At 37.6% G+C, this 72089-nt stretch overlaps 1 protein-coding gene across 5 annotated transcripts; it reads left to right on the plus strand.

Annotated features, from left to right (window-relative positions):
• Positions 1–563: 563 nt before the first annotated feature.
• On the plus strand, positions 564–27209 carry LOC145508191 (disintegrin and metalloproteinase domain-containing protein 20-like). 5 transcript variants are annotated; one of them, XR_014055442.1, is made up of 5 exons: positions 564–715; positions 5006–5171; positions 11033–11220; positions 22895–23120; positions 26731–27209. XR_014055442.1 is itself a non-coding variant. In XM_081495565.1 (3 exons), exons 2-3 carry the CDS (start codon positions 5127–5129, stop codon positions 23051–23053), a joined length of 903 nt encoding a protein of 300 aa, XP_081351691.1. In that variant the 5' UTR covers positions 564–715; positions 5006–5126; the 3' UTR covers positions 23054–23069. The 5 variants fall into 5 exon arrangements, 3 of the variants coding, with proteins under 3 accessions (XP_081351691.1, XP_081351689.1, XP_081351690.1); XR_014055443.1 differs by lacking the exon at positions 11033–11220; XM_081495565.1 differs by lacking the exons at positions 11033–11220; positions 26731–27209 and having other exon boundaries at positions 5006–5870; positions 22895–23069.
• Positions 27210–72089: the final 44880 nt, after the last annotated feature.

The raw sequence follows: 72089 nt of genomic DNA on the forward strand, positions 1-72089 counted from the left end.
AACTGAAGAGGAGAGAAAATAGGAACAACTTATGCCCCCAGGATGCTAGCATCACCACCCACACTATACTTTCTTCATCTCTCTCTTCTTTGTAATCTCTTTTTGCCACTTCCTTACTGACAACAGTTCTTCCTAATGGATGAGGCACCCTTATTTACAGATGTGAAATGTCTCTGAGTTATCCTTGACCTTAGAGTGAAAGTCATGGATGGTTACTGATGCCTCAATCCTTGAACAATGGTTTAAACCAGATCAAACTTATTTCTGGAACTTGAAGCAATTCAACTGTTTCATTATGAGGTTCTGTGCTGAGGAAATAATATGGGATGAGGGGAAAAGTATGAATAAAAACACTAAAGTGTGAATAAAAAACACTAAACACTTATACTACGTGCCCAGAATATATGGGATGGGAATAAGAACTATAGTCAGGTTTACTCATACTGAGGAGTAATTAGAGTATGATGGAGAAGGCAAAGCCAGAGTGCGGAAGACCTTTATCCAGTTACCATTGTCTTTAGAACTGGAGGAGCCTTGTTGCTAAGCACTTCAATCTGGAACATAAACAATGAAGAGATGAAAGGGGAGAGATTTTTATTGGTTTTTGTCATGTAATGGTTCAACTTAAAAAATCTTTGTTCACAGACCTGAGTGGCACAAACTCTCACAAAGTTATAACTAGAAAATGCCATGGTAGCCAGTAATTCTACTTGTGGTAAGTCTTTCAAGAATTTAACCGTGAAGGGAAAAGTGCTAGAATTTGTGCATGTGTGAATTCATAAACACACATCCATTCAAACACAACATGATCCTTTGTGAATTTTTCAAAACTGGAGGGTTATCTATGACCTTTATTATGTCCTATTCTGCTCTATTCTACTTGGTTGAGAGTAAAAAAAACAGTGTAATAATGCATTTTTGCAACTTGGAAAATACTGAATTGGGCTGTAAATGAAAGTTAGAAGGCAGGTGATAATTATGATACCGAGATGACTGAATTTGATGAAGCTGTGGAAAAAATGATAAAACAAATCTATGAGATAACATGTGGCAGTCTAGGTTGAAGTGTGTGTGCTAGTATGGCACTGTACCACATTACTAGTGAAAGTGTTATATTCCCTCATGATCAGTGTCCCTAGAGTCCCTGACTAAGGAATATATAATGACTATAGTCCTTATTCTCATCCCATGTATTCCCATACATAGAATGTAGAGGTGAAAATTGCGAGGATTCTACTCACAATTTATAGGTTGGTGTCCTAAAAAAGATCCCATTTAAGGATCTTCCTTCATTATGAAGCCTTGATATTTTGTGAAATAGGCTCCTCTTTAGGACAAGAAAAGTATCCTAATACCTCAGGATCTCAGGTTACTTAAGTGATGAAAAAAAAAAAATACTCAATCTAAAAAGTTAAGTCCCCCACCAACTAGTTGCAACAATAAAGAACAGAAGTATCAAATTCTACATTAAACATACACAAAATAAAAAACTTGTGGTTTTATGGTTTAAAGTACTATTCTTTAAATTCAATAACTACTTGTGGAAATAAAGACAGTAGATTGCTAAGCTGAGTGTCCTAGGTGTTGAAGACAAAATTTAGAAAACTAGCATGTTAAGAAACAACATTACTATATCCAGGCAGAAAAGAAAATTAGCAAGTTAAACAATATTACTATATGCAGGCAAAAAAGCTCAATGTATTAAAAACAAAGTGTTGAAGAAAGTATCAGTTCATGATTTCATCATTTTAACTGAAGTATCAGGGATCTCAGGCTTCCCAGGTGGCTCAGTGGTAAAGAATCTGTCTACTAATGCAGGAGATGAAAAAGGATACAGGTTCAGTCCCTGTTTAGGAAGATCCCCTGTAGTAGAAAATGGCAACCCACTCCAATATTCTTGCCTGGGAAATCCCATGGACAGAGAAGCCTGGCGGGCTATAGTCCACAAAATGTCAAAGAGTTGGACATGACTCAGCACACAGCACATACACCAGGTACCTCATGCCAATTTTAGCCTGCCTTTTACTCATTAATTACCATAAACATACTCTGTAATTTACTTCCTGAGTAGTTTTTCTGTTTTTGTTAAGAGTGCAAAAGCAAGTGAAAAAATCTGAACTAGTTTGGGTTGAGGATCTTAGTCAACAGCAGTTGAATTGATGGGATCTAAAACAAGACTACAGTAGTAAAACGTAAAATAAAGGGCACTGAAAAGGGGAAATGATGAAAAGTTATCTTCATCCTTTATAAATCTGAGGAGTGAATTTTTATTAGGAGTAAGGTTATGGTTAACAGTTTAATAATATGTGGGAGTTAGGGCAGTCAAGGTGATATTAAGATACAGGTCATGTCCTTAAGTCAATGTCTAACCATTGTTGAAAATGAGCTGTGAAATTAAACTAGATGTTCACTCACTTGGTACCCAGAAGATAAGTGAAACTATTGGTGGATAATACCTTAGTAAATCAGATGCCCAGTTCTTTGAGGTTTGTGTAGGACTGATTTGAGAATTGGTGTAAGAGTAAGAATGTAATGTAAATAGTAGCTTAATGAGAGGCTTCCCGGGTGGTTCAGACAGTAAAGAATTTGCCTGCAATGAGGGAGACCTGGGTTCAACCCGTGGGTTGGAAAGATCCCCTGAAGGAGAGCATGGCAACCACTCCAGTATTCTTGCCTGCTACAGTCCATGGGGTCACAAAGAGTCAGACACAACTAAACGACCAAGCACAGCACAGCTTAATGAGATGGCTAGCTGTTTAGAGGTCTGAAAGTAGGTTTGATCATCAAAGCAAATTACTAACAAATGTCTAGTCTGTATGGCACATGGAGATTCTGAGAATGGAAATCTTCTCTGCTGGGCTACACATTGTCACCTTATCCTTTTGATTTAAAGGTTTAGCAGAATTAACTAGGAATAAGAGGCTTTCTGTGAAGAAGTGTGAGCACACAGGACATTATTTCTTCCTTTTATGAAATGAAAATCCCATAAATGACAGGAAAATGATTCCAGAGAAAGGAAGTCAAGGAACATAGAAACAAAATATTTTCTAATTAAGCAGAAATGACTACAGGATCTAGTAGATGTTAGGTCCTTCCTTAATCACACACCTTTCATTTTTATATTACCTAGTGTGGAAAGTAGACTGGATCAACCTGAATTAGAATCTTCAGAGCTAGCTTTTCTGTGTTTTTTTCAACTAGGCCAAGGGTTCTTACTGTAAACAATAGAATTACTTTAATGATCTGATAAAGACAGTGGATATTTCACTAGGTAAGTTAAAGCAAGCATTTTAAATATAAAGTAAGGAAAGCACTTTTAAAAAATCCAAATGTGCTATTTCCCCTAAAACCTCTGTTCAAATTAGAGCTCTAGACCAGTTAATAATCTTGATCTGTGTGTTCATTTATGTTTTCTATGTGTATACCATCATGTATGAACATTACATGTTTTTCAAATGCTTTATTCAAAGAAGAAAGCAGAAAATCAGTATTGCCAGCCAGGCATGTTATCAGATTTCATGCCAACAAATATGTGATGAGACATTTGTATTATGGAAATAATTTTAGATGGTATTTTCATATGGTATATGTAATATCTGTTTTTATTATGAAATAATACATTATGAGGTTGCACTCAGGAACTCAGTTCAGTCGCTTAGTCATGTCCGACTTTTTGCGACCCCATGAATCGCAGCATGCCAGGCCCCCCGTCCTTCACCAACTCCTGGAGTCCACCCAAACCCATGTCCATCGAGTTGATGATGCCATACAATCATCTTATCCTCTGTCATCCCCTTCTCCTCCTGCCCTCAATCTTTCCCAGCATCAGGGTCTTTTCCAATGAGTCAGCTCATCACATCAGGTGGCCAAAGTATTAGAGTTTCAGCTTCAACATCAGTCCTTCCAAAGAACACCCAGGACTGATCTCCTTTAGGATGGACTGGTTGGATCTCCTTGCATTCCAAGGGACCCTCAAGAGTCTTCTCCAACACCACAGTTCAAAAGCATCAATTCTTCAGCACTCAGCTTTCTTTATAATCCAATTCTCACATCCATACTTGACCACTCGGGAACTGATTATCTTAAAATCTTATAATGTGGAGACTTTGATGTCTTTGCCACTCTAAGACAATATTTCCTTACTCCAAGCTTTCCTCCTTCCTTTAAGGATCCACTGATTTCGTTTTTACTTCTGAAGGTTATTTTGCATTCAGTACGTTCCCATTTTCAATTGCTACCCTCTCAGCTACACTGATTTCCTTCCATTTTATAAGGGTACAGGTTTTTAAATGCTGTTCTTCTTAATAGTAGAATAGAATGTAAATACATTTGAGTAACATCCATCAACAACCCAACATATTCCCCCTCCCAAGACCACCTTGGTCTACTGGTCATTGAATTAGGTAGCATTACAATAGATCCTCAAAGTTGTGAAAGTTAGCGATGTTGGACTCCTGCAATTTCATAGATTTAGATGAAGAGAAATGCAGGGGACTTAGGACAAATAATAACTTGTTACATGGAAATACATTATATGGACAATGAGAAAAAATAATATCTGTGAATAATATTTATATCTCTCCTGAGTATTATGATTAAATAATTCTTACTTGTAAGTAAAAGGAAGACCTATATTTTATTATCATAACATCCAAATGTGTAACACAAGACTCCTTTATCAGAATATGATATTCATTCACCTTCCCATTAAGACTCTTTTGTGTTATATATTGTGGAAATGTTTGCACGTATTAATAGATATAAAGAACTGTATCACGAATCACTATGTGCCCTTCCTCTAGATTCAACAAGTGTCACCAGAGGCCAGTCACCATTTTTGTTTACTCACGCAGTCTCACTCTGCCTCACCATTACTTAAGAGCATGTCAGACATGTCTTAAGCCAAACTCTCATTCATCCTAACCTGTACCCTTCCTTTTTCCTCTATCTTGGTTTGCTCATAACTCATACCCAGTCCCTGTTCTACTTATTTTTTTTCTTTTAGTGCTGCTGCTTTGACTGCATGACTTTGCCAGAAAACAAACTAAAAGTTAACATTGAATACATCAGCTCAGACGGAGGAGACTGAACATTGATGTATCCTGTCCTGCCCTCTTTTTCTACCAATGGCTAAATATGATGGCTCTGTGATAGGTGGTGGTGAGTTCCTGGTGCGTATGAAGGTTACTCTCCTGCTTCTCTGGCTGAAAGTATTCCTCTTCCTTCCTGAATGGCCCCAGGTTGGGCACTCCCAAAGACTTGGTCCCCCAGAAGTGGTGATTCCCCTGAGGGTAACACCCACTGACAGAGGCATGAAGCTTCAAGGCTGGTTCTCTTACAAACTGCATTTTGGGGGCCAGAGACATGTTGTTCATATAAAGGTCAAGAAGAATTTTTTGTCTAAAAACTTCCCAGTGTTCACCTATGCAGACAAGGGTGTTCTCCTGGAAGACCAACCTTTTGTCCAGGATGACTGTTATTATCGTGGTTATGTGGAGGGGGACCCAGAGTCTCTGGTTTCCCTCAATAACTGCTTCGGGGGTTTTCAAGGAATGTTACAGACAAATGACATTGTTTATGAAATTGAACCCAAAAAGTTTTCTACTGCATTTGAACATCTAATATATAAGCTAGACAATGAGGAGACAAAATTTTCATACATTAGATGTGGGTTAACAGATGAAGAAATAGCAGGACAATTGAAGTTTCAAGAAAGCATTAATCCCACTTTGATGCAAAGTGAATATACAGGCTGGTGGACCCACGAGTATTTTCTTGAAGTTGCAGTGGTCGTAGATCACACTCGATATCTTTATCATGAAAGTAATTCTTCGCTTGTGCAGAAAGAAGTGTTCCTTGTTTTAAATGAAGTAAGTGACCTTATTAAATCACTGGATCTTGAGTTACTTTTCAAGGGAATGGAGATATGGACTGAAGAAAGCCTTATTGAAGTAGAAAATATTGAAAATGCCTTGGGTAACTTTTGCAAATGGAAGCAAAAGGGCTTCCATAATCGTGTGCCCCATGATCTGGCACATATTTTTGTAAAAAAGGATTATGGTGACACACTTGGCTTAGCTTATGTTGGAACAGTGTGTTTACGTCCTTTTAGCTGTGGAATTGAGAGTTTCCAAACTGATAAAATTTTTGATTTATCGTATATTGTGACTCATGAGATGGGTCATAATTTGGGTATGGCGCATGATGATCCCAAAACGTGTAAATGTGGAAGAGCAAAGTGCATATTGTTTCCATTTGTAGCAACAACAACTAAATTCAGCAACTGCAGCTATGCTTATTATTGGAACCTTGGTAATAAGAGACACTGTTTGTACATGTCACCAGGTCCACATACACTCATCAGGGAGACACGTTGTGGGAACAGTGTGGTTGAAGAAGGAGAAGAGTGTGACTGTGGATCCTTACAGATGTGTAAGACTGATCCCTGTTGTCAGTTAAACTGCACTATAACAGCTGGTGTCAACTGTGCATTTGGGCTTTGTTGCCGTAACTGCCTATTCAGGCAATCAGGCACCGTGTGTAGGAAAGTAGAAAATGAATGTGATCTTCCAGAGTGGTGCAATGGGACATCCTATCAGTGTCCAGGAGATGTGTACATGCAGGATGGGACCGCCTGCACAGGAGGTGGTTACTGCTATGAAAAGAGATGCAATGATCGCAATGAACAGTGTAGGAAAATCTTTGGCAAAGAGGCCAAGAATGCAAATGTGAGTTGCTACAAGGAAGTGAATACCCGAGGTGACCGTTTTGGTAACTGCGGTATCACAGCCACCTCATACATAAAATGCAACGTGTCAGACAGCCTGTGTGGGAGGATTCAGTGTGAGAACGTGAAAGAAATTCCCCTAATGAGAGATCACGCTACTCTGCATTGGACTAAATTCAATAATAACACTTGCTGGGGTACGGACTACCACCTCGGGATAAGAACACCTGATATTGGTGAAGTGAAAGATGGTACAAAGTGTGGTCCCGGAAACATCTGCGTCAGAAGGAAGTGTGTCTCTTTTTCCACTGTTCCACGTTCCTGCTCACCTCAGCTCTGCTCTTTGAGGGGAGTCTGCAACAACAGACAGCACTGCCACTGCAACTCCGAGTGGGACCCTCCCTACTGCCAGAAAAAAGGCAGAGGAGGCAGTATGGACAGTGGCCCACCCCCTGGCGCCAAAACAGAAGAAAGGGTGCAAAAGAGTAACCCGCTACCATATTTACTGATTCCTTTTTTGTTTCTACTACTATGTCTGTTGCTTTTGCTTTTCATGAGACCAAAAAAAAAAGATGATAAAGCAAAGAAGCCTGTTCCACCTAAAACTGAGGAAAATTAGAAATATGTTATGGCTTCACCTAGGATGTAAGCACAGAATATTCTAACTTTACCTAAGGAAGAAACACAGAATGTGCCTACTGAAAAAATAGCAAAGAAGGAAAAACCAATAGCTCCTATTTCAAGAGACTACCAAAGCCTGATGATCTTTCCCAAGTATTAAGTTGTAATCTCCTGGAAGTAACAATGTTATAACATTTGTCCTAGATCATTGGCAGAAAATTCCAACTTTTTCTAATCATTTGGGACCATAAACAACCAGTAAACACAAAATTTACTAACCCCTAGCCTATTTCTACTTTCCCTTATTTTAAGCAATTTTAAGTGGTCAATTTTTATGGAATTATTCTCTTTGTGTGTCTTGAGCAAAGACAGTCTGTGGATGGTGTTTGTGTGTGTGTCTGATTTACTGTTCCTCTATCCCAATGCCCTTCCTCTCTGTACTCTGGCCTTGTGACACAAGGACTGGGAACCTACAAATTACATGTCTGATATGCCAATCCTCTTCTATTCCTTTCTGTCAATGGCAGGAACTAGAGAAAGATTTGAAACCTGGGGAAAATTTGATTTGTGATCATGTCAGAATTGTCTCATTAACAGCTTTCGCCTTAGCATCAACCATAATTTCTGCTATATACATATTTGGTTACACTCAGAACCAACAAGACTATAAGTCTCAGACAGACTGGCACTGCTACCAAGCATCGTAGCCTCACGGTTTTGAGTCCCAGGTCTAAATCTTCACCAAATCCCTGAGTTTCCGATATCAGGTGGGCTAACCCTCTCCTCCAGGATCACATTCTAGACCCATGGGAACTACTGCAAAGATCCCAAGAATACTATCCCTTCCCTTTGATTTCTACTGTTAAAAGGGAATTTAATTTTATTTTTAATTTTGGCTGTTCTACTTCAGTTTAAGATTCTCCATCTGGTCTTAAATATTCATTTTTATTCTATGCCTTTACTGATATTCAGATTGGCCTTTTCTACAGCTAGTATTTGTTCAAAATGTGCTTGCCTTCCAGTAGCCAATGAGAGTTTTGCCGTTTTTTAATAAATTTCATTGTGGCCTGGAAATGTTTCAAGTCTGCCCATACCATACTCTCATTGTTCTAAGTGGGTAGTTACTCCTTAGCACATGTGCATAGCCTTCTAGATACACACTGATGACTCTGACCCCAGGTGGAATTTTCTTAGCTGTGCCCTTCTTTGGTCTCATTGTTACATTTCTGGGGAACTGCCATTATGTTTGTAGCTATTAGATTCATAAAGCTGGCAGTCCACTTTCAAATGCTGGACACCAAACCTCCACTATTTGAAACAATGAAAGAAAGTTGAACGTGTTAGTCGCTCAGTCATGTCTGACTCTCTGGGACCCCATGGACTGTAGCCTGCCACTCTACTCTGTCCATGGGATTTCCCAGGCAAGAATACTGGAGTGGGTAGCCATTTACTTCAAGGGATCTTCCTGACCCAGGGAACGAACATGGATTTCCTGCATTGCAGGCAGATTCTTTACCCTCTGAGCCACCATCAGTTCAGTTCAGTTGCTCAGTCATGTCCAACTCTTTGTGACCCCATGAATTGCAGCATGCCAGGCCTCCCTGTCCATCACTAACTCCTGCAGTCCACCCAAACCCATGTCCATCTAGTCGATGATGTCATCCAGCCATCTCATCCTCTGTCGTCCCCTTCTCCTCCTACCTCAATCTTTCCCAGCATCAGGGTCTTTTCCAGTGAGTCAGCTCTTCACATCAGGTGGCCAAAATATTGGAGTTTCAGCTTCAACATCAGTCCTTCCAATGAACACCCAGGACTGACCTCCTTTAGGATGGGCTGGTTGGATCTCCTTGCAGTCCAAGGGACTCTCAAGAGTCTTCTCCAACACCACAGTTCAAAAGCATCAATTTTTCAGCGCTCAGCTTTCTTTATAGTCCAAATCTCACATTCATACATGACCCCTGGAAAAACCATAGCCTTGACTAGACAGACCTTTGTTGGCAAAGTAATGTCTCTGCTTTTTAATATGCTCTCTAGGTTGGTCATAACTTTCCTTCCAAGGAGTAAGCGTCTTTTAATTTCATTGCTGCAATCACCATCTGCAGTGAGCCACCATAGCAGATATTTAAACATATGAAAAAATTACTAAGAAACTTGGGTGGGATGGGTCATTTTAAGTAAAAATATAAATGAATAATATAAATTTATAAAAAGTAAACATCTGATTGACAAAATGAAATTAATAACAAATGTATTATTTTCCCTACATTTTACCCAAAGACAGCAGTCCTCACAGGTAAACTGCTGAGTGTTTAACGTTAAGGAACAGATCTCAATTATTAACATGCAGAAATCACTTTATAGGATAAAACTAAAGGATAAGGTATTTAACTAATATTATGCATCTAGTAAAATTCTGGACAAAAACAATACAAGAAAGAAATACTGACTTCATGTACAGAGATTGAACAAAAATAACAAATAACAAGTATATCAAATTCAGCAAAAATGAGGAAATAACATCTTAAGCAGAAGGAAGAAAATAACATTTTCATAAAGTAGGGTTTATTTTTTTAAAGACAAGGGTAGTTTATATAGTTTCTTACTGGATATTAAAAAAATAAAACGTATGCTCATCGCAGCACATGCAGAAAAAGCGTTAAATAACATTTAAACTCTATTGAAAATGAAAAGTGTTTCATAGCCAGGTAGGAATAAAAGCAAGCTTTCCTAACCTAATCATAAATATCATTGAAAAATTAATAATTGAATATTCTTTAAAATGAACTTTTTGAAGTTCTCAGTGAAACTGGGAATAAATCAGTGTTGTTCTTTGTCACCACTTACGTTAACTTTTAAATTGTTATTGAGGTATAGTTGATTTGCAATCTATTAGTTTCAGCTGTACAGCAAAGTAAATGTCATTACTTGTATTAACTTTTTATTTCAGGACCCAGAAAAATTAGATTGAGAATTAAAAACTATGGAACTGAAAAATAAACATAAAAACTGCCATTAAATGTAGCTTACATGAATTTCTACATATAAAATTCTACTATAAACATTCTAAAAGCTAAGAAGAAAGTTTAGAAAACACAAAATATTTTAAACAATAAGTAAAGGATTCTTGCAAGTCAATACAAATGACAATTGCAAATTGGTTGTCATATATATTAAAAATCAGTGAGTAGAGAAACGAACATTGTTCGTGGAATGGAAATATAGGAGATGTATACATTTTCTGATAAGTTGAAATAATTTCGTCATTTTCAAAGGAATTACTTCTACTGAGATTTCAAGTAATTATTTGACCAGGGTAATAAGCAACATAAAATTATGTTTACTGGAAAAAATCGCAAAGAAGTAATTATAATTTGGAGTGATATTAAAATAACTTATTTGCATCAGCCTGGTTTCCACCGCAAAATAGAAAAACTCCTCTACTACATTAAAAAGGAAGATTTAATACTGGGAATTGGTTGATTACAAAATTCACACTAAGGGCTAAAGAGACTCTAAGCTTGAGTATGAGAGGTTTCATGGACCATAATCATAAAGCTGAGTCCTCCTGTGAAACAGAACCAAGAGGTGATACAAATATGAGTGAACCAGAAAAGAAGTGAATGGTATTCTTGAGACAGAGACAATAAGTGGAATACTTGAACTCTTTTTTTTTTTTTGAGGTAGGCCTACCTTCAGAGTGGAAGTGAAACAGCAGCTCTCCTCAGAACTCAGCCCACCAGTTTCCCACAGGAAGCTACATTTCCTGCTCTCCAGTTCACATGCTCCTTGATGACAGAGCTCAGAATTGGTCACCGGAGTATGGAGGCTGAGAGGCCCCAAAATCTGTAGTCAGAAAACTGGAAAACCAAAAAGTAAGTGAAAGAGCCATAGACAGGGGTAACTTCCAGTTGGGAGCCCAACTGGCTTGAGAACAGAAAAGACCTGGTATCTCAATTCCATGAGGAAGGAAAGTGGCCTCAAAAAGAAATAGCAAATATCCCATCTGCCTGTTGTCTCTATCTTTGAGTACTATTCATTCCTTTTCTAAGTCACTTACAATCTCACCTTGATAGTCTGTGTTCTAAGTATCAAATTATAAAGTTCACCAACACCAATTTGCCATATCTCAAAGTAAGAGAGAAAAGCAACGAGGAAAAAATGATAATGCTGCTTAATTTATAATATATACAAGGATATATAACATAGATGCTATGTATGTGTATTAGGATGACAGAAATTTCTTGTTTCCATTTCTTGTTCTCTTTGCCTTCAGCTGATGTCTCTTTTGGCCAGGACCTCTACATGATGGGTGACTCACTTGGAACTTTTTAAATAGCCACTTTCTGCCTGATGAAACAGTAGAATTAATTTTATTCCATACTTCTCCGTATGTTACTGAACAATGCAAGTCCAAATGCCTGACACACAGTGAGGCCAAACAATGCTAAAACACTGGAGTTTGGAAGAGAGAAAGGTTTATTACAGGGCCATGTAAACAGATGGGTGGCTCATGCTCTAAGAACCCCAAAATTACTGAAAGCTTCCATCAAAGCCCTTTTAAAAGCAAAAAAGGTGAGGGACGGATGAGGTTAATTGTTGCAAATCTCCTAGTTTAGATCCTTTGTTCTTGAGGTCAGGTCATGGTCAGGTAACGATGTTTCTGTAAATCTCTACCAAATGAATGTTGTTCTCTGACTTGACAAGAAAGGGCAAGGCCCCAAGGTACAACTTTCACCCTCCAAGGTCCTGGTCCTGGCTAAGAGGAGACAGAACTCCGTTGGCAGCTCCCTCAGGGCCTGGTCCCCAGACTCCACCCAGCTGTCATCTCTAAAGAAGTCAGGCTCCCAACCCAGCTGGCTCTCTGGCTCCTCAGGCCACCCAAAGCGGGAGACTAGGTCTCACAGACTGAGACCTAGCAGTCTGCCGCTGCTATTAGGTTGCAGAGACTAGAATGGGGGAGAGGTTCATTGCTGCCCCAAGCCTGGGCTGAGGCTAGTGGGTGACCTTGGTGAGGGCTCTGAAGCCCTGCAGGACACAGCTCCAAACCTGTTCTCTGGGGCCCCCAGCTCATCTGCTGGCCCAAGGCTGGGTGACCTGAAGGGCCTGGGAGGGAAGGCCAGGATCCCCCTCTTACCTCATTCTCCACCTCACGACCACCACTCCACTGTTGTCTGAATCCCCTCACTGATTGTGGTTTCTTAACAGTTGGTTGCTTGTGGGCAGGGCCCACTGCTGCACTGCCCAATGGCTGAGCAGGACCCACTGCCTGGTAACAGGGTGCAGAGCAATGATGCACGGCAATGACTGCTGTGCTAAAGGCTGAGCTCACTGTGTTCTGTTACACTTCAGTGCACATCTTTTTATTATTATGAGTGATAAAATGGGGAGATCATGTAAAGCATTTTTGGTGAACACTGAGATATGGAGGTTGTGTTAAACAAGAACTAAACTAGCTACTTTTACAGAATTCAATTTTTACTAGAAAGAACAACCAACTAACAATAGTTATTCAGTTCTAGTTATCTGGAGGGTATTTTCTTTTAAAATGAACAAAGCCTATCATGACAGCAACTGACAGTTATTTTTGTTAATGATAACATTTAAGGTTTCAAATATTAGGATTTTGGAAAAGTTGGAACCACCACGTTTTCCAACACAATGTCTTTCCTGATGAGATTGGCTGTGACTTTTTAAATTTTTTTTCTTTTTTTATTGAAATGTATCATATGTGGAAGCTTTTCATTACTTAGTAATTTTCCAAAGTGGTAAAATATTCATCCAAAATGTAAGATATGCCAATAAATTTTAAAAGTAAAGGGATAAAATTATTATTGATATGCTTTCAGTTTCATTGACTGCAGCTAACATTTAAGAAACTACCATTTGTTGAGTTTTGAAACAGTACTTGACAAAAATATCCATAATTATCCAAAAATATTGATACTCTTCTCTTTTCCAAATGCATTTTTATTTCTGTGAGGCTAGATTTTGTTCATATACTTTAACCAGTAAATCACATGGCAATAAATTAAATTCAAACATCAGATATAAGAACCCATTCAACATCTCTTTTATTAAACCTGACATTAAAAATTGTCACTTTTCTCTTTACATTTTTGCTTTGGAAAATATAATTGTTCTTCATTAAGTATATTAACATGTAATGTTTTATTACTATCATTTAAAATTAGCTAATACATGCTTTTTAATTCCTTCCTTTTAATTTTTATACAGTGAATATAAACATATATACCCAGTGTTCTCAAATACTTTAATTTCATATTATTTAATATAACTTAATGACTCTATCAGTAAGGATTACATTCAGCTATAAATAATACAGAGCTGAAAATAGTGACTGAAAGAAGACATAGGTTAAATTTCTCTTTCATGAAATATTGGGGATTAAGCAATGGAGAGTTAGTATAAAGTACCCAAAGTATTTTAAGACTGGCCTTACCAGGTAAAGCTCATGGTTGAGAAATCATTATGATCCAATATGGAATTCCAGCTATTAATTTCTATTCCCAGCATCACCTTGAAAAAATGAGGAGAAAAACACCAAACATACATACTAGCTATCTTTTAAGAAAGTCAATCAAAAACTATCACAGTTTGCTTCCTCCTCTGTCTCATCGTCAGGATACAGTTAATACATGGCCAGCTGTATGTGGCTGCTTGGAGGCTGAAAAACCTAGAGTTCACTCTGGAAAGCTATATGTATACAACCCAGACATTTGGGGGGTTAGTAATGGTATGCAAGAAAAGGGTTCAAATAGCAAGTTAAAACTCTGTTCTTTCCCTAATTTGCTACATGATCTGTTTCTTATTACTTAAACTTTCTGAAAGACTTTCCCTCAGCACTGCTGTTGGGCCCTACTCTCAGGCCTTCCTCTCAGGTTAATAATATTACCTACCTACTGGTATTAACAGTATGGTAATACTTGGAAAGAGCTTAGAAAACTGTATAGTATGTTTTATTCACTATTTGTGCCTAGTCGCTCAGTCATATCTGACTCTTTGCAACCCCACAGACTCTAGTCCAGCAGGCTCCTCTGCCCATGGGATTCTCCAGGCAAGAATATTGGAATGGGTTGCCATTTCCTTTTCCAATTCACTATTTAAGTATTGTTATGCTTGAATATGGCTTCCCTCATGGCTCAGAGGTAAAGAATCTACCTGCACTGCAGGAGACGCAGGTTCAGTCCCTGGGTTGGGAAGATTTTCTGGAGAAGCAAATGGCAACTGGCTCCAGTATTCTTGCCTGGGAAATCCCATGGACAGAGGAGCCTGGTGGTCTATAGTCCATGGGGTCGCAAAAGAGTTGGACATGACTTAGCGACTAAAACAGCAACTTTCTTAAATATAGGCAAGTTTTATTACTACATGCAAAGGACATGTTTTAAGAATTTTAAATACTATGATGTTCTTGGAGTACTTCAGGATAACCTAGATGACTAAAATTCATGATATTCCCTACATATCATTTTTTTCTTATTGAAAAATCGGTTAATACACATTCTAATGCATTTAGGGAAAAGAGTAAGGTAAAAATTTCCAGTTATAATATGTAAGAGAAATGACTTTGGGAAACACACATCTAATGTAGAGTTTTTGCTGTGGACTGTAAGATATAAAAAATCTCTGTTAATTCTTATGGATTATTTCAGATAGTTTCTATTTGTCATTTAAAATAAAGCAAACAAAAGATCATACATCATGACCAAGTGGGCTTTATCCCAGGGATGCAAGGATTTTTCAATATCCACAAATCAATCAGTGTAATACACCACATAAACAAATTGAAAAATAAAACCATATGATTATTTCAATAGATGCAGAGAAAGCCTTTGACAAAATTCAACATCCACTTATGATAAAAAAAAAAAAAGCAGGAATAGAAGGAACATACCTCAACATAAAAAAAGCTATATATGACAAACACATGGCAAACATTATCCTAAATGGGGAAAAACTGAAAGCATTTCCCCTAAACTCAAAATGGATTGAAGATCTAAACGTAAGACCAGAAACAATAAAACTCCTAGAGGAAAACATAGGCAAAACACTCTCCAACATAAATCACAGCAGGATCCTCCATGATCCACCTCCCAGAATATTGGAAATAAAAGCAAAAATAAACAAATAGGACCTAATTAAAATTAAAGGCTTTTGCACAACAAAGGAAACTGGAAACTATAAGCAAGGTGAAAAGACAGCCTTCAGAATGGGAGAAAATGATAGCAAATGAAGCAACAGACAAACAACTAATCTCAAAACTATACAAGCAACTCCAGCAGCTCAATTTCAGAAAAATAAATGACCCAATCAAAAAGTGGGTCAAAGAACTAAACAGACATTTCTCCAAAGAAGACATACAGATGGCTAACAAACACATGAAAAGATGCTCAACATCACTCATTATCAGAGAAATGCAAATCAAAACCACAATGAGGTACCATTTCACGCCCATCAGAATGGCTGCTATCCCAAGACTGCAAGCAATAAATGCTGGAGAGGGTGTGGAGAAAAGGGAACCCTCTTACACTGCTGGTGGGAATGCAAACTAGTACAGCCACTATGGAGAACAGTGTGGAGATTCCTCAAAAAACTGGAAATAGAACTGCCATATGACCCAGCAATCCCACTACTGGGCATACACACCCAGGAAACCAGACTTGAAAGAGACACGTGTACCCTAATGTTCATCGCAGCACTGTTTATAATAGCCAGGACACGGAAGCAGCCTAGATGCCCATCAGCAGATGAATGGATAAGGAAGCTGTGGTACATATACACAATGGAATATTACTCAGCCATTAAAAAGAATACATTCGAATCAGTTCTAATGAGGTAGATGAAACTGGAGCCTATTATACAGAGTGAAGTAAGTCAGAATGAAAAACACCAATACAGTATACTAACACATATATATGGTATTTAGTCAATCGGTAAAGATAACCCTGTATGCAAGACATCAAAAGAGACACAGATAAATAGAACAGTATTATGGACTCTATGGGAGAGGGAGAGGGCGGGATGATATGGGAGAATGGCATGGAAGCATGTAAATTATCATATGTGAAACGAATCACCGGTCCAGGTTCAATGCATGATACAGGGTGCTCGGGGCTGGTGCACTGGGATGACCCGGAGGGATGGGACAGAGAGGGAGGTGGAAGGAGGGTTCTGGAAGGGGAAAACATGTACACCCATGGTGGATTCATGTCAATGTATGGCAAAACAAATACAATATTGTTAAGTTAAAAAATAGAAAATAAACTAATTTTAAAAAATAAATAAATAAATGGAGCAAACATTCAACACCATCCTAGCCTGATGGAATGAATAGGGCATCAGTATGCTAGATCTGGGAGTTCTACATTCTTAAACTATAAGAATGTATAACAATTCTTAAACTTAAATCTATAAGGACAGGCAAAGTATGATGCGGACATGATCAGAAGCTAAGGGAATATAAATTTCAGGAAAACTGCTACTGTCAGAAAATGTCAGAGACTGTCCCTCAGGAGTAACATAGTTTTCCTTGCCATTTCAATATTCTTACAGTGTAGTACAGAAAATATATCATTAGTTTTCAAACCACGCTTGGACAAAAATTGACAGAAAGTGTTCTTGCAACTCTTAGGTTTAATTTCAGTAAGAATATCACGACAGATGTACAGAACAAATATATGGATACCAAGGGGGAAAAGGGAGATAGGATGAAATGGAAGGTTGGGATTGACACACATACAATATTGATACTATGTATAAAATAGATAACTAATGAGAACTCACTGTATAGTATAGGGAGCTCTACCTAATGCACTAAGGTGACCTAAATGGGAAATCCAAAAGGGAGGATATATGTGTATGTATGGCTGATTCATTTTGCTGTTCAGTAGAAACCAGTACATTGTAAAGCAACTAAATATGCCAATAAAAATTAATTTAACAAAACAAATAAAAAAAGAAAACCACTCTTGGGTTAATTTCATTTCTCTCTGTATTTATTTTTTAATGTCAGCCTATTCCCCTGGACTACTAAATCTAGAATGAATATCAAAAATCTGTTAAATCCTCAGACAATGTTGGGAAATTTTGTGATTGTTGTTGTTATGTGGTTTGGGTTTTTTTTTTTAACCTTAGCCGTGATGAAACTGACCTGATTAAATCATCCTGAAGTGTTCTTGCAACTCTTAGGTTTAATTTCAGTAAGAATGTCACGGCACTCTAAAAAATTATCAATTGAAAAATACATTATTTTTAAATTATTTTCAAAAGTGCATTCTCTATCTCCTAAAGCACAAATCATTATAATATATCAAAATAACAAACATGGATATTTTAACTGGGTTTGTGGATGTAAAAATCAGTGATTAGTTATGAATTTGGTTGAAATATCATAACAAAGTTTATTTTCACACATGTCCTAGGGGTACATCATATCCTTTTTCTGCCAACTGGCTACTATATATATTCATAAGAAACTGCGTAACTTGAAGTTTTTTCCAAACAATATATATTTAAATAACATATTTTTGATTTGAGATTTAGCTTTTACTAAGAGAGCTAATATGGGCTTCCCCGGTGGCCCAGTGGTAAAGAATCTGCCTGCAATGCAGGAGGCACAGGTTCATTCTCTGGGTTGGGAAGATCCCCCAGAGGAGGGAATGGCAACCAACTCCAGTATTCTTTCCTGGAGAGCTCCATGGGCAGAGGAGCCTGGCAGGCTACTATCCATGGGGTCGCAAAGAGTCGGACACAGCTGAAGCAACTTAACACACATGCACACAAGAGAGCTAGTATTACTTATTTCTTCACCTCAGAATCTGTCCTATTTACTATTAAAAACCGCCTGAAACATATTATGATCTGTATGGCATCTTAATCTTGTCATGTTCCATACTTAAGTTATAATTAGTTTAAAAATGGACTTCAGTCAGTCTGTAAAGTATCAGAGAAACACTTTTATCTGATAGGCCTTAATTTTGTCTGTTGTTAAGTCAATAGAAGTCTATTATAATTTGTTTTTGTATAGGCTCAGCTCAACAAACTAAAAATATCATTCCTAGTTTCAAGTAATATTTAATGACACACAAATAGGTTAAAATAAGTGAAGGTAAATATCACTTTCTAAACTGAAATTTGAAAAAATCTGAAATGAGAATATCACCATCAGTGATATTCTCAAGTGGTGATATTCTCATTTCAGACTTAGCTCTCTTAAATGAGATCATTGTAACATCTTGTTCAGGCAATATTATGAACATTGGCACTTGGTGAGATAGCCTGTCTTCTGACAGGCCATCTCGCAGTAGGAATGCTTAATTTGATGCTTGTATCAGCAGAATAAACACAATAATGATGTCACCTATCATTCGCAAATGACTTTACACAGGATGACCTTCCACAGTAGGCTAAAACAAAAACATTTTAAAGGCTCAATGAGTGCTATTTAATCATATTGGCTAATGAACACTATAAATTACAGAGCCAAGGCAAATATGGAAATCAGACTTTTAACATGTAACAGAATATTGAAAACTAAGAAAATTTTAGATAAGTGGATTTGTTGGGGATTTTTTTTACTGAGATCCTTTATATACATGGCTACAAAGAGGGTACCACTGAGCTATCTTTGAACACAAAATCTGATATTGGCAGTAGCAGAGACTAAACATAAAGGTCTTTATGCAGATTAAAATATTATAACTGGTAGAAAATATAAACATCTAATTGTTATTAAATATCAACCAAATTAATTAAATTTCCTTAAGAGTGAGCAATGTCAAAGATTATAGACACTAAATACTTTACATTCTGTAATAAAAGTTTTAATGTTCTCTTGATTCTCTTCATCTACAAAGGTAGTTTTCCATGTCCAACCTTAGTTTGAACAAAATAATCAGGTCATAAATGATGCCAAGCTAAGGAAAAGTAGTCAAAACAAATCCCAAAATGTTTAATTAGCATGTTGGCTCACTAAATCAAGACCCCAAGTAACCTATTGAACTTCATTGTACAAACAACTCACTTAAACAATCACTTCTATAAGCTACCTGCTCAAGTTTATCCTAACTTTATGTCTGCACACACTGGTGAATGAAGAATAAGTCCTAGATAGCTTCAGATAGTAACATTTATAATTGCGTGGTGGTGGTTTAGTCGCTAAGTCATGTCTGACTCTTGTGACCCCACGGACTGTAGCCCGCCAGGCTCCTCTGTCCGTGGGATTTTCCAGGCAAGAATACTGGAGTGGATTGCCATTTCCTTCTCCAGGGGATATTCCCTACCCAGGAATCAAACCCAGGTCTCCTGCATTGCAGGCAGATTCTTTACCGACTGAGCTCTGAGGGAAGCCCCTTTATAATTGCATCTGTCCCTGTAAAAGGTGGGGGCATTCATAATACTCAGATAACTGAGATCCCTTTTCCCAGAGGTTTTTTTTCTCTAGAGGAAGTTCAGTTCAGTTCAGTCGCTCAGTCGTATCTGACTCTTTGTGACCCCATGGACTGCAGCACACCAGGCCTCCCTGTCCATCACCAGCTCCCAGAGTTTACTCAAACTCATGTCCATTGAGTCAGTGATGCCATCCAAACATCTCATCCTCTGTCATCCCCTTCTCTTCCTGCCTTCAATCTTTCCCATCATCAGGGTCTTCTCAAATGAGTCAGTTCTTCACATCAGGTGGCCAAAGGATTGGAGTTTCAGCTTCAACATCAGTCCTTCAGTGAATATTCAGAATTGATTTCCTTTAGGATGGGCTGGTTGAATCTCCTTGCTGCCCAAGGGGCTCTCAAGAGTCTTCTCCAACACCATAGTTCAAAAGTATCAATTCTTCGGTGCTCAGCTTTCTTTGTAGTCCAACTCACATCCATACATAGCTACTGGAAAAACCATAACCTTGACTAGACAGACCTTTGTTGGCAAAGTAATGTCTCTGTTTTTTAATATGTTGTCTAAGTTGGTCATAACTTTCCTTCCAAGGAGTAAGCGTCTTTTAATTTCATGGCTGCAATCACCATCAGCAGTGATTTTGGAGCCCCCAAAAATAAAGTCTGCCACGGTTTCCACTGTTTCTCCATCTATTTGCCATGAAGTGATGGGACTAGGTGCCATGATCTTAGTTTTCTGAATGTTGAGCTTTAAGCCAACTTTTTCACTCTCCTCTTTCACTTTCATCAAGAGAAACAGGTCCCAAAACTCCAGAATCTAATGCTCCACAATCTAATGATCTGAGGTGGAGCTGATGTAATAGTAATAATAGAAACAAAGTGCACAAAAAATGCAATACACTGGAATCATCTCGAAACTATCCCCCTTGTCCTGGTCTGTGGAAAAATTACCTTGCAAAAAACCCATCCTTGGTGCCAAAAAGGTCAGGGACCGCTGCTCTAGAGTAGTGAACAATTTTCAAACGTCTTATAGCACAAACTACTTAAATAACTTAGCAAGGCAATTTGAGCCAGGCCTAAGGAGTCAGCTTAGTCCCAGAGGAATAAGTCAAATGCTTTTTTCTAGCCATTCTTCAGAGGGCAGCTCTTCCAAAGGGAAAAACCAAAGGCTGAAAAGCTAGTACAGTTTCAGTTTAAGCAATCCCTTCCTGAAGAAACTGGGTCCAAGGCATTTTCAGCCAGCTTTGGTTGAAAGAGTATGATCTCAAAATCAGACCTAAGCGCCAAACGAGGACTTGCATACAGAACAGGGGTCTTCATCGGACAAACCCTTAAACGGAATTCGAATAAAGCCTGAGAGCTTTGAGAGGGTAACAGGCAGGAAGGCCAGGGGTCTCCAAATGGAGGAAATAGGCTGCAAGTGTCAGACATTTTTTATCTCTCTCTTAAGCGGCAGGAGGAAACAACTAGTGTTATATTTTTTCCCCTTCTGGATACAAAGAGGTGTCTCTTAAAATGACACCTGGTTCCACCTGAATTTAACTTTTTTCAAACCTTGAGCTAACCAATGCGTTTTTCTTATGGAAATGTTTGTCTTAAGCTATGTTAATGTACTATGTATTTACCCTAGACTCTGTCTTCAAGTCAGTTAGACATGACTTGAAAAACCAGTATGTTATACTCATACATTGTTCTCCTAATCTATGTTAATGAAACTATATATTTGTATGGAAATCTGCCTTTCTTCAAGATTTATGTCAATTGTTTTATGGCCCCGGGATAACTCACTTGGTGCCAATGTTATCTCAAAATGCATGCTGTGGGTGAGGGGCCTGGTGCCATTTTCTGAGTTTTGAGACATTTCCTTTCTTTAATTAGCAGACTGCCAGTAGCTATATAACATCTGGCTAAAGACTAGCAGGGGGGATACTCTTTTGCCTCCTTCTGATGTCTATGTTAGAAGCTTTCTCTATCTCTTTTATACTTTAATAAAACTTTATTACACAAAAGCTCTAAGCGATCAAGCCTCATCTCTGGCCCCAGATTGAATTCTTCTCCTCTGGAGGCCAAGAATTCCAGAGTCTTTCGTGATTCAGCAACAACCTTTCAGCTTCAAAAGCAGAGACGGTGTGAGCTCTCAGATCCAGGAGAAAGATACACCTTCAAATTCCAGTATGGCAGGAAAAGCAGTGAGCAACTGTGGGCTCAACTTGGAGTACCACACTTGTTAGTTCACTGTCAGAGTCTTCTCTGGGTCCCGTTAAAGGAGGAAACAGACAGAACAGGCTCCATCTTGAAAGCAGGATTCCGTCTTGGGCTGGACTGTGGACTTTGAGCTATATGCCCAGTATCTATGGAAATGACATACCAACTGGAAAACCAGACCCCCCAGATGGAAGAGCCCCAAGGCTCGTACCTAGACTCTCTGTAGCCTAAAAGAATATCCTAATTATCTGTGTACTGAATAGAATCATAAATTCTATTATGCTTATTGGGGTATGACCACAAGCCTATTGATAATTGTCCACTGTTAACTACCTAGGCTTAAGGCATATGAATCAAGGGTTAACTTTGATTGTATCTTTCTTTTCCTTTGTTCAGACTAGTTTCAGGGAATTTGGGGAAGTGGGTTTGGGCACGGATATTTAGGGTATATAAGGGTTTCACAAAAATTGGTCAGGGTCCTTGGCTAAGAGGAGACTCTGCCTTGGGCCCGCCGGTGTGATAAACTGCATTCCACTATCTGCATTGTCCTTCTGAGTGAGTTTGTTTCCCGGAACGCGTGGCTACAACACCATACGGGCCACCAAAATGTTTACCTGAAACAAACAGACTGCCAGATATTTCCTCAGGAAAAATGAGTATATCAGGGATTAGCAGAGACTTGAAGTTTGGGGTCTGTAACGATGGTGAACTACATTCAAGTCCCCACACAGCAAGGGAAGGACAAGACTTTTACAGAGAGGAAAAGGAATTGGGGAGAGCTGTAGTTAACAAAGAGCCCTTGACTTCTCAGTGAGCCTTTGCCAGCAAAGAGAGGTCTCTCTTCCTGTTGGGCTCTGCTATGTAGCAGGACAGGAGAGCTCCCCTTTCTGGTCTCCCAACTCTATTTAATTGAGGTTTCTGTTCATTAATTTTTTTATAGGTCTTTAAATCTAGAAGCTTAAATGCCCATATGCAATTAGACATGTTACTGGCCAGAAGTAAGAAGATCCGATCTACATCCCCAGCTCTACACAGTATCTCACAGTGCAGCACAGGACAAGCCTTCTATTGCTCTGATCTTTCATGCTCTCTACAATAAAACAGAATTAATGGTCTTTATGACCCTTTGTTCCTCTTCAGAATGACATGACATGTAATGGGATATGGTAAGTAGATGTGCCTGACTATTGTAAAATGGTTGAAAAGGGATAACTTCAGTAAAAAATAATCTTTAAAGTTTTTAACTATGGTCTCCAAATTGTTATGAATATACTCTGAGGTTCGATCAAGATTCTTGCCTCATCAAGAGGCCACATTTTGCCCCACATGGTCCTGCTGTCTGGCCATGTGTAACTGGATCAAAGTCCAGGGTAAACTCAAATACAGTGAATCCTCTAAATGTGAAACACATGGAGATTTTTGTAGACAATAAGGAAGCACAGAAGTAGACAGGCACAGAAAACAGGAAATAGTAAACAGAAACTGGCAGCATTCCAGAAAGAGTACGTAGGAAAAATAAGATGAACTCTACGATATCAGAGGCTAGGCTGGATTTCCATTCAAATTTTGGTATCTGCTAAACAACATTTGTTTCTATCCCAGCATTATTCTAATAGGAAAGAAAGGGTATGAGAGACTTAGGATTCAAAAAGGCAACTAAGTGAAATAAGATGGGTTCATTTCAAAAGAAACTTTTTAACTGCCAGTACACTCACTCTAAAGATTAGAGCTTTCATCTTTAGTCACAACAGTCTCTCACAGTAGCCGATATTAATTCCTTTTCTATTATAGTTCTTTAGTGCTGAACTCACAATTTGCAAGTTACTCAAATCATGTGTTTTCAGCAAAATGGATCAGTATAGTTTCAAATTAATGATTTAATTGAAATTACTTCTGCCCCCAGTGATTCCCATCCCTGCAAACATGGAGAACTCATGCATTGGGAGACCTTATCAATTGACCTGGAATACTAAATGAGGACACATTTCTCAAAAATTTAATTTTAAGAACTTGTAAGTTAATAAAACAGATTCCACACTTCTCTTGACAATAGAAAAAATAACATAAGAATACAGGTCCATAGTGTGCTTGTAATTTTAAGTTAGTGTCTTTCCCAGAGCTAACTCTTAAGAAATAATTACATGCTGTAGCACTTTGTTTTCTTTTTTTTTGACAAAAGCTATTGTCAAGGACATCAGCATCCACTGAAGATCTTCTTGTTTACAAACAATTGGCGGTGTTTAAGTACCTCCATTGCATAAATATGAAACTATTTTAACACCCTCTTACTGGAACAGCACAGACATTTCTGTCTTTAAGTCTTCTCCTTCCTACAATCTGTCCACAAGCGCTGACTTTCAAAGCAAGAATTCACAGTCTAATCAAAATAACTGGGTTTCTGTAGCAAATGGATAATTCCACCTAGCAAAGAGATACACAGAGCAAAAGACATGACTGAATGTAATATATCACCAAAGATCACAATTAGGAAGAAATCATTGTGATATTCATTTTTAAAGTACAATTATTCACATAAACTCAAACTTATAAATCCTCTGGTTTGTGACAACAAAGAGAAGTCCTCAGATCAAATATTACTGCTGTGTGTCTCGGTATATCTAGGAATTCTCTTCAAGTATCATATTTTTCTGTTCTTATTTTCAATTCATAACATGTAAGTACATAGATAACTTAACATTTATAAAATACAGAAATATGGAAAGTCTCTTGCCACAGCATATATTTTTGAACAAAGCATGACTTCTATAATAAAACAGCATTTCTTAATCCCTGATAACATCCCATCTTTATATTTCTCAATATTTACAAAAGGTAGACAGATGATCAACAGCTATAAAATGCCCCTGTCCCACTAGTGTAATAGATCCAAGGTAGAATTTCCCTTTTAATCAAATCAGAGCACAAAATTTTAGCATAATCAAGTTTTTTGGTTTTCATATTTTTACTACAGATTTGCATTTTGTGATTCCTTTCCCACTTTACAATTTTTGCCAGAATTTTTCAATTTTATTTATTTACTTAAAGAAACTAATGCTCCCCTCAAGTTGGTTGGATCTTTTGTTTACATAACTAACTGTTAAACTCAGGAAGTTATACAATTCTTACACATTTCTAGAACATATCTCTTACACATCTCCTAGAAGAGAAATTGTAAGCACTAACGTTAAAATCTCCATTTCTAATAAGATTTTCATTTTCATGCTGAATACCTTAGGCCTGTTGAGGTTTCCTTGTAAACTCACAAATTAAACAGTCTACCATAGAGCTTATGTTGTCATTGTGTGTTCATACATACATTTACATCCTTCTAGCAGTGACTATTCAATGAAAATATGAATAAACTAGATGAATACAATTTTCCCACTGCCATTTGCTGTGTGATGTTCTAGAAATAGTAAAGTATTCACCCAAAAATTCTCTGAGTTTGAATTTTGCTATTTTCACTTTTGGAGGTAAGTTCTTTGCCATTCTTGTTTAAACACAGTTTTGACTTTCTAAAAGTATACAAAATATTTCAGAAATAAATTACATTTACTTGTAGCCATTTCATGCTACAAGAATAACTCTAATTATTTCTTCTCAGTAGTTAAAAATCCTTTCAACAGCTGGCTGAGAAAAATCAATTGCATGTTGATCTCAATGTTTCATTCTGGTATCCATTTATGGATTACACTTCAAAAGAATGTGCTCATAATGAAGAAAAACCATACCAGTGTCTAGATTTATTCTTTCAGCTGATACTTAATTAAGCAAAACAAAGTCAATATTCATATATTTTCATCACTGAGGAAGAAAAACAATTATAAAGCAGCCCCAGAGAAGAAGGCATGATTCTGTATACATCAATGTCAGCTGTGCACTAATTAGCTGTTTTATATCTGGCAAATATACTCTTCTTCTAAACTTTAGTTCATCTTTAAAGAAAGTCACGCTGGACTGTATCTTTTCAAAAAAAAAAGAAAGAAAGAAAAACTTCCGAGTTTAATACCATGTATTCTAAGTCAGAAAACTGAAGAGCATAAACCCAATTTGAACACTCTGAAAACATGTCATATAAAATAAGCCTGAACAGCCTGATCCACTGCAAATGATTCAATTTACATAATGAGGCAGGGAAAGTAACTCTGGAGGCTTAGTCACACACTGTTTATTTACATGGAGATCAAGGATTTCCTGCTGCCCTTTGAAGAAATGGAAAGAGATTGCTGGTTATAAAATTCTGTAAGAAAATTCTATAAATCTTTCTTGATTCAACATGTGGTTTTATACATAGCTAAAGTAAAATCAGTTTATGAAGTATATGTTTAGCAATGTCTGGACAGGTAACTTAGGTGTCTGGGCTACAGAAATACATGTCTAACTTTACTGTCTTTCCACTGACTTCCTGATCTCAGAGAAAAGATTTTAGTTTTCAGTGTGTTTTTCAATGGTTGCATCCTGAGACAGAGCCCTCCCTCTCATACACTCTGATCTTCCTCCAAGACTTTAGAATATCAGTCTGAAACAGGTAATTCTGAGCTTTCAGTCAGTTAGCTGTCCACTACAAATCCCTATTCTCCTTCAGCAGAGTAGGGCTATGTCTACAAAGTGACTGCTCAGCCCATCTGCATTTCCCAGCTCCTCTTCTGGGGGAATTGTATTGTGGCCACATAACTAAATCTGGCCAGTGGACTGTGAATCCAGTTACATGTTACACTTATGACATGGTTAAGAAGAGCATTTGCCTCATCCATCCTCTGTTTTTCTTTTTGCCAGCTAAGAGCAAAGGACTGCAATGTTTCAGGAGATGGCAAAATCATGAGAGAGAAAGAAGCTGACTTTCTGAACTACCATGTGAAAGGCAGACCTTACACATCCCAGAGGACTATCCTATGAGAAATTAAGAACTACTATGTTACACCAAGGACAGGCAGAGTGCTGGGCCTTTTTTTTTTTTTTTAACAGCACTTAAGACTTCCTTGATTCAAACATTATAGGCAGACACTTGAGGATACACTTTTCTTATTAAAAGAAACCCCAATTGATAGTTATTTTCATTTTGCACATAAGTTATCCTATAGAGATCTTCCTTATATAACATTAATTAAAGAATGTAAAAATACCAGCCCTATCCTCCTGTTGAAATGTATTTATTCAATATTATACCTATGGCTTAATTTGCTATGTTCAGTTGAGCCATGATGGCTCTGTACAGGGATAACACCTTGGACAGAAATAAAAATAACTTTGAAAAATTCATGCTCCATCTCTGTTAAGTCTACCCTTCAGGCAGCCAGTTTTCTCCCTCTTTTCAGCTTACTGACTTCCCCAATTTTCAGTGTGGTGGGAGGTATTCCCAGTGGAGTAGCTCTTGCTGAAGCAATCCTACAGTATCTCTAGAAAAATTTCTGGTAAGGAATGGGTGGGAAAATCAGTGTTTATCAAAATGTGCATTTATTTTTTAAATTTATTCTCACATCTCAAAACAAGATATAAGTATTATACAGCTAAGCACTGCAGAAAATGTTTGTCTAAATTTTGGTGTATGTATCATTAAGAGGGGCTTCTCAGGTGGTAAAGAATCTGCCTGCCGGAGTAGGAGTTGCAGGAGACACAGTTTCGATCCCTGGGTTGGGAAGAGCCCCTGGAGGAGGGGGTGGAAACTCACTCCAGTATTCCTGCCTGGGAAATCCCATGGACAGAAAAACCTGACAGCTACAGTCCATGGGGTCGCAAAGAATCAGACCCAACTGAGCAGGCACGCCAGCGTAGTTAAGAGACTTCTTCAGGGAACTTAACAAGTCATTACAACGGCAAAATCGACAACAAAAATCCCAGCTTAAAATTATTCCCTTCAGTTACATCAGCTGTTCCTTTCAGATGGAAAACACACCTGATAATTCATTAACATTTCACCCAAAAGCACAAAAATAAATTGCGGGAAAATCATTTACAAAATTATAAAAGAAGTTTCCTTTTCCCCCCACCTCTACTGTATCTGTTACTGATAACCAGCTACAGCCAGGTTTTAGTAATGCATACAGTCCAAGAACATCTTGCTTTCTCTGAAAACTGACATTTTTTCCCTTTTGATAATCAGAGCAAAGCACTTAACCTCTTGCTTTGGCTGGCCAGAAATCTTAGTGCCAGCTTTTCTATTTGATCACAGCAGTTGTGGTGCCCTTCATCATTGCTTCATATGTTCTCTTATGCACTCTTAACTGTTTTTCTTTTCCCATTTCTGTCTCTCTGAAAACTCTGTATAAACTTGCTTAAAAAGAGAAAAGACACGTGGATTTAAGTTTAAATAGGTTTATTTGCAGCTCTTCATAAGAATTATATGAAATCCCCTAGATATGTAACTTGGTCCTTTTATAGCTGATTCTCTTATTGTTCTGTTATCAGATGTCATTAATCATTAAACTAAAGAAACATTTTAAGCATGTATGCCTCACCAAACCCCAGGCTAATGTCAGGGAGAGGGGGAGTAAATGACAATTATGGACCTACTGCTCATACAATTTACAGGATCAAGTAAAACTTGCAAGCTATGTGTTTAGCAACTCTACTGTTATCAGTTAGAACAATTAAGTGAATATTTAAATTGAGATCTGACTCAAGGTTACTTTAAATTGATGCTGACTATTAAATACTTATGGACTTCCCTGGTGGCTCAGATGGTAAAGAATCCACCCACAATGCAGGAGACCTGAGTTCAATCCCCTGGAGAAGGGCATGGCAACCCACTCCAGTTTTCTTACCTGAAGAATCACCATGGACAGAGGAGCCTGACAGGCTACAGTCCATAGGGCCGCAAAGAGTCAGACACGACTGAGCGACTAAACATACACACTAAATACTTGAAAAATACAAATGAAAGGTTTTTTTTTTTCCTGAAAATATCAGAAGGTAGAGCACTCACTTTTGTCATGATTTTTCCTTCTATCTTGATTTTAACTTTGGTCTCGTGAATGCTAATGATTAGGGTTAGCTTTTGTCAACTCACATCTTTATTAATAGTCAATACCATATTTTTCCAAAGATAAAAACTGGAAACTGTACTCACCAAAAGCATTTTAAGAGAACTATCCAAGCTGGTGGTCTACACAGGGACAGCATTCCCTGTATGCCTTGTTACTTGAAATGTACCCTGAACTAGGCAGTTCAGTTCAGTTCAGTTCAGTCGCTCAGTCGTGTCCGACTCTTTGCGACCCCATGAATCGCAGCACGCCAGGCCTCCCTGTCCATCACCAACTCCCAGAGTTTACCCAAACCCATGTCCATCGAGTCGGTGATGCCATCCAACCATCTCATCCTCTGTCGTCCCCTTCTCCTGCCCCCAATCCTTCCCAGCATTAGGGTCTTTTCCAATGAGTCAACTCTTCACATGAGGTGGCCAAAGTATTGGAGTTTCAGCTTCAACATCAGTCCTTCCAATGAACACCCAGGACTGATCTCCTTTAGGATGGATTGATTGGATCTTCTTGCGGTCCAAGGGACTCTCAAGAGTCTTCTCCAACACCATAGTTCAAAAGAATCAATTCTTCAGTGCTCAGCTTTCTTCACCATCCAACTCTCACATCCATACATGACCACTGGAAAAACCATAGCCTTGACTAGACAGACCTTTGCTGGCAAAGTAATGTCTCTGCTTTTTAATAGGCTATCTAGGTTGGTCATAACTTTTCTTCCAAGCAGTAAGCTTCTTTTAATTACATGGCTGCAATCACCATCAGCAGTGATTTTGGAGCCCCCACAAATAAAGTCTGACACTGTTTCCACTGTTTCCCCATCTATTTCCCATGAAGTGATGGAACCAGAGGCCATGATCTTTCTGAACATTAGACTTTAAGCCAACTTTTTCACTCTCCTCTTTCACTTTCATCAAGAGGCTCTTTAGTTCTTCTTCACTTTCTGCCATAAGGGTGATGTCATCTGCATATCTGAGGTTATTGATCTTTCTCCCGGCAATCTTGATTCCAGCTTGTGTTTCTTCCAGCCCAGTGTTTCTCATGATGTACTCTGCATATAAGTTAAATAAGCAGGGTGACAATATACAGCCTTGATGTACTCCTTTTCCTTTTTGGAACCAGTCTGTTGTTCCATGTCCAGTTCTAACTGTTGCTTCCTGACCTGCATACAGGTTTCTCAAGAGACAGGTCAGATGGTCTGGTATTCCCATCCCTTTCAGAATTTTCCACAGTTTATTGTGATCCACACAGTCAAAGGCTTTGGCATAGTCAACAAAGCAGAAATAGATGTTTTTCTGGAATTCTCTTGCTTTTTCAATGATACAGCTGATGTTGGCAATTTGATCTCTGGTTTTCTGCCTTTTCTAAAACCAGCTTGAACATCTGGAAGTTCACAGTTCACGTATTGCTAAAGCCTGGCTTGGAGAATTTTGAGCATTACTTTACTAGCGTGTGAGATGAGTGCAATTGTGTGGTAGTTTGAGCATTCATTGGCATTGCCTTTCTTTGGGATTGGAATGAAAACTGACCTTTTCCAGTCCTCTGGCCACTGCTGAGTTTTCCAGATTTGCTGGCATATTGAGTGCAGCACTTTCATAGCATCATTTTTGAGGATTTGAAATAGCTCAACTGGAATTCCATCACCTCCACTAGCTTTGTTCGTAGTGATGCTTTCTAAGGCCCACTTGACTTCACATTCCAGGATGTCTGGTTCTAGGTGAGTGATCACACCATCGTGATTATCTGGGTTGTGAAGATCTCTTTTGTATAGTTCTTCTATGTATTTTTGCCACCTCTTCTTAATATCTTCTGCTTCTCTTAGGTCCATACCATCTGTCCTTTATCGAGCCCATCTTTGCATGAAATGTTCCCTTGGTATCTCTAATTTTCTTGAAGAGATCTCTAGTCTTTCCCATTCTGTTGTTTTCAGAATTATACCTAAAAGGTGTAATTTGTTCGCCAGAGTAATAAAATGCTATTGTTTGAAAATAGGGCAGTAAATATAAAATGGAATGAATACATAAATAAAAATGGAAGTGTTAAAAAAAAACTAAAGTTAATCCAGAACCCAAATAAACGGATAATACAGAGAGCCAGAAGTTGGGTCTTAACATTGTATAATGACGGCATTTTCTGTATGAAGCAAAATACTCACGTTTCTTTGGGTATACCAAGCAAAGATTAAATTGGGCTCATTAAAGAGCTGCAATAAACACTTCTGAGAAAGTTTCTAAAGTCTACTTTTTGTTGAAAGTTGGTAATTTTGAAGTTCCAATACTTTGGCCACCTTATGCGAAGAACTGACTCATTGGAAAAGACCCTGATGCTGGGAAAGATTGAAGGCAGGAGGAGAAAAGGACGACAGAAGATGAGATGTTTGGATCACCAACTCGATGGACATGAGTTTGAGCAAGCTCCGGGAGTTGGTGATGGACAGGGAATCCTGGCATACTACGGTCCATGCGGTCACAAAGAGTCAGACATGACTGAGTGATTGAACTGAACTGAACTGATCTAAATTCGTGTGATAAATATTTTTCAATAAACTAGAATATCAGTTCTATATGCTATCTCATCTCTTTTTTCACAGTCACTGCAACAATATATACCTAAACATATCCAGAAGATCCATTGTTTTCTTTTTAGTATTAGCCTTCTTTTAAATTATAGTGAACACAGACATTTCTAAATAGAGGAGGGAAATAACCTCAAGGGAGATTAGGCAAATGTTCCACCACAGTTTCTTAGAAAGCAGCATGACCTCTGGCCTTCTTGTTACCTCTGGATTTTGCTCAGGAGAGACAGCATCTACTCAGCAGTTCCTAGATTGCTGAGGAGTGTGCTTACACAAGTTTGGAGGAGAACAAAGCTTCTGCACTCTCTCAACTCAGGGTTAACATCAATGCTTTGCTGCTTGAATAGGAAACTGCAGTGCACATTGAACTGGGGGCAGGTAATATGTTCCATTCCTAGAAAGAGACAGAGCATGCACAACGTCCTTTATGGTGGAGAGAAGCACATAGGGCCATGGAGGTGACTGAGCTTGTTTTTAGGCCCTGCTCTGCTGCAGAAAATTATGTGACCATCCATCAAATAGAATGTCTTGCCTACATTACAAAACTCGTAGAAAAATGAGATGTGATAAAGAGATAAGGAAAGATCTTAAAGATGCAAATTCGTCTGTAAAAGCTGACCAAAACATCCCATGGAACCTCATCCTTCACATAAGGATGGCTTAGAAAATCCACTTTCCTAATGAGTTCTCTCTCCTGCATCCTACCTTCCCCTAGATAAATCCTCGAACTGATTTGCCTTGAAGGTTTAGACACATTGTCTGAGCCCTTTCTCTCTGTTTCATAAACTCTACCATGTCTTTTCACCTGCCGCTAATATATTCCAGATACTATAAAGACCCAAGTCATGCCCGTTGAGTCAGAATAGTATAGATGTTGACTTCAATTTAGTTTTGATTATTTACCAATAATTCAATAATTTGTTTTTGTCAGCCTAAGAATTCTTTAGAGTAAAAAAACATTCAGCTCCCAATTACTTACTGCTCTTGTATGCTAACCAAGTGGTTGTCAATGAGGTTTCCTTTCTTAGTGACAAGTAAAGCTTTATAAGATAGATGGTCTCATAAGACTAAAATGCTTGAAAACATCTATCTTTTCCTAACTAACAGGCAGTTCATCATTTTTAAGCAGTATAATAGATAGCATCAGAGATTCGACATGAAGACTTCCCGCCAGAGTTAATACTAGTTAGTTTTCACATTTCAACACTGAGGGGTGGGGCTTTCAGGGATTATATTTGGCCAAACATAGAAAAATAAACAATTGTTGCCAACATTGCTCTATTTAAACATTTTCACTCATTATCCTTTATTTTTCACTTGAACAAATTATACTGAATATATCTCAAATTCTCAGAGCCTCAGTAAAAAGGGTAGAAAAATGTTGTACAAAGACATCCAGAGAGCAATTGTTACATTGATGACCTCAGAAGAAGCCTAACTCACACTCTTCCAGGGAACTGAGACCACTGCTTCCAGGGGCAAGGTCTCATTTTAACGGCATACTGAGGCAGAGTAGTTCCTCTGCTGCCTTAATTTCTGTCACTGCCTCTCCCATGGGGGAGTCATGCTCCCTTCTCCTGACTGCTACAATTATATCTTCAAATGCTACCAGGTCTCACCTGTGGAATCAGTATATCCTGAGAGCATTGCTCTACTAGGTACCGTGTCAGGACAGGAGATAAGAAAAAGAAAAAGGAAAGGAGCTGATATATTAAAAAAGTTTTCCTTCACACAAGATTAAGTTCAGGTATGATCAGGAACATGAAGATTTCAGTGTATTCAAACTGATAAACCTTTCAGTGTAGCATTTTTAGTCTGCTGATAGCTGGCCAAATTATCTTTATGAAAAACAAAGGAGCATTTTCTCTTAGATAAGTCAAATCTGTTGTGTTTGTGAAATTTCCAGATAGTTAATCTTACCTAGATTTAGCTATGCTCTTTTAAATATTGTATGCACAGTAACATAAAATTAGCAGAAGGCAAATAATTCAGCCAGCAAATTCATAAGCTCTACCCAGATGCTGCACTTTTATATTGAAAATTACGCTGAAGAAAATTACGGCAGAAATATTGATCCAGGAAATAATATTTTACAGAAGATTATGTATGGAATAAAATCCATGTTGGATTACTTAAACCCAAATCATTTGTATCAATACAGTATTTATATTAGTATAATATTCAGTCAGGCAAAAGATTGTTTCATCTAAACTATCAGCTGTTTCACACTGAAGTGTGGCCATATGTAAAATCATTATTTGAGCTTTCAAAACTCTGTTTCTCTCTTTTCCCTCAAGTTCCAAATGCTCCTTCTCTTCTGTACGCATGCTTCGACATTCCTGCCTCCCAAAATGATCACTACTAGGCCATCAAATTATGCCTTACATCTCATTTGAAATACATCTGATAAAATGTACTTTTGTAATTAAAATTTTCATGTTATTTCATATTAATAGCAGGAAAAAGAAGTGATCTTTTCAAATGACTTAGTCAAAAAAACATGCCCCATTTACCTACTGGAAAGTATAAATACAGAAACCACATCCAAATTCATAACCTCTCAACAATGCTGATACCTGCACCCTTGCTTTCTTCATAGCTTATGAGCATTCACAGATGAGGAATGGATGGTACTCTGATGAGTGAAGAGCATTAGCTCTCAGAAGACAAAATATATTTTAATAGCTTTTGAGGAAAGCAGAACAGGAACAATGAAGGAAATACATTATTTAGAAGGGATTAAATTTCATCAAATTTCTTGGTTATCACATATAAATAACTAAATCCATTTTATGTAAATCAAAGTCCAATCTGAAATACGCTTCCCTCCCAGAATCTATCATATATTGTCAAGAACACCCAAACAGAAAGGAGATGACATGGTTAGATTCTTGGTTACTCTGTACTATCTAAGCAGCTCATGGAGTGTGTAGCATGTGTAGGGAAGATGTCATGACTGAATGCAGAGGTAATCAGTTGGGGTTAGTACTCAAGTCCTTACTATGGAGAAAGTGGCTTTGTTTATTAGTTTGTTTTTGTAATTATTTAAAGGTTTAATGTGACTGATAATTTTTATTTTTTTTACGTCATAAGTAAATGCTTTTAGATTCTCTATCGCAGTGCATTTCATGGTAATATTGATATATTGGCATTCACTAGTCCTGTGTTTTACCATTTTCCTTTATGCCCTGTTTTCTAAGGGTATAGGAATGCAGAGGGTAATTACAACCAAGGAAGCAGCCAAATTTATGTACTAAAATAATCAAAGCCCTCAATATTTCATTGTACATTTTCCATCTGAGAATCCCTTGAAAGCACTGTTGTCATTTTATTTTCCACAGTTTTCTATGAACTGCTGACAGATAAATAAGCCCAACAAGATTTTTTAAATATTCTGAACTTCAGTTATTATTTACCAACTCCAAAGTATGAAATGAAGTTCCTGCTTCAGAATCATGAATTTAATAACCTCAGCATATCTTAGAATGCCATCCAGGAAAAAACCTAGTGTGTATTGCATCCTGAAAGCCAAGTAGGGTCTCTCAATGCTCTGGTTAGAGCAAGCCAAATTCAATTTACAAAATCCAAGTTAGTTATGCTTGGTATAAGCCGGCCAAATCTCTTAATCTTCACAATGATCATAGAGGATTTTTTGTTGATAAGTAGGTAATTAGTAAGACAATGTCTGAATTGGTACAAATCCTTCCCATAATTCAAAAAATAGCTGAAAGCAAATAACATCAATGGTAAGTGGGCCAGTGATGCTAATTTTGATTGTGAAAGCCTATAAATAAATACTATTTTGCAAATATTTTCCCTTTATTGAGGAAGAAAATTAAATCTCTGTTTGTTGAAGTTACTGCAAGCTGTATTTCAATGTGTAGACTATGAATCTGATTTAGTAGCATGTACAGAAACATTTTGGGGGCAGGATAATGATTTATTGCAGTGTGTATCTAGCTAACTCATTTTCTTCCCCTTAGCAAATTACAATTTTGCATTGACTTTCTGAGAACTGGGATGCAAAAATTAGTGTTTATTTGGGTGGTAAATTGACTGTCACTCTGGCTCAGATGGTAAAGAATCTGCCTGCAATAAGGGAAACCTGTGTTCTATCCCTGGGTTGGGAAGACCCCTTGCAAAAAGGAATGGCAATCCACTACCGTATTCTTGCCTGGAGAATTCCATGGACAGAGTAGCCTAGTGGGCTGTAGTTCATGTGGTTGCAAAAAGTTGGACATGACTCAGCAACTTTCTTTTCTTTCCAAAAAATACGCCTGCTTTTCTTGTTAAAGTCTTCACAAAACTATCCAATAAAATGTGCTTATAGATCACTAAGTGGATGGTAGAGTCCCTGTGAAATCTTAGAGAGTTAAAAAAGTGACTTTTCTCAAAATAAGTGCTAAAGTTATACAAGTTGAAAAATGATACACGTTTTTCTTTTTTTCAAATTTTTATTGGCATATAGTTGATTCACAGTGTTGTGTTAGTTTCTGCTGTACAACAAAATGAATCAGTTATACACATACATATAACCACTCTTTTTCAGATTCTTTTCCCATATAGGTCATTGCAGAGTATTGAGAAGAGATTAGTTATCTGTTTTACATATAGCAGTGTGTATCTGTCGATCTCAATCTCCCTATTTATCCCTCCCTTTCCCTTTCCCCCACCTCCCCAGGCAACCATAACTTTGTTTTCTACATCTGTGACTCTACTTCTGTTTTGTAAATAAAGTTCACTTGTACAATTCTTTTCAGATTCCACATATAAGGGATATATGATATTTGTCTTTCTCTGTCTTACTTCACGCAGTATGACAATCTCTAGGTCCATCCATGTTGCTGCAAATGATATTATTCTGTTCTTTTTTATGGATGAATAATATTCCATTGTATATATGTACCACATCTTGATCTATCATTGGATATTTAGGTTGCTTCCATGTCCTGGCAACTGTAAATAGTGCTGCAATGAATACTGGGGTCATGTATCTTTTGAAATTATGGTTTTCTTTGGATATATGCCCAGGACTGGAATTGCAGGATCATATGGTAGCTCTAATTTTAGATTTTTTAAGGAAATTCCATACTGTTTTCCATAGTAGCTGTATCAATTAAAATTCCCAACAAAAGTGTAGGAGGGTTCTCTTTTCTCCATGTCTTCTTGAGCACTTGCTGTCAGTTAAGTTTTTGATGACAGCCAATCTGATCAGAGTGAGTGATACCTCATTGTAGTTTTGATCTTCCATTTTTCTAATAATTAGTGATGTTGAATGTCTTTTCATGTGCTTTTTGGCCATCTGTATGTCTTCTTTGGAGAAATGCCTGTTTAGATATTTCACCCATTTTTTGATTGGGTTGTTTTTTTGATATTGAGCTGCATGCGCTATTTATATATTGTGGAGATTAATCCCTTGTCAGTCACCTCATTTGCAAGTATTTTCTTACATTCTCAGGGTTGTCCTTTGTCTTGCTAATGGTTTCTTTTTCTGTGCAAAAGCTTTTAAGTTTAACTAGGTCCTATTGGTATATTTTTGTTTTTATTTTCATTAGGAGATGGATCAAAAAAGATATTGCCATGATTTATGTCAGAGAGTGTTCTGCCTATGCTTTTCTCTAAGATTTTTATAATGTCCAGCCTTACTTTTAGGTTTTTGGTTTATTTCAAGTTTATCTTTGTGTATGGTGTTAGGGAGTATTGTAATTTCATTTTCTAACATGTAACTGCCCAGTTTTCCCAGCACCACTTACTGTAGAGACTGTCTTTTCTCCATTGTATATTCTTGCCTCTTTTGTCATAAATCAGGTGACCACAGGTGCTTGGATTTATCTCTGGGCTTTCTGTCCTGTTCCATTGATCTATATTTCTATTTTTGTTCCAGTTTTGATTATCCTGTACCTTTCTGTCTATACTGTACCTTTGTAGTATAGTCTGAAGTCAGGGAGCTTGATTCCTCCAGCTGTTTTTCTTTCTGAAGATTATTTTTGCTGAGATATACACTTGAATGTTACTTTAAAACCAGTACTAAAGAGATGCTATCAAAGGCTTCAGTTTGGTTTTCTGTTTCCAGTGGGCAATCTCTCTTATAAATGAAAAAAATCAAATTGAAACACTGAAGCTTTATTTAATGATAGCCTTTAGTATTTTAATTTAGTGTGTATTTTATTATTTGCTAGTTCAATGTAAGGAACTGAAATCTGTTGGCAGAAGATATCATAAGAGTAAGCTGATGTCACTGGGAGAGATTGAACTGATGGAGGACTGAACAAAAGCTAAACTAGTGCTACTTCTGAACTATTTTAGAAGCATCTATCTCTGCTTTATTGACTATGCCGAAACCTTTGACTGTGTGGATCACAATAAACTGTGGAAAATTCTGAAAGAGATGGGAATACCAGACCACCTGGCCTGCCTCTTGAGAAACCTGTATGCAGGTCAGGAAGCAACAGTTATAAGTGGACATGGAACAACAGACTGGTTCCAAATAGAAAAAGGAGTATGTCAAGGCTGTATATTGTCACCCTGCTTATTTAACTTATATGCAGAGTACATCATGAGAAACACTAGGCTGGATGAAGCAGAAGCTGAAATCAAGATTGCTGGGAGAAATATCAATAACCTGAGATATCCAGATGACACCACCTTTATGGCAGAAAGTGAAGAAGAACTAAAGAGCCTCTTGATGAAAGTGAAAGAGGAGAGTGAAAAAATTGGCTTAAAGCTCAACATTCAGAAAACTAAGATCATGGCATCCACTCCCATCACTTAATGGCAAATAGATGGGGAAACAGTGGAAACAGTGGATGACTTCATTTTGGGGGACTCCAAAATCACTGCTGATGGTGATTGCAGCCATGAAATTAAAAGACGCTTACTCCTTGAAAGGAAAGTTATGACCAACCTAGACAGCATATTTATTAAAAAGCAGACACATTACTTAGTCAACAAAGGTCTGTCTAGTCGAGGCTACGGTTTTTCCAGTAGTCATGTATGAATGTGAGAGTTGGATGATAAAGAAAGCTGAGCACAGAAGAATTGATGCTTTTGAAATTGTGGTGTTCGAGAAGACTCTTGAGAGTCCCTTGGACTGCAAGGAGATCCAACCAGTCCATCCTAAAGGAAATCAGTCCTGAATATTCATTGGAAGGACTGATGCTGAAGCTGAAACTCCAGTACTTGGGCCACCTGATGCAAAGAGCTGACTCATTTGAAAAGACCCTGATGTTGGGAAAGATTGAAGGCAGGAGGAGAAGGGGACAACAGAGGATGAGATGGTTGGATTACATCACCGACTCAATGGACATGAGTTTGGGTAAACTCTGGGAGTTGGTAATGGACAGGAAGGCCTGGCGTGCTGTGCTTTGTGGGGTCGCAAGGAGTCGGACATGACAGAGTGACTGAACTGAACTGAACTGAGTGCTACTTCAGCACCAGAGCTCACAGGAAAATAGAAAGGAAAGCAAGGAGAAAAAGAAGGAAAGCAAAGCCAAATCACTGAGGATGATTCAAATTAAACCTCTAGGTTTCTGCTCTATGAGAATTGTTCTAACAGAAAGACAGAGAGAAGGAAGCCAAATGTACTTACTGGTTACTCAGAGACAAGATTGGTTGTTATTAAGAAACACATCAGGCAAAGATGAGGGCTTCTGTTGTAACCTGATTTTTCCCTACTGACTGCAGCAATTTTGGACAAGCTGCTCAAACTCCCTGAGTTTCAACGGCCTAATTTGTAAAAAAAAGGATATATGTGGGTATAAAATGTGATCATTAGAGGATGCCAATAGCATTGTTACTAGGTTTGAGTTAGAAAGCAGGAAAAGAGCTAGAGAATATTACTTACTCTTTTTTAATACCATCAACAGCTAAACTTCTCTTCTCTCTTTTCCCTCGTTGTTGGTGAGAAGCTTCTTTCATTGCCTTTGGTTTCTGTTTGTCCGTTTACACCTCTCATACATGTGATGCTCTCATGTTAACGATATTCACTTTCTCTCCATTTTAGCCACCCATACTTAAAACTGTCAGTCTTTCTAATTCTGTAATCATGACTTTTGGCAGCAGAATCACCCAGATGTTTGCTTTCAGTGGGTATTTATGTGTTCATCCCAAAATGACTGAATCTAACTCTCTGAGGTTGGGACTGAGAAATATGCTTCATAACAAATCCTGAGATTATTTTTACTGCAGCTTAGAAACCAAACTTCACTCTCCGACCTGTCCTTTGACCTACCTGACTTCATCTGACCTCATCACCTGTTCTTTCTTCACTTTGAATAACTATTCATAATAAATGTCTTTTTCACCTTTTGTTGGAAATTCTAGCACATAGACTGCTCTTCACCCTTTTTACAATCAGCTCACAAGGAATCCAACTCCTGTCCAGAATAGCTGTGTGACTTTTCAGGCCTGAACATAGGCAGTTGCAGAAGATTTCCTGACAGGCCTCACAGAGGAGAGATGCCCTCCACCCACCAGGCTCCCTGCACAGCCCATGCACTGCAGGCTCTGGAGGGAGCAGCAGGCCTCCTTGTCTGGCCTTGTGCTTCTGCAAATCTGTATTCCTAGCCATTCCAGTGTCTTTGTCTGAAGGCCTCTTTATTTGGAGTCTTCCTCAGAGGCCTTGCTTAGCCACTGTCGTGAAAATCTCCTTACAGGGGGAGGGGGAAAACTTGAAGACACTTCTCTCTATTCTATCTCAGGTCTCAGCACTGCTAACACTATCCCCTCTCTCCCTTGGGCCCTCACAGTAAGAGAACCTCTGGATCCTTTTGTTTGAGGCTCCCTCATCAGTGTGATGATCCTTACTTTTGTGCTCACCTACCTGCCCTAAGGCTCTTCCCCAGTGGCTCAGTGGTAAAGAAGCCACCTGTAATGCAGGAGATCCAGATTCGGTCCCTGAATCAGAAAAATCCCCTGGAGGAGGGCATGGCAACTCACTCCAGTATTCTTGCCTAGAGAATCCCATGGACTGAGGAGCCTGGCAGGCTACAAAGGTTTATAGGGTCAAAGGTACATAGGTTCAAACGTACATTGGGTCGCAAAAAGTCAGACATGACTGAAGAGACTGAGCATGCACGCACGCACCTGCCCTAAAGCAAGGACCCTCAAATACGGGGAAAAGGGAACAGGGTGGGAGTTGAAGCTTTCTCTGGGTTAGCCTCTTGCTTACACTGTCACAGTAAATGACTAAAGTCTTGACTGTTACCTTCATTTGTTGGCTTACTTTTAATTGGCTGCTCTGGCACCTGGCAGCTCACCTCTCCAGCTCAGCAGAGCTCCTGATAACATTAAGCTCCAATTCTTTTGTAATCCTTCCCAAATCTGTTATTTAAGTATTAGAGAACATCTGGGAAAAGCAAAACTTTAAAAAAGAATTAATCTTGAAATCCAACTGTTTTCCTCCCCCAGAGCCTGTACAGGGCTGCTGGCAGCTGCAGAAAAAGCACACCACTGTCCAGGCCTTTGCAACTATAACTTTATTATCACCAGCCTCAGCCAGGCCATCAGCATGGCCAGCAACCCTGCTACATCCTCCTTAGTCCCGTTATTTCAGCCATCATCACCTGGTTTATATTATATTTTCCTCCATATCCAACTTCTGACCCCACTGCTTCCCCTGTGGGGCCCAGAAGATTCTGACTCAAAGCTGACAAAGAAAATAAGAACCAAAGGACAAAAACTTCCTCAACTTCTTCTCACTGATCTTAAAATCCATCTTTCCCACCTTTCCTTGTTTACAGTGAAGTCCCCCTTCTATTTTTGACACTTAATATCTTTATCTGTGCTCTATTCATTATTTTTCACCTTCTCAAAAATTTTATGTTGATATTTCTCCCTCTTTCCTGTGTTAAATAACCTCTTGCACTCTACAGGCTGCTTCACATTAACCTTTAAGATCCTCAAATTTCCTCCCACTTTAAAAAGAAAAGTAAAAAATAAGCAGCCCTACATCTTCCCCAAGCTAGAAGTAATTTTTTTCAATTATTTGGAAATTCTAGCCTATAGATAGCTGTACTTTCTTGCTGTTTAGCACTTGAAATGTAGTTGCTGGTGCAACTAAGAAAGTGATTTTTTAATATTATTTAATTTTGATTAATTTCTGTTTCAGTTTAAATAGACATGAGTGGTTAGTAGCTGTCATATTGGACAGACAGAGCCAGATAAATACTGAAACTTAAATTTCAAAGCTTATCATGATAGCATAACTAGCAGTGACAATAATACCTCCATATAAACAGAAGTTATGTTTTAAGACCTTAGTTATGATTTGAAACAGACATAAAATGAGAAAATGACACTAACACAATATATTAATAAAAAATTGTAGGGGACTATTATTGAAAAAAATCAGGAAACATTGGTCTTAAATAATACCAAATGGACTTACTTCATTTTTATGCATTCCACCCAAAAGCAACAGGATACACATTCTTTTCAAGTACACATAGAACATGCTCCAGGATAGATCACATGCTAGGCTACAAAGCAAGCCTCAGTAAAATTAGGAAAACTGTCAGTAAAATTAGGAAAACTGAAATCATATGAAGCATTTTTTCTTACCACAACACTATGAGACTATTACACACTACTTTTTAAAAAGCTGAAAGGAGTAATAATTACACAAATGCTGATCTCAACTTCACTCTATCTACATGAACTTACACCCAAGTCATATAAAACTATAAAAATGTACATGTGATAATAGTTAAAACTGAAGAAAATGTCATAGAAATAATTTTAATCTAAAATGTAATCATTGTATCTCTTCAGGATTTGGGAAGTAAGGTTATAAAAAATATTATATAAAATATCAGGTTAAACTGAAAATCATTTTAGGTAACAACTTCTCTTCTTTCAGACGAAATAATGAGATTAACTAAACAATATACATTTTGTTCATCTGTAAATCAAGTTTCTCCTCACATTCTATTTATTCCATTACTTTCTGAACAGCCTTATCTCAGCTTGAGGAATAGAATTTATACTATAAAAAAAAAATGAAAATGCCATGAAAGAAAGCTTTCACAAATTACATACAAAAGAATTAACAAAAATGTTGGTACAACATTTTCTATTTTTACAGATATGCAATATTTGAATACTGTCTCTATGCTGTCTGTTTTTTTAACATAGTCCAAGGGTAACACTTTTAAGGCTAGAACCATAATGCATCAGCTTTAATAGTGAGAAAGTAGCAAAGATCATATTATGGTTTTATATTTTAAGTCAATAAATCTCCCCAGTCCAATTCTCCTAAACTGATACTCAGCAAAATAAAGGTTTAGATTGTCTTTCTATTGCCTTAAGATGTAATAACAATAGCTGTGGACCATTTTTAGGCTGGCATTAAATCTTACAGTTGTCCCCTACTTATACCAATAAAGATGGAGAGAAAGGTAAAACAAAAATCTGACCATCTTTAGCAGAGTTGATTTTGGGGTTACTGAGCCATGTAATTATAATTATCTGATGTGATACAAAACCACATGCAGTTTTCTGTCTACTTGTGATATTTTATATCAATCAATGACACCATCATTGATGGCTTACTTTCCCACATAAATACTGTAAAATTTTATGTAGTTGTGCCTCCCTCAATACTCATATTATTGACCAGTATACCTTTTTAGATAAGAGAAATTGTGTGCTCATCAACTATATATTCATGGTAGATAGTTAAGGGATATGTTAACTATGAAGCAAACACTTTTGATCTTACACTTACAGCATCATAATGATTCTACTGTACTAAATATCTTACCAATTGTTTACTCCTTCTTTTTAACTTTGGCATTTGGCAGTTTTGATCATCAACACTGTTATTGCTATTGTTTTCTGATATTTTTCCACAGCATAAAGCTTTGTTCAGAATAAATACATTTGTACCAAGAAACCTGAAAATGTCTTGACCCACAGCTTTCTAAATGTCAAAAATGTGCATTGAATTTTTGACACAAAAAGTTTCCCCCTCCACCCCCTAAAACTTAAAAAATTAAATCACAAGAGGAAAAGATCAGATGAGAGATGATCCATTTTTTATTCTATTTGCATGTTTGTTCACTTATTCAGTAAATATTTATTGAGTGCCTGTGACACACCAACACTGGACTAGGTATCAGGGATCTGGTGCTGAACTAAATGCAGCTGAAGTTGCCATCTTATTAGACACATGCACTAAATCACTAACTCTTCAAACCAAATATATAATTTAAAATGATGGATATATTCTAAGAAGAAAAATAAATTACAATAAAATAAAATAGTACAGTTTAAATTTAGGGTTCAGGCTTCACACAAACAGGTAATTCCTACCCATGTTGCAGGTCTCTATGTACATATTTGTGTGTATATAATAAAGATACATAGAGATCATATATATAAGTATGTATATTTATATTTATGTACACACACATAGATACTTTAACATAAGTAGGAGTTGGATGAGCAAAGGTGGAGAGAAGAGAGGGGAAGAAAGATACAGGATATGAAAGAGGCCTCAGGTCAGAAAGAATTGACAGAGGCCAGTATGGCTGCACCAAAGAAGGAGCCCACAGGAGGTAAGCCCAGGATGGAGTACAAGGCCAGATTAGGCAGAACCATATTGGCTGTATTAGTGATTTTAAATTTTATCAAATTGTTTAGGTGGGTCTGGGAGGTATTATGCAAGTGGGAAAAAACAAGTAGAAAATAGTAGAGATGAAATCTCCTGGGAGATGGTCAAGTTTTTTATACAGAAAAGGTGAATAGAAGCCAGAACTTTTTGAGATAAAGACAGGAAACAGCTATCAATTGGTAGGAGACGGAAGAAAAGTTTCTGGCCAGAGCAAGTGGATGAGTGCATAGTTGAGGAAGGACATTGGAGAAGGCAAAGATTTGCAGGGGCATCATGATGACTTGAGTGCACCTCTGTTTATTAATCTGAGATTCCTGTGAGCCATCCAGTAGAGCTGTCGAGGGAGAACTAAATATCTAAGTCAAAAGTTCAAAACTGAGGCTTGCGGTTTCCTGTGGCATACTGATGATGTTTTAAGTCAGGGAATGGATAAGACTGCCGAAGCTAAGAGTACTGACTGCAAGAGAAGACCCAGTGCCAGCTATAAGGGAACTTAACATAAAGAATAAGGGTTCTCAGTTTTTTGTGTTATAAAATTTCCCTGGGGTATTTCATAAAATACAGTCCCAGTCCCATTCACAGAAACTCTGGTTCAGTAGTTCTGGAATGGAAATCAGAAATATCTATTTTTAAAGTATTTCTTATAATTCTGAGGTACCTGTTGCATTGTTTTCGTCTTGAAAAAACAAGAGGTTAAAAAAAAACTCCTGCACAATTCTATATGGAATCCCTATACTCAAAAAAATGAAAAACTAAAATTCTGTAAGCCTAAAGCATGGAGAAAAGTGATCCAAAAATGAGGTTGGAGAAACATGCAAGGACCAAATCATGCTGTGTCTTGTAAGCTATAAAAAGAATCTGAGACTTTTTCTTTAGGATCAGGGGCAGACATAAAAGGCTTCAGACATAATTGATATGAGCAGATACATGTTTTGAAGAAAAAAATAACTGGCTGAAGAGATTGGTTTTCATGAAGAAAATTGAATGGAGGGTCCAACTAATAGCTATAATTGTCTTGGAAATTAGAACTAGGATGGTGCTATTGTAAATGGAAAGAATGTAGGTTTGAGGAAAGTGTAGAAAGAAAAATGACCACCACTTAATGATACATATGATAAGAAAAGGGATAAAAGGGAAATATCAAGGTCTGCTCAACAAACCCAGTTTTGGCTTATGTATGTGTGTGGAAGATGGAACCCGTCACAGCCACAGGGGATGCTGGAAGAGAAACTGGCTCTGGGGAGGATCATGTGTGTTGTAAAAGGTTGAATGAGACACCAAGAGAAAGATGTTAAATGAGCCCTACAGTGGAGACACGTAAATATATAAACAGACAAACAATGACTGAAGCTGTGGGTGTGTGTGAGACCACCTGAGAAGAAGAAATGGCACAATGAGAATCATTCTCTGAAAAAGAAAGGGATTCTTTTCTCTGATGTCACAGGCAAAAAAATTGCCTCCCTGACAAAACCTATTACATTAGACTTATTTGTTTAGGAAACTGGGAAGCATTAGAAAGGACAGCCACAGAATTCCTCAACTATAAATAATGGACATGACAATGATGTGACTTAACACCAGAATCATTCAAAACCAGCTAGAAGAAACTGAACAAGCTGAAGTTGAACAGTTCTATGACGACCTACAAGCCGTTCTAGAGCTAACACCCAAAAATATCCTTTCCATTATAGGGGACTGGAATGCAAAAGTAGGAAGTCAAGAAACACCTGGAGCAACAGGCAAATTTGGCCTTGGAGTTCAGAATGAAGCAAGGCAAAGGCGAATAAAGTTTTGCCAAGAGAATGCACTGGTCATAGTAAACACACTCTTCCAACAACACAAGAGAAGACTCTACACATGGACATCACCAGATGGTCAATACTGAAATCAGATTGATTATATTCTTTGCAGCCAAAGATGGAGAAGCTCTATACAGTCAGCAGAAGCAAGACCAGGAGCTGACTGTGGCTCAGATCATGAACTCCTTATTGCCAAATTCAGACTTAAATTGAAGGAAGTAGGGAAAACCACTAGACCTTTCAGATATGACCTACATCAAATCCCTTATGATTATACAGTGGAAGTGAGAAATAGATTCAAGGGATTAGATCTGATAGACAGAGTGCCTGAAAACTATGGATGGAGGTGGTGACATTGTACAGGAGAGAGAGATCAAGACAATCCTCAAGAAAAAGAAATGCAAAAAATGGTCTGAGGAGGCCTTGCAAATAGCTGTGAAAAAATGAGAAGTGAAAAGCAAAGGAGAAAAGGGAAGATATACCCATTTGAATGCAGAGTTCCAAAGAATAGCAAGGAGAGATAAAAAGCCTTCCTCAGTGATCAGTGCAAAGAAATAGAGGAGAACAATAGAATGGGAAAGACTAGAGATCTCTTCAAGAAAATTAGAGATTCCAAGGGAACATTTCATGCAACAATGGGCACAATAAAGGACAGAAATGGTATGGACCTAACAGAAGCAGAAGATATTAAGAAGAGGTGGCAAGAATACACAGAAGAACTATACAAAAGAGATCTTCACAACCCAGATAATCACAATGGTATGACTGAGTGACCTAGAGCCAGATATACTGGAATGCAAAGCCAAGTGAGCCTTAGGAAGCATCACTATGAACAAAGCTAGTGGAGATGATGGAATTCCAGTTGAGCTATTTCAAATCCTACAAGATGATGCTGTGAAAGTGCTGCACTCAATACACCAGCAAATTTGGACGACTCAGCAGTGGCCACAGGACTGGAAAATATCAGTTTTCATTCCAATCCTAAAGAAAGGCAATACCAAAGAATGCTCAAACTACCGCACAATTGCACTCACTCATCTCACACACTAGTAAAGTAATGCTCAAAATTCTCTAAGCTTCAACAGTACATGAACTGTGAATTTCCAGATGTTCAAGTTGGATTTTAAAAAGGCAGAAGAACCAGAGATTAAATTGCCAAAATTCGTTGGGTCAACTAAAAAGCAAGAAAGTTCCAGAAAAACATCTACTTCTGCTTTATTGACTATGCAAAAGCCTTTGACTGTGTGGATCACAACAAACTGTGGAAAATTCTTCAAGAGATGGGAATACCAGACCATCTGCCTCTTGAGAAATCTGTTTCTTAAATCATATTAATTGACAAGGGAAACATTAGAGTTTAAAAACACTATTATTTCTCACCTACTTTAATGTCTATTTATCTGAAGTGCCTAACTTTATAAATAAATTGGGTTTATAGTGACCTCACAGATTACCATAAAACATTCTAACTGCATATTAGATTTTATTACAGTTTATCAACCCTTTAGAGGTAACTTGTGTGCCAGTGTATCTCCACAATTTGAGTATAAATATCCTGTACCAAGAGCTAGATTATTTGGACTTTGAATCTTTTTAAATACTTGGTTCAGTTCTGATTACATAAGTAATATTCAGTAATTTTTATTAGTTTCTAAATAAAAACTATTAGAATTCTTAGTGCACTAAATGGAAAATGATATGAACTTCTCTTTTGACTTAACTTCATAAATTTATGAAATGGCCAAATTATCCCCTACTATTAAAGAGAGAAGCCAATGTAAAGTTGAACAGTGGGATACTTCTGAATAATAAAACAAATTTGAAAAATTTGCTTCTGTAACTTAAAAAATCAGAAAAAACTATCTCTACTAAAAAAGGGAGAAACATTTTATTGATTAAATGCATTTGTTTTTGGTTAAATTTAATACATGACAGGTGCCATCAACAAAGCCTTTCTTTGTCTCTAGATAGAAAAAAGAAAATCTCTAAAAGCACACATTAAAACACAACCATACACACTATTTTAGGCTGTGTATTTCCTATTTGAGTTTTAAATCGCTGAACAAATAAATGTATCTCTCAAGACACCGAGACAATAATCAAGTTATGGGGGTTTTCAGGATCCTAGAACAGCTCCCTCTTAATTCAATTTATTATTTATAGTCTTCAAGAATAAGGTAATAAGGTAAAAATACACAAGTCAGAAACATAGAATTTTCTACCTCACAGGAATTCCAAGAACAAATAGCCATGGAAGAAAGGAAATATTTTTTAAAAAGAAAGAAAGTTGAAAGAAAACAGAAAAGATAGAAAGGAAAGAAGGAAAAAATGGAAGAAGGATTGGAAGAGGAAGGGGAAGAGGAAGAGAGAGAAGGGTGGAGGAAGGAAAGGAAAGAAGGAAGGAAGCTGTGCCTCTGGACCTCACCCATCCCTCACAGAGAAGGCTTAAAACTCAACATTCAGAAAAGTAAGATCATGGCACAGTCCCATCATTTCATGGCAAATAGATGGGGAAACAATGGAAACAGTGACAAACTTTATTTTGGGGGGATCCAAAATCACTGCAGATGGTGACTGAAGCCATGAAATTAAAAGACGCTTGCTCCTTGGAAGAAAAGTTATGACCAACCTAGACAGCATATTAAAAAATAAAGACATTACTTTGCCAACAAAGGTCCATCTAGTCAAAGCTATGGTTTTTCCAGTAGTCATATACAGATGTGAGAGTTGGACCATAAAAAAGCTGAGCACCAAAGAATTGATGCTTTTGAACTGTGGTGTTGGAGAAGACTCTTGAGAGTCTCTTGGACTGCAAAGAGATCAAACCAGTCAATCTTAAAGGAAATTAGTCCTGAATATTCATTGGAAGGACTGATGCTGAAGCTGAAACTCTAATACTTTGGCCACCTGATGCGAAGAACTGACTCATTGTAAAAGACCCTGATGCTGGGAAAGATTGAAGGCAGGAGGGGAAGGGGATGACAGAGGATGAGATGGTTGGGTGGCATCACCGACTCAATGGACATGAATTTGAGTAAACTCCAGGAGTTGATGATGGACAGGGAGGCCTGGTGTGCTGCAGTCTATGGGGTAGCAAAGAGTTGGAGACGACTGAGAGACTGAACTGAATTGAACTGAACCACTGGTTCTGGTGCTCTGTAAACTCCAGGTAGGGAACTCCATCCCCATGTGGTTTTCTTGGCTCACTCCTTCCTAATAATTCACTATCCCTACTCCCTCAACCAAGAATAGAGGAGGAAAACAAAAATTACAGGAAGCTATAGTTATGTCTGAGTCCCTTACAGCTAGTTAAAGAGACAGAACATAGTAACCAGGGGAAAGCTAACCTTTGTAGAGAAAACAAAATAGAAAACTCCTGCCCCACAGTGTATGTTGAAATGGTCGTTTTTATGTTTCCCCCATGTCAGTTCTCTCCTAGAGCTGCAAAAGCATTACTAGATGCTTTACATAATGCTCAGACTTTACAAATGCTCAGACTAGTTGAGAATTTCTAAGCACACCAGCTGCTCTTTAACATTCTCCAAAGAAATCCTAGCATAACATTAAGTTTAAAGCTCGCAGTCCCTTGTGCACCATAGCCAACAATGCAGTTTCATCGTCAGAGCTTGTTTGACTTTTGGGAGAATCCATAACACATGGAAAGAGCAATATACGTTGACTACAAATTGGCAGCAATCAAAGTTACAGCTTACAAAGTTCAAGGGGGAAAAATAAGTTTTTTCCCAAAAGGTTAGTGCAAGAAAAAAACTAAAGAACATGTGTTTCCATGTTCTCTTTTTAAAGATAAGGAAAAGTTTCAGGGAGATTAAACACACAAGCTCAGTTGACAAGTTGAGATCACAACAATGAAGGACTCCTGTGATTCTCAAATTAATACACTTTCCATTGTATCACGGAGAAGGCAATGGCACCCCACTCCAGTATTCTTGCCTGGAGAATCCCAGGGATGGCGGAGCCTGGTGGGCTGCCGTCTATGGGGTCGCACAGAGTCGGACACGACTGAAGCGACTTAGCAGCAGCAGCCATTGTATCACACTTCTCCAAACCTAAAGATTTTTTATACATTATCATGAAGGAACTGCAGAAGAGACTGTTGTCTTCTATTAATATTATCATCATCATTACTGTGTTAAATATGGATTGAGAAAAAATATTAAAGAAAGTTATTTGTTAATTTCCTACTAGTTTCTAGATGCTAGATTAGACTTTTGGAGGAGGGGTGGGTGGGAAGATCATTAAAATCACTAGACCATTTTCTATAGTCTCCTCAACTGAAGTCCAGAGAGGACAGAAATCACTGTGGTTGGAATTGTCTTGAAGGACTTCATGGACAGGTTGAGATCTCTGTATTCTGGAAGAGTGGAGAAGATTTGATTAAACAATGATAAACATGGCTTTATGAGTAAGAATGATACATGCAGAGACTCTTATTAAGCTTTCTAAAACACCAGCACTAGTGGATTTGGTCATGTATGTCAAACGACAATGTAGAAGTGAAACTTCTTAAATGCTGTAGTTCCTATCTATATAAAATACAAATATGGGCTTCCCTGGTGACCCAGTGGTTAGGAATTTGCTTTCCAATGCAGGAGACACAGGTTTGATCCCTGGTTGGGGAACTAAGATTCCACATTCTATGGGGCAACTGAGCCCACGTGCCTCAGCTAGAAAGCCAGCACACTGCAAGTACTGAGTCCACACACTCTAGAACCTGTGCTCTGCCAAGAGTGCACCATAACTAGAGGAAAGCCCACGAGGTACAACGAAGACATAGAGAAGTCAAAATTAAAATTAAATTAAAATTAAAAATAAATAAAATAAGAAGCCTACTATTTTTTTAAAAAGAGTGCAGAGGATATTTTTAGACTGGACAAAATCAGAATTTCATAGAATGCTGCCTCAGAGAAAGAGAGAAGCTTTTATTGAAAATATACTGAAAAGCTCTAGACAGTGACACTGGGTATTCACATCAACTTGAGAAAGGATGTCTAGAGAAAAGGCCCTTTCTGTTCCCTTGATCTGATTAAGCAAGTGACAGAAGAATTCTTTTGTACATTAGGAGAAAGGGCATTATGGGCTTCAGAAATAGGTGGGAATTAAGGGGTTTTTTTTTCTCAAAATGACTAAAGACATTGCCCAAAGCAAAATAAAAATAAAACCAGCTGCCCTGGTTTTACCTTTGGAAAGCAAAGGAGCTTACACTCTCTCTCTTAATCTCACTCTCTAGTTTCTCCTCTATTCCTTCAAATTTCCCTTTTTCTTCTTTCTTTTCTCATAATTCAGGGATATTACAAAACAACGGGAATTACATATTTAGGATGATGTTACCATCAAGATAAATGCATCCAAGTGCCAAAAAAGAAGAGAGAAGAGGAGAGTATAACATAACACAGCAGCGATAGCAGAGGCATTGGTTGCAGATAAGTCTGAATGCATATTCCCATTCACTAACATTCGATTTTTGTAACTTGAGACTAGTTAATTAATTTTGCTGAGTTTTCTACTCAATGTCTGCAAAATAGAAATAATAAATCTCTCACACAGGGAGTTACCAGACACCTAATGCAGTTCTGGGCTAGTATAGTAACAAAAAATTTTAATTCTTATTCTTACTTCCTTATGAGAAATCAATAAATATTTCACATTTTTCTCTATAATAAAAGACTAGATACGTGTGAAATTGTGCTGTATATCAGGTGCATGTATATATATATATACATATATATATATATATATAGATATCCATTCACTCTACCCAGGCAATCAAAAATAAATAAATAAAACAAGTCATAATTTCAAATAAAGAAATTAACATTAAAATGGGGACTAATAATGCTGTAAGTTTGCTGCTTTTTATCTGGATTCAGAAATCCATGAATTGAATAGATGAAATTTTCTAATGAAATGAAATGAAATCAACCACATTTCTTGTTCATCCTTAAACAAATCCTGTCACAAAATTTAGAAATGTCATATGCTAACCCAAATCATACTTTGCTTTAAGCTCTAAAGTATTACATATCTTTCTAGAGTATTAAAACCTGAGTCTACAACTACATGAGAATAAAAATCAAATGACACAATAAAATATATCAGAATAATACTGTTTTTACAAAGTCCTTACTTCATTGTATTTGTATGCGCCCTAGAGGTAAGGTACACAGAAGTGGCCTGTAACATAAAAAGCAATATAATGATATTAACCATCACCTAGGCTATATGTTCTTTCTTTTTTATACTCCTTAATTTTCTTCTCTGTTTTTCTTTCTCTTTCTCACTTTTCTTATTCATTCGGCACTTGTTGAATACCTACCTCCAGGCAGAGAACAGGTGACCAGCTGTGCATTTTGCCTTTATAGATTTATTTGGCCACTATACATATTTTCTCCTACTGCAAGGCCTCTTCTGGACTTGTCCCCAAGGATACTTTATGAGCATTACAAGGAATGACATTGATAACTTCAGTTTGATCAAGATCTTATCCTCTAACTTGATTCTATGTGTTTTTTGGATACTTCAAAAATTTAGACGCATCTTAAAAGCAAGCATTTTCCAACTTAGAAAATATTAAAGGTAATGTACAATATATTTGGAATACAGTTCTATGTGAGTGATTCATAAAAACAGAAGTATAAATGTGTTGTTCAAATGGCTGATGTTGTGTACTGAATAATTACATCTCCATAAATTATATCTTATGCCTTTGATGATCTATGCCTTTCTCAAATAGAGGAAAATACTAGCAGTAATTATGTAGGGATATATTACCATGTTTCTTTTTTAATTAAGTATCTTCAAATTCACCCAAACCTGGCTCATTCAAGCAGGGGGCCTCAGAAACTCACCATTTCTCTTTGGTCTTCTTGACCTCGTCATCTTTTTTTTCCATCAGCTGCTGCCATTATACTGTTCCTTGTTCCCAGACTGTATCTCTTTTCACTCAGAAGCCATCCAGACTATGTGGGGCGGGACACGGGAAGAGAAAGAAGAGTAAATCTTCAGAGCTGCTGCTTTGCCACTTTCTCACACCTGGCTCACTTCTCCAGGTATCCAAAAGCATCCATCCCACAGATCTTTTCCAGTTATTCAACACACAATCCTCACTTCAGCCTCACAAACCACAGCCCAGCCTATGAAGACTCTGAGTCTTGGTTCCCTCTCTGTGCTGCAACTTCATCTGCCTCATTTCCCCTCCTCCTAAAGCACTTGTTGCTCTACTTGCCAACACCTTAAACCATGAACTTGAAGGATTGCAGGACTACATTTTTGTTGTTATTTATCATTGCTTTTATTTTATCTTTAAAAGTAATTATTTTCCAGTTAAATATTGTTAACCTACAAACAGCTTTGAATAGTCACTCCTTCAAAAAATTCATTGAAATGACATGGGTCTTTATAAAAATAAAATTAAGTCTGAATCAATATTGGAAGACCTAGAAGGCTGCAGTGCAGTTACAACAATATTGCAAGGGGATGGAGCAATTAGAGGTGAAAAGGAAGTAGGTCAAGTGTAGTCCAGTAGGCAAATACAATCATCAGGGGCACTCCAATTGCCCAAAGCCACACCTCCAGGAGAAGACTGGCTCTGTCTTTCAGACAAAATCAGAGGAAAAAAATCTCTCACCAGTGGGTTCTCTGCTGCAGAAGACTAAGAAGTTGGGATTTGTGGAAAGCTTGCCAAAAGACCAGAAAACCTATGATGAAAATAAGAAATGAGAAGACTTCTGCCTGCCCTAAAGAAAGCCTTAGCTCTTTTCCAAAACCTCAAATCAGTAAGACGATGCACGCTGAATAAAAGCTGAGAGGTAAAGAATATGAAAAAGAACTTTACCAAATAGTTGCAAGTAAAAATAAGAGGAATACTTCAACAACTAAACAAGGACATAATATCATAATTACTACTACTATTCTTTAGTTTAAATTTACACATAGCATTTCTAAGTGCCAGACATGGTACTGGGCTTCCCTGATGGGTCAGTTGGTAAAGAATCTACCTGCAATGCAAGAGACCCTGGTTCGATTCCTGGATCGGGAAGACACACTGGAGAAGGGAAAGACTACCCACTTCAGTATTCTGGCCTGGAGAATTCCATGGACTGTATAGTCCATGGGGTTGCAAAGAGTCAGACATGACTGAGTGACTTTCACATTCAGACATGGTACTAAGTATATCATATGCATTAATTCATATAATTATCACAAGAATCATAGGTAGCATCCCCATTTTATAGATGAGGAAAATGAGGTCTAGAAAATTCTAACTTGTTCATCAATTTCTTGTAGCGAATACTTGAAAGAGCCACAGTTTGGGTCAGTTTTGCAGGCCTCTTGCATATTTGTTTTTCATGAATAAGTCACTTCTACATTAATATCTGAAACTCAGCAGTTTCTAGACTCTAGTTGCTTACTCCATTGCTAAATCTCTGTTTAAAAATCATCTCTGCTAGCTAGCAAGAATTCTCATATGTGACTTAAGTCAGTGCCTGAGTCTGAACTTTATAAACTTTCCTCCAATGGCTCTCCTAATGGGGGCCCTGAACACCCCTCCTAAGGCAACCTATCACACCTGACGATATATGTGTATGGATCTTGAGTTTTGAATAGGGTTGGGTATTTTAATTTCCAGGTTGTCTTAGTCTGCTCAATACTGTCATAACAAACTATCATAGACTGGGTAGCTTAAATAACAGAAATTTGTGTTCGCAAAGTTCTGGAAGCTGGTAAATTCAGGGTCAAGGTGCTGACCCATTGCAGTTCCTAGTAAGAGTTCCCTTCGTAGCTTGAAGACAGACACCACCTTAATGTGTTCTCATATAGCAGAGAGAGCGAGCTCTGGTGTCTCTCCCCTTTCTTATAAGGGCATTAGTCCAAGTGTATTAGGGCACATCCTATAACCTCATATTAATTTATCACCTCCTCACAAGCTCTATCTCCAAATATAGCTGCATTGGGCTTTAAGGCTTCAACATATGAATTTGGAGGGAACATATTCAGTCCATAACACAGACCCCAAATTAAAGAGGCAAACAGGAAATCTGAAGGATATGTATCAGTATCAGCTTCAGCTTGGATGACACTCCTGACTTGGAAGAAACACAGCCTTAAGGTTCAGTATCATGGCCATGACTGTGCTGCAGATTTGCCTCCACTTCCGTGTCTTCCCATTCAAAATGGATGGAAAGATAAAAAACATCATGAATATACTCAAAATGTTCATTGCTCTGAGATGCAGTGGAATTCCTTGACTTTCTCTTTTTTTATTTTTCCAAGTAAACATAAACTCTTGGACCACGGGAAATAGGTTTTTAGATATTTCTTAGAATTTTCTGACATTTTTCTTGCTCAATAAGTGATCCAATATGCATAATTGTTTTTACACAAAAATGACTCTGAAATCTGCCCAAAGCATTGAGTTTAAGCAATTAATACATGATTTTTTATCCATTTGTTAACTTGTTTACAAAATAACGTGTTTTCCCAAATTCAACCAGTTTTGTTTTAGTCTTTAATTTGCCTGCTTGTTTTATCACTGCATATGCAGAAATAAGACAGAAAAATTAAAAAGAGAGGAATAAAATCCATTTTAAATGCCCTAGACTTTTCCCAGAGGCTCTAAAAGATTTGAGTATAGGAGAGAGAAGTTGTATTTATATTGCCTGGAAGTAGTTGCAATGGCAAATTTAAGAAAAATAAGTCATTCTCTGTCTCTTCTCATTATGTGAAAGCAAAAGAAATTTTTCTTAAGAAAAAAAGACACATCTCATGAAGAAGAGTCTTTTCTTTTCTCTCTCCTCATTATTTTAACCGGAGATATCATTTTCCCATGGTGACTGTGGGAGTGTGACCATGTGTCACCTACCACTCCTCATTATATTTTAGCCTAATAGGAACAGGGGTAATTTCAGCCTTGCTATTAGGTGATTGCAAATGTGCTTATTATCTGTGTCTCCTCTGAATCTGCAGGAGCACAATATGTTCCATCTCTGGTTTTGTTTGCCAGCAGGAAGAAAATATTTTTTCATGGTCCCTATTTATGCTAAGTTCTAATGGGGTGAGAATGCCAGATCTTACTACAAAAAAACAGGATGTATCAAAAATTAAATGATGTGTCCTCCACATTAATAAATTCATAAAGCTTTATTAACTGAATATGTCAAATACATTAGTATTTTCTTTAACTCCAGAATTAAGGAGGTATACACTTGATTCATTGCAAATATGCTTTTACTTCTTATGTTATTTGCCAAGTTACTTATCTATAAAATGATCATTTAAAACATTGTTTTTCTAGGCTTTGTGAATTATAAATATCTTTTAGAATTCACATCACTTCTTACACAACAAAACAGAAGCTAACTTACTACCATATATATGTGAAGTACCCTGTTTAGAATCTGCCTTACTTAAGCTGTAAGGAAGATAGTGTTCCCTACTAATCTTCATTTGTTCTGAACTAAGAGTATAAGTCCCAATTCTTAATTAGATGTGTACCCTTCTAGACATTTAGTAAATTTCAGATGCAATCTGAAATTTCAGCCTGTGATCTGCTGTAGTAACTGCCATATCTTCAGTCCAGAGCACAGTATTTAGCATCCAAAAAATATTTACTGAATAAATAAATGAATGAATGAGTGGGCCTTCCATTTTTCTCCTCTGATTTTACTCAGCATTGATCAACACTAACAAAAACACCAGGGAAATTTTAAGCAGGATGAAAACAATCTAGTGGTCACCAAATGCTGAAGGAATTTAGAATCAGGTAGGTCAAGATAAACCTTGAAGAAGACAACTCCTTAGCAAACTCAGTGACACAGACATTAACAGATATGCAAACTTTAAAAGAAAATATGTATTTCAGTTCCTGTGCTTTTAAATAAAAATGCATTTCCACAAGCAAATAGTCACCATTTTAGCTTCATGATGAAGCAGTATTTCTAAATTTTTACACAAAGCATTTTTCTTGCTCTCTTTATCTGCTCTTTTGCCAAAAAACACCTTTCCCTCATTGAAAACTCACTTACAGTATAGTGTTCACCCAGGAAAATGGTCTCAGCTCTGCTTACACTTTACAACTGTGAATTCTATTTCATCAGATTAGTTTTAATCTATTCAGACAACATACATGTTACTGTATAGGAATAGGGAGGGAGGCCACCCAGAACAAAAACCATGTCACGTGGAAGCTTCAGCTTCCTCTACAAACAAAAGCCACCTCACTGCCCTGTTTCTGCACCCATTCATCTGTGGTCCATACTCAGGTTCGGTTTATTGCTTTGTTTCCCGGTTCATTCATTGCCCAGTCATTTGTTTTATGCCTTGAAGTCTCAGTCCATTTATACGAGTGAACTGAAGGCCCACAGATCTGCTGCTGCCTCCCTCTTGTGTATTTTCCATTTCATTTATTGCATGTGTCTGCTCTGATTGGTTCTTTTTAATATTTTCTCTTTGTTGATGTTCTCACTGCTTCCTCCATTGTTCTCTCAAGTTCACTGAGCATCAGACATGACCATTGCTTTTAACTCTTCTATCAGATAAGTACTTATCTCCATTTTATTGAGGATTTTCCCTGGAGTTTTATTGTTCTTTCTTTGGCACAGATTCTTCTGTCTTCAATTTTTGATTGACTTTCTGTTTGTCTCTATGAATTAGGCAATACAGTTGCCTCTCCCAGTCTTGAAGGCATGACCTTGTCCAGGTGCATCCTTGCGTGGACTGCACACATCCAGTGGTTTTGACTAGAGGACTGGAGCTGGAGCCTGACATGGGTCAGGACTTCTCCTGGGGTACATGAGGGGCTGCCACCTTGACAGAGGAGCTAGAGCTAGAGCCAGGTGTGGGCCAGTGGGGCATGCTAGGGTGGTCATGGCAGGCTGGCTAGAATGCCAGTTTCTTTTCCATCTGCTGTCTCTGAGCTGGGACTCAGAGCAAGTGAGTTTGTACATAAGCCCATAAGAGTAAAGTCTCAATTTCCTCTACCCCTCTGACTCTCTCCATAAGCCTTGCTTGTCTACAAAGTCAGTTATGGGGGCTCAACTTTTCTAATTCTGGTTCCCAGGGCTGGGGGTATTCAATGTGGGGCTTGAACTCCCTGCCCCTTGGAGAAGACCTCCAAGTCTGTAATATCAGCCGCTGCTTGTGAGCCACTGTGCCATGGGTTTGTGTACTGACTAACTCTTGTCTCTGCCCCTCCTACACATCTCAGTGTGGTTTTGTCTTTATATCCTTAATTGTAGAAGAGCCATTAAGCTAGTCTTCAAGTCAGAGAGAGTTGTTCTGCAAGTAATTATGGTCTGGGTATGTGTTGGGGAAGAAGTGAACTCATACTCTGCCATCTTGATCCTACCTCTCTGGGGAAATATTTCTCATTAAAGCCATCCAAGTTCAAAGATTTAAATTTCAGAAGACAGACTAAAAAACACTGTCAAGGCACTGCTGCTTAGATTATAGAACTGTGCAGTCTAAACATTGGCCTTGAGTCAGCCATCTGGGGACTAACGGACATCATATGTGTTCCAGTCATAATGCACATCTACCCATGTGCCTTTTTAGTGAACTTTAACATTTATAACAAGGAGTAGCTTCCAACATACACAAAAACCTATAGCAGGAAACAAAGAGTTCATTCGTACAAATCATAGGCTCTACAGTATATGAAAATAAGTTCAACAAGACCAATTTCTTTCCCAAGTGATTTTTAAATGTTTAGTAATAATAATAGTTACTATTTGCTCAGCACTTACAGGCAGACCTTAGAGATATTGCAGGTTCAGTTCCAGATCACCACAATAAAGTGAATATTGCAATAAAGCAGATCACACAAACTTTCTGGTTTTCCCAGTGCATATAAAATTCATGTTTACATTATACTGTAGGTCTTATTGTGAAATATCATTTTGTTCAAATATGCACAAACCTTAATTTTAAAATGCTTTGTTACTAAAAAAAGAGAAAAAAATGCTAACCATCATCTGAGCCTTCAACAGGTTGTCATTTTTTTTACAATAGTAACATCAAAGATCACTTATCACAGATCACCAAAACAAATATAATAATAATGAGAAAGTTTGAAACTGTGTGAGAATTACCAAAATGTGAAAAAGAGACACAAAGTGAGCAAATGCTGTTGGAAAAATGACACCAATAGATTTGCTTAATGCAAGATTGCCACAAATCTTCAATTTGTAAAAAACATAGCATCTGTGAAGCTCAATAAAACAACAATAAAATGAAGCATTCCTGTATTTTGTGCACTGTCTGAATTACTTTACTTTATATGTATTAAGATATTTAGTCTTTACCATAACCCTATGAGATAGGTACTTTTATCATCTAATATTTGTAGCTGGGAAAATGTAGAGAAGAGATTAGCAAACATTCCCATGACATGGAAGCCAATATTCAAACCCAGAAAATACGACACATGGGTCTATGATCGCAACCACTAGACCAAGAGTCAAGAGTATGCTTTTCAAATCTAATTAGACTTCAATAGAATGAAGTTCAAAACTGTCACAACAATTAAAAATCACCTGTTATTATGTAACCTCATTTACACAAAAGCTAATAAAGCAGAGTTGTCAGATGACACAGGACATGTACTGTAATTTATAACAGTGAACATCTAGATCAGTGCATGCAAAATGCAAAGAGATGTGGCTTGCATTCAGTGGACAATTCATTTTTTAGCAAATCAATAAGAACCATGCTACACTGAAGAGAAACCTGTGATGCTCCAACTGACTCCCATGCCCTCCTTATCACTGAGCACACGAGGAATCCTTGTGAACACAAGGGACTCTCTTGTGTCCCTGGATGAGTGGACCAGATATTACAGCCCAGGCCATAAGCAGGAATCCATAGGGTAGACAACGATTTTTAAGATTGCCTGGGCAATAATCTTGCCTCCTAAGAAAAATAAGTAACACTCAGGTATCACTCAGATACCTTCCCTTAGGGACCCTGAGTGTGAGATAATTAAAAAATAAAAGTAATTATTTGGTATGAAAGTAAAAGAAGCTATTTTAAGAAAGTTATATTAGTTTCTCACTGCTGCTGTAACAAATGACCGCAAACTTAGTGGCAAAACAACACAAATTTATTATCTTACGGTTCTGGGGGGAGAAGGCCAAAATGGGGTTCACTGGTCTAAGATCAAGGTGTTGACAGCACTGGTTCTTTCTGGAGGCTCCAAGGAGAGGATTTATACAAGGAATAAATTTCCAGCTTCTAGAAGCCACTTGAGTTTCTTATCTATGTCCTTTCAGACATAGCATTGTTCTGACCCCTGTTTCCCTCCTCACACCTCTAACTTTTCTGCTTCCCTCTTCACCATTTAAAGACACTTGTCAGCAGGCCCACCCATATAATCCAGGGTTATCTCTTCATTTCAAAATCCATAATTATATCTGTGAAGTCTGTTGCTACTTGAGACTGAAGGGAATTAGGACGTGGACTTCTTTGGGGTGCCATCATTCTGCTTATCACAAGTAGAGTGCAGGAGGTGAGAGTTAAGCTCTGCAGCCCAATGGAATCCCACTTCCACCGTGGACCACCTGTGTTAGCTGGCAAACTATCTAACTTCTATCACTGTTTTCTCTTCTTGAAAAAGGGAATCATGATAGTATCTACCTTATCAATTTGAGATTAAATGGACTCATATGAAAAATTTAGAACAGTGCTTGGCATATAGTAATCACTGTATAAATGATCTTTAAGACAAGAAAAAATTCGTATTTAATATTCCCTTTAAGACAAGGGACATACAGGGAGAAGCTGAGGGGTAGTTGACTTCTAATATTTTTTAAAATGCTACTAGTGCAACATTCTATATTCCCCTGCTAGATCACCAGAAAAAAAAAAAAAAAAAAACTTCCTCATTCTTCACGTTCTAACACAAGTGCATTGCCCTTCCAAAGCCATTTCTGATTCCTTATTCTATACTAGACTTTCCTTCAGTTGTGCTCCCAAATGAACTCTGGTCATGCTGGCAATTGCTCTTTAATGTCGACCATCTCCCCAGCAGACTATTATACTGATGTCTCAAGGGCCTTTTGTAGGATGGAGGGATGACAGAATGGGTGGGTGAAATCAAAGGATAAAAAAATGGGCCATCAAAACCTGAGTCTTTCAAACCCTTAGATGTGCTTCACTATAAGACACTCAACAAATTTTTAAGTATTTCAAGAGAAATTTGAATCCTTAAAGATAGTGCCATTTTCTCTGCATCCTGATCCCACTTTTAAAGAAATTCACTTGAATGACAGAAATGCATCTCACAATGAGCTTTCCTGATAACAATTGAAGTTTAAGGAACTGTGGACACAAAATGTATATAAGATTCATCACCACACTTAGCACCTTGAGCGCACTGCTAGACTGAAATTGTAACTTAGAAGATCAGTTATGCCTTTTAAGTCATGCCTTCAATAAGATCTTTAGTAGAAAATAAGCAAGACATTTTCTAGTCTTTTATTATACAGGTATATTCCATCACAGAAGCAGTTGTATTACATAACTATTTATTGTTTCAAGAAGTGTCTTGTCTTTATCTAGAAAGATTTATTAGTGAATCTAAGAGGATTTTGTTTGGTTTTTTCATATTGTTTTTTTGTGAACTCATTTTTCCATGAGTTTCAGCACAAAAACTGGTTACATTTGAGAACAACAGAGTTAGATGAATGTAATTTTTTGTTGATAGTATTGAGGGCAAGAGTCCCCAAATCCCAGTAAAAGGAGACGGCCATGGCATCACTGTGAAAGGCCAGGATTCAAGCAAGAGAGGAGCCTTTAAAAGTCTCTCCACAGGAACCACTTGCCATTAATAACTGTAGCATTCCTAGTGGAACCCTAAATGACAAAACAGAGAGAGCAGTAATTCTCTCCTGGTCACCAAATATTTGGAGTAGAATTATTTTGCATGTTAAGACCTATCGAAATCATGAAAAGATTTTTCTTAACGATCAGCTAAGACAATATTTTATTCCAAAGGTTTCTATGTCCAATGTTAGGGTCTTTATATTTTTCAAAACTGATAATATTGTGTTTCTTTTAAGTTACTAGAGTTGCATGCATACTCTTCTATCTGGGGCACCTCACAAAAGGATTGGCCTCACTAAAGAACACTTGCTACTTGCCACTGTTGTTAGTTCTTGGCCTGTTTAACACTTCCTAAGCATACCCTTTCTTGTATATCTTTATGGAAAATAAAACTAGTGGATTAATGACCATAATTAAAGTTAATAATAACAACTAGGTCTCTGTTGAACGCCTATTAGTGATAGGGTTAAACTGAATATACTACCTAATTTAATTCTAATGATAATTTTGAAAAGTATATATCAGCTTCTATTCTATTTTGTGGATGAACTTTTCTGAAATTTTCATACAGTAAACAATTTGTCCAAGGAGATAAATCTAATAAATAGCAGAATATAAATTATGAGACCAAAACCATGGTATTATCTGATTTCAGAGCACTATTTCTTAACTATCACCCTCTACCCTCCCCTCAAAACACATTCTCTGATGACCAATCCACCAAACATTCTTCTTGCAAACATCAATTATGTATAAGGCATTGATCTAGGAGCTGAGTTTTTTTTTTTAAAGGAAACCAATATTAGATTGTTCTTTAAAGACTTGGAATGTACTTTTCCCAGCCATCAAATGCCATTAACAGAAAAAGATGTTTTTTTTTAAGTGAGGCAACATGCTCAAGGATCATACAAAATAAAGAAGACACTTCTGACTCAGGAGAAATCTAGAAAAACCACCAAAGGGAAGCACAATTTGAGCTGACCTTTAAGGGTAAAAGAATTTTGACACAAATAGTTTGACTTGTTTATTTGTTTAGGAGCAGTACAATTCCAGAGTGTTAGTAAAGACACTATTTTTCAGAGGCTGTAATGGAAAATAATAGTAAGCAAATAAACAGAAAACCAAATCAGTCTATGTCATAAAGAGCAGGAAAACTATTTGAATAAACTCTACCAACAAGATACCACTCAGATGGCTGTGAAACAACAGACTTCCCCAAGGTCTCTTAATAAATAGATTCAATGAAAAGTAAATCCTGTATAAAGACAGAGGCTTCCCACATATACCACCCTGCCTTACCATCAATCCACAAATGCTGCTCTCATGAGAGCTGCAGGGAATAAAGCCTGGAGCTATTAAGGAATGGGTTGAGTCAGAACAGGATGGAGGGGAAAGGCTATTAATGTGGGAGCAACTTGCAGAGCTGACCCCAGAGGATAATTGCTAGAGAAGGTTCTTCCTCTCTGATAACCTTCATGCTCCAAGATCATCCCCAGCTGATGCTGAAGAAGAAAACTGTATCACATTTTTTCAAACAGGTTCTTGTAGATACAGCATAGGTCCCAGTTTCCCTGTCAGAGTCAAATGTACATATTTAGCTTCAAAAATACAATATACATTTCCATGACTACAGTGTTAACTTATTTCTTATGGTTGATCTTATAAGGGCTTCTGGCTCTCTCTCACTACTACTAGGTACAGAGTGGATAACTAATGAGAACCTACTGTGTAGCACAGGGAACTCTACTCAATGCTCTGTGGTGACCTACATGGGAAGGAAGTTCAAAAAAGAGTGGATATACATACACATTATAGCTGATTCACTTTGCTGTTTAGCAGAAACTAACACAACATTGTAAAGCAACTATACTCCAATAAAAAGTTTTAAAAAAAATCAGATCATATTCATTTTTGACATTTAGATTTGCCTACACTAAAAACAAGTAGTCAGTATAAAAAAACAGTTCTCATTTATTTTCATTTGCATTCTTGTTCTTTTGCAATCACCAACACAAGTTGAAATATCGAGTTAATTTTAGTCACTGCCAGCACTGTAGCAGAGTTCCCCCAGGCCCTCCCCAGGACTTCATTTTATCCTATTGATTCTTCTTGCTCTAGTGGTGAGCAACTTCTACTTTCAAGGGGGCTTCTCATAGCAGAGGTTTTGGAAGCCCTTATCCATTCCACAGAGCTCACCTTGCCATTACCATCAACACTTGGAAAGAGAGTCAGCCTCTGGTGGGAGAGACCATGCTGATCCGTCTAACCTAGTCTCCATGGCTCCTTCCTTTGTCCCTACTCATAATTACCCCCTGGAATATTTTCCTCACAAGCTTAATTTCCTATCCCCACAGTATGACTTTCTTTATGACCTCATCTGTTCAAGCGTGAATTCCATTGTGGATCAAGGCAAAGTCCCTCAAAGCTCCGTTGTACTTAGTTGCATAGTCATGTCCAACTCTTTGCAACCCTATGGACTGTAGCCCACCAGGCTCCTCTATCCATGGGGATTTTCCAGGCAAGAATACTGGAGTGGGTTGCCATGCCCTCCTTCAGGGGATCTTCCCAACCCAGGGATCGAACCCAGGGATCAAACCCAGGTCTCCCACATTGCAGGCAGATTCTTTACCAACGGAGCCATCAGGGAAGCCCCTTCAAAGCTCCTTTAAACTCTCAAATTAGGACATGTGTTGGGGACTCTGTATTTGAAAATTTGAACTTTTCATAGTAGCTAAACACTTTTTCAGAACATACTCAGATATGAAGCTCATCCACCCATCACAATCTGCTGTCCTCTAAGAGACTTGTCGATTAAAACCTTAGGTTGACACAGACCAGCAAATCAAAACTGCAAAGGGTGGAAAATTCCTGCTGAACCCTTGTGAAAATGGCAAATTCAAGGTTAGAAACTGCGTATAAAGATACAACAAAATGACTCTAATAATCATTCCTTCTAACTCAGCAGCAAAGAGTTTTGCAATTACCAATTCTTCCAACCCAAGTCTGACCCCTCTAGCAGAAGTTACATCTTAGGCTAAAAATGACATGATAAGCAGGAGAAAACCAGCAGACCAAAACTCGATTAGGTCTACAAGGTGTGCTGGCAGCTCAAACCAATCTAAAAGCACCCAATAAAATTCAGCATGTAGTTTTTTTAGTTTTTTACTTCCTCCTGTGTTTAGAATAATAGAAACTTTGTATAAATAATAATCTTTATATAAATATAAATATAATAGTATAAATAAAAACTCCATCTATTATAATATCACCCTACACTGATACTTGCTTGTCTCTAGCCAAAGGTACCCTATTTTTCTAAACAGTTTTGTGTGGGTAATTCCTGTGTGCTTAACTCTTTGACTTTTGTTTAAACTGATTTTAATGAACTTAACTATATAACCATATTTTCCTTCCTTTGATTGAGCTTACTGAGCATCCACTGTTACACACTGGCACTGGGGATACCATATTGAAAATACAGACATTGCAAATGCCCTCAATATTTCCCACCTAACAAAGAACACTGATAAGTAGCATGTAGTTATTAATAATTACTGTAACTGAAGACATGGTTGACACAGAGCATGAGATTAGGAACATGTATATGTTAAATCTAATTTAATTCTTTATGTCTACATAATTCAATTCATGAATCCTGGATTTACTTGTGGCTTTAGTATGAAAAATAAAAATTCATCTTGTGAACAAAAGTCATAAGCAATGTGCATTAACCTTTCTTTAAAAATCCTTACTTACTAGGATAAGTTCTGTTGGATTTTTGTTCTAGATATTCACTGAACCAGAGTAAATAACTGCATATTGAATTGAGGCAGCATTGGCAAAACAACTGAGATAGATTTTCTTTCCAAGAATTTTCAATATTTTTGTATTTCAATGTTTACTTTTTCACATACGCAAACATAACTATTGTTGCCAAAGTGTATTAATAATCACTCTGTTCAAAATCTTACAAAACTGAAAATGAAAGGCATAAAAAGCAAGCATACATTATTTTAATAGTACTTTTAGAGCTACTCTCTGGAATGAAAATATCAAATTCAGAATGCATCCTCAACTTGCAAAAAGAACAAGTGAAAAAGAAATGACATGAATGAAATTGATAAAATGAATGTGAAAATACACTTTGAGTTTTTAGCAGTCAGATGTTTGTTTATAAGGTAATGTTCAGTGATCCAGAAAAGCCTGGCTAGAAGCTAATCCCCTGGGCTGCACTCACCTCTCTTCACCCTATCTAGAAACAACTCAATAGGCTAAAATTATTCCCTTTTTGAAGATGCCGAGAAAGAACAGTGTTAAGCAGCAAAGCAGAGTCTCAACAATGAATGAAATAATTAACTATAAAAAATTAATTAAATATTGCTTACTAAAGTGTAACTGACAAGAATAGTCATTTCAGGAGATGATGGACTGGATGGCTCTGTATAGAAAAGTTCAATAACTGAGCTGAAAGAGACCTTTCTGACATAAACATTCTAGAGATGTAAATCACAACCTATGAAGAATATTTTGAAAGTCTCAAAGCTTAATATCAACTATTTGCAACAAATTTGTTTGAGATTACAAAAAGCAAGATTTTAGAATTGAAAGTTCTCCATCATATATATTTGCTGGAAATTCTATAATATCTTAATTATAATTATAAATACATAAAGGTATACATATGAATATAAATATTTCTATTTAACTATAGAAATAAGTCAGGAAAATTATGCATGATTATGTTAATAATAGAAAAATACCATCTCTCACAGAAAACTGAGCTAAAATAATGAAATGTAGCTTTTTTTTTTACCATATATCATAAAAAGGTAAAACTCTTTAATAACTACTTGTGGCAAAATGATGGTGAAAATATTATTCTTCTATACTTATTCTTTCCTTTATTGAGTTCAGTCAGTTCAGTTCAGTCACTCAGTCATATCCTACTCTTTGCGACCACATAGACTGGAGCACACTAGGCCTCCCTGTCCATCACCAACTCCCGGAGTTGACTCAAACTCATGTCCATTCAGTCGGTGATGCCATCCAACCATCTCATCCTCTGTTGTCCCCTTCTCCTCCTGCCCTGAATCTTTTCCCAGCATCAGGGTCTTTTCCAGTGAGTCAGCTCTTCACATCAGGTGGCCAAAGGATTGGAATTTCAGCTTCAACATCAGTCCTTCCAATGAACACTCTGGGCTGATCTCCTTTAGGATGGACTGGTTGGATCTCCTTGCAGTCCAAGGGACTCTCAAAGGTCTTCTCCAACACCACAGTTCAAAAGCATCGATTCTTTGGTGCTCAGCTTTCTTTATCGTCCAACTCTCACATCCATACATGGCTATTGGAAAAACCATAGCCTTGACTAGACCGAACTTTGTTGGCAAAGTAATGTCTCTGCTTTTTAATATGCTGTCTAGGTTGGTCATAACTTTCCTTCCAAGGAGTAAGCGTCTTTTAATTTCATGGCTGCAGTCACCATCTGCAGTGATTTTGTTATTACGTAATTCCCTATGTTCTCCAAAAAACATATATACGCTTGCACCAGTTGTGAAAGAGAGTTCTTACTGTTCCAGATCTCACCGGGACTTGTTTTCTCCCACCTTTAAACGTTTTGTTATGAAAAAATTTCGGTTCCTTATTTGTAAAAATAATGTCATTTTTTCCTATTTTACTGGGTACTCTGCAGATATCTTCTGTCAAAATGTAGCTTATCTCTTCACTGTCTTTATATTGTCTCCTCTGTAAAAGGATTAGAATTAATGCATTAGAATGTATGAATATTTAGCCTTGTAGTTTGTGCTGTTTCCCTTCTCTGTCTTGATGTCATAATCTCCTAATTTTCTTCTAAAAATATATTCACCTTTATCTTTCAATTAATATCCCTGGAATTTATTTTTGTGTATGAGACTAGGGACATTATTGGATTTAATTTTTAATAATGGTGATATTAGGGATAATTTTTTCCTCACAAAAACCCAGCATTCAAGCAACAGTTATTGAACTGTTATCCTTTCACCACTGATCCAATCTAACAATCAGATATAACTCTGATCTTCTTAGTTGATTTCATTGATCTAGGTACTATTCTTAAGGAAGCAACTGATATAAAAACAGCACAGAATTTATAAGAAGGCCAGATGATACATGTTCTAAAATCAGAAGTGAGCAGAAATGTGTTTTACTGATGTGGGCCAGTCTCAGTGAAATGTGTTACCGCTGTGAACTCACTGAACAGGTGGATTATTTTTTGTATGGAATAATTTTTTAGCTTCTTTAGATTTCATCAGCCCATATACAACTTTTTTAAAAGTGTATCAGTATAGGCTGGTGCTGCTGCTGCTGCTAAGTCGCTTCAGTGTGTCCAACTCTGTGCAACCCCAGAGACGGCAGCCCACCAGGCTCTGCTGTCCCTGGGATTCTCCAGGCAAGAACACTGGAGTGGGTTGCCATTTCCTTCTCCAATGAATGAAAGTAAAAAGTGAAAGTGAAGTTGCTCAGTTGTGTCCGACTCTTCCCGACCCCATGGACTGCAGCCTACCAGGCTCCTCCGTCCATAGGATTTTCCAGGCAAGAGTACTGGAGTGGGTTGCCATTGCCTTCTCTGATAGGCCGGTGAGGAGGAATCAAATAACTAAAAAGTTTATATTTCTAAGTAAATACTTTTTAACATGGTAAGCGTTAGCATTCTCTCAATATCAACATCTTGGTCTCAAAAATAATGATTCTTCTTATTTTGATCTTACTGCAGATAACTAGAATTCAATTTTTTAAAGAAGCAGATAATGAGAAAAGAGAGAAAACGTGGAATTTCTGACCCCCTTAGCATTTGATGGTTCCAAATTTAGAATGAATCAATTTCTGTTTTACTTTCAATGTCTGGTGTCCAAAGTTCTTCGCTTCTCCCTCACTCTTTTTCCCTCTTTTGTTGTACTTCAAGAGTACAAAGGCAAAATAATAGGGGCTTTAATTCATTTCTTTCTTTCCCTCACCTTTCACATCCAATTTCTCACAAGATACTACCTAAAGATCTCCCAAGGCTATTTGTTTTTTAAGTCTCAACATTCACAAGCCATTGCCTGAGCTATTAAAACAGCCTGTAAATTCACCTGCATCTGGTTTTCCCTCCAAATTCATGCAAAACTCAACTAATCTTTTCAAATGCAGAAACAATGTTATTCTCAAGATTAAAATGTCTGTTTGGCTTTTCATGATCAACAGCACAAAATGTGAGCCCTTTATCATTCCATCTATCATCTGGTCCCTACTTATACTTTCAGCCTCATTTCAAGCTATTCTCTGCCTCAAAATTTACATATCTGTGATTTCATCAACTTCACTCCCTTCCTCTTTGATCACCCTCCCTCACATCTTCAAAAGGAGCTAAGATGCTGCTCTACTATGAAGGTTTTCCTGCTCAACCCAACTCTCCAAATGCCCCCACTGATGTATAAACCCATTAGATATTAGACATTTTTTGGTTGCTTGTATGCAACAAGCACTCTTCCCCAAAGTAACTTCATTTTTCTTTTTCCTTATTTTGGCATTGACGTTATGGAGGCTTATTGTTTTTACTTTTTGTCATAATGAAGATTTAATTTTCATAGGTCAAACTCTGGTAATTTATTCTTGGATTTCCTGGTTTCATAACATAGTCAAAAAATGCTTTCTTGTTAAAAATACTAATGTACATATTCTTCTCAGACTTGCAAGCTTTGAATTTTTATACTGTACATTGAAAGTATTCTGGGGTAAAGAATTAAGCAGAGCTTCTTGTTCCTTCCCATTATTTTAGTGTCAAGATGTATTTACTACCATGTTGTGTTTACTGTTCTCTATTGTGTTAGGCTGTTTCTCCTCGCCCTCAATGTCTAGTCACTTACTTTTATGCTTCAAATGAACTTTAGAATAATTTTATGAAGTTTCACTCCTCAGTTTGAAAAAATTCTTTCTTTTGTTGAGTTTACATCTCATTTATAGACCCTTTAAAGGAAAATTCATTAATTTAAAATACGGAGTTTTCAAGAATGAGGGGGTTTTTTCAACATATTCAAGTCTTCAAGTGCCTCAGCTTATTTCAAAAGATATTTGCATATATGAGTTCTACATATTTCTTACTACATTCATCACTAGGCATCAGTTCAGTTCAGTTCAGTCACTCAGTTGTGTCTGAATCTTTGTGACCCCATGAACCGCAACACGCCAGGCCTCCCTGTCCATCACCAACTCCCAAAGTCCACCCAAACCCATGTCCATTGAGTCGGTGATGCCATCCAACCATCTCATCCTCTGTCGTCCCCTTCTCTACCTACCCTCAATTTTTCCTAGCATCAGGGTCTTTTCTAATGAGTCAGCTGTTTGCATCAGGTGGCCAAAGGATTGGAGTTTCAGCTTCAACATCAGTCCTTCCAATGAACACCCAGGACTGATCTCCTTTAGGATGGACTGATTAGATCTTCTTGCAGTCCAAGGGACTCTCAAGAGTCTTCTCCAACACCACAGTTCAAAAGCATCAATTCTTCGGTGCTCAGCTTTCTTCACTGTCCAAATCTCACATCCATACATGACCACTGGAAAAACCATAGCCTTGACTAGACGGACCTTTGTTGGCAAAGTAATGTCTCTGCTTTTAAATACGCTATCTAGGTTGGTCATAACTTTCCTTCCAAGGAGTAAGCGTCTTTTAATTTCGTGGCTGCGATCACCATCAGCAGTGATTTTGGAGCCCCCCAAAATAAAGTCTGACACTGTTTCCACTGTTTCCCCATCTATTTCCCATGAAGTGATGGGACCAGATGCCATGATCTTAGCTTTCTGAACACTGAGCTTTAAGCCAACTTTTTCACTCTCCTCTTTCACTTTCATCAAGAGGCTCTTTAGTTCGTCTTCGCTTTCTGCCATAGGGGTGGTGTCATCTGCATATCTGAGGTTATTGATATTTCTCCCGGCAATCTTGATTCCAGCTTGTGTTTCTTCCAGGCCAGCATTTCTCATGATATACTCTGCATATAAGTTAAATAAGCAGGGTGACAATATACAGCCTTGACGTACTCCTTTTCTTATTTGGAGCCAGTCTGTTGTTCCATGTCCAGTTCTAACTGTTGCTTCCTGACCTGCATACAGGTTTCTCAAGAGACAGGTCAGATGGTCTGGTATTCCCATCTCTTTCAGAATTTTCCACAATTTATTGTGATCCACACAGTCAAAGGCTTTGGCATAGTCAATAAAGCAGAAATAAATGTTTTTCTGGAACTCTCTTGCTTTTTCGATGATCCAGCGGATGTTGGCAATTTGATCTCTGGTTCCTCTGCCTTTTCTAAAACCAGCTTGAACATCTGGAAGTTCACGGTTCGCGTATTACTGAAGCCTGGCTTGGAGAATTTTGAGCATTACTTTACTAGTGTGTGAGATGAGTGCAATTGTGCAGTAGTTTGAGCATTCTTTGGCATTGCCTTTCTTAGGGATTGGAATGAAAACTGACCTTTTCCAGTCCTGTGGCCACTGCTGAGTTTTCCAGATTTGCTGGCATATCGAGTGCAGCACTTTCACAGCATCATCTTTGAGGATTTGAAATAGCTCAACTGGAATTCCATCACCTCCACTAGCTTTGTTCATAGTGATGCTTTCTAAGGCCCACTTGACTTCACATTACAGGATGTCTGCCTCTTGGTGAGTGATCACACCATCATGATTATCTGGGTCATGAAGATCTTTTTTGTACAGTTCTTCTGTGTATTCTTGCCACCTCTTCTTAATATCTTCTGCTTCTGTTAGGTCCATACCATTTCTGTCCTTTATCGAGCCTATCTTTGCATGAAATGTTCCCTTCGTGTCTCTAATTTTCTTGAAGAGATCTCTAGGCTTTCCTGTTCTGTGGTTTTCCTCTATTTCTTTGCATTGATAGCTGAGGAAGGCTTTCTTATCTCTCCTTGCTATTCTTTGGAACTCCGCATTCAGATGGGAATATCTTTCCTTTTTTCCTTTGCTTTTCGCTTCTCTTCTTTTCACAGCTATTTCTAAGGCCTCCTCAGACAGCCATTTTGCTTTTTTGCATTTCTTTTCCATGGGGATTGTCTTGATCCCTGTCTCCTGTACAATGTCACGAACCTCCATCCATAGTTCATCAGCACTCTGTCTATCAGATCTAGTCCCTTAAATCTATTTGTCACTTCCACTGTATAATCATAAGGGATTTGATTTAGGTCATACCTGAATGGTCTAGTGGTTTTCCCTACTTTCTTCAATTTAAGTCTGAATTTGGCAATAAGGAGTTCATGATCTGAGCCACTGTCTGCTCCCGGTCTTGTTTTGGCTGACTGGATATAGCTTCTCCATCTTTG

Source organism: Giraffa tippelskirchi, chromosome 1 (assembly GCF_054371585.1).
Source record: "Giraffa tippelskirchi isolate mGirTip1 chromosome 1, T2T-mGirTip1v1.2.pri, whole genome shotgun sequence".
NCBI lineage: Eukaryota > Metazoa > Chordata > Mammalia > Artiodactyla > Giraffidae > Giraffa > Giraffa tippelskirchi.

Bases quoted from the DNA above. Each gene is read 5' to 3' on its own strand.
- LOC145508191 (XM_081495563.1), top strand. From the start codon at position 5,127: ATGGCTAAATATGATGGCTCTGTGATAGGTGGTGGTGAGTTCCTGGTG.